This window comes from Poeciliopsis prolifica, unplaced genomic scaffold, assembly GCF_027474105.1.
Source record: "Poeciliopsis prolifica strain line A6 unplaced genomic scaffold, Auburn_PproV2 SCAFFOLD020, whole genome shotgun sequence".
NCBI classification, from domain to species: Eukaryota; Metazoa; Chordata; class Actinopteri; order Cyprinodontiformes; family Poeciliidae; genus Poeciliopsis; species Poeciliopsis prolifica.
This window is the reverse complement of record NW_026562395.1, coordinates 1650835-1720769: the sequence shown is the minus strand read 5'-3', so window position 1 is coordinate 1720769 and position 69935 is coordinate 1650835. Positions and strand designations below refer to the sequence as shown.

The following is a 69935-nucleotide window of genomic DNA, read 5'->3' as shown; positions in this document are numbered from 1 at the left end:
ATGCATTAGATCAGGCATATTACAGTGAGGTTTCTCAGCACACAGTGAGCTGCGTCTGGACTTGTTCAGCAGAAAGTGACTGTTTGCTGTCCGAAACTCACAGAACAGTAAATCGGCTTACTCAGCCTGTTTGTGTCACCAGCGTTTAAAAGAAAAAAAGGGTGTCTACAATAGAACACAGGTTTCTCCAGACGAAAGGAGCGACTTTGATAAGACATTGTGGGGAAACTGTCTAAGCAGAGATTTATATCTCTCTGATCTCTCCATTAGAAATACTGTAGGTGAATACAGATGCTGAGACACTTTGCTTCATGTCTGTTGATTGACATGGCATACACAGTATTTCCTAACTTGGATTAACTCAAGGATAAATGTTCACACAAGCGGTAGTTTTCCTCAGAACAATCTGTGCAAGCAAAACAACTGGAGGTGGAAATTAAAGAAGCAATAAATAACTAAAATAATAACAAAAGAAGTGTAATCTAGGTGTCTGACCAACTAATAACTGTTTTGCCATTTGAGTAAAGCAATTGGATAGTTCAATATTTTTCAGGGAAGGCCTTGCAGTTTCACAAAGTTTTAATTAGGAACACATCGACTGTTTATATAAACATCTTGAGTCATCCCTCACTTCTTTGTACTTTGCTTCTAACTTTCTTGTATTTCTTGACATGCTCATCAGCAATAGAAGAAGGTACAGGTAATCTGCCACACTTATACTTGTTGCTGGTTATAGGATGTCCAAATGTTTCTCCAGGATTTATTTATTTATTTCTGCTGATTGAAGCAGAGGTCCAGGTGTTTTAATAATTACTGTATGACTAACATTTTTCAAAACGTCCTCCGAGCTCCATCAGTGGTACTTTGCCCCACAATTTGAGGATGACAGTTCCAGTAAACATGTATGGATGTCTACAGTAGAGCTCCGCGAATAAAAGCCAGGTAAGCATAATATAAAATATAATTAGCTTTTTTAGGGTGTATCTGTGATGCAGAGACAATGTTATATACCAGCTGAGAAAACATGTCTCTTCACGTGACACTCTGGGCTCTTATCAGGGGTTTCCCTGCAGACGAGAATGATAGGACGGCCTGGAAGAGGGTCGTGTTTACTGATTTTCCACAGACTGTTGTCTTTATCAAGTAAAGATAAAGATAAGTTAGGAGGTCTTAACGCAGATGGAAATCTCTGTTATGTCACCAACAAAGAAGATTTTGAATAATTTCTCTTTCACAGTGAATACAAGGCTGTGTCCATCTTGCTTGGAAACACTAGTACGTTATTGACCACTTTCCCCCCTGAAATGATAGAAATGAATGAAAGACTCGGTCGCTTCCTTACACGCACTCTTACGTCCTTGGCGTCTCCTCAGCTGATGTCACGCTGTTGGGATAGGGGTAGCTGTGAAGAGGTGACACAGCATCGCTGCGATGCTAATCTCCACAGCAGCTGATTACAGAGCAGGCATGTTCTCCCTGACACATTTTGTGCTGGCTATTAATGCCAGACATGTGGAGAGGGGAGGCCTGTCATTACCCGGGCAGAGCTGCTCTCTATAAGAGAATCAGGATGATTCACTATTATGGCAGATGAAACCATCAAGATTCATCACCAAAGATTTCACAACTTGTTTGTTTCTTCAAAATGTGTTACTGAAAAGAAAAAGGAAAAAAAAAAGAAAAAAAGATGGACATGTTTAATTAACAAGCGGTCTCTGATTTATGTAGTGGTCAGGCTTTTTTTATATACATGTATATTAGTCGCTGACTTCGACTGAATCACTGGGTCTCAGACAGTTTGGCACCTCCAAAAAGTGAACGCACTCACAGCCTGTGACTCATGTGGCGAAGAAAAATGATGAACATAAACAATAAATGGAAAGAGAACTCAACTTATAACCAGTCGGAGGTGAGCACGAAACGACCAGGCAGTTTCGAACGCGGTTGGCTCTGAGGCCTGCCTTCATACACAAACACACAAAAAAACCGCATGCAAATGAGAAGCTCGTGACAATGGCTCCGGTCTCCTTTTTTTTTTTTTTTTTGTCTGTGCAGGCAAAGAGAAAAGAAACGGATGTGCGTTTGCAAGCGAGAGCTTTCTGCTCGTCAGCCGCCCCGACAGACCTGTAGAACAGGCTTCTCGCTCTTATCTGCTGCCAGCCCGTCGGACGACAAATCTGTCTCACTTACCTCACACCTGCCAGGTGACGCTCGCCAAGGCGTGGCCACAAAAGGAGACGTTTGCTTTCACCGTGGCTCAAACAGAAAAGAAGAGAAAAGAAAAGTGGATTTGCATCTAAACTGGCTGGTAAGTTGGAGAGAGAGAGAGAGAGATGAGCTCGGGATTAAATCCCTCATCCCTAATAAGCAGAAAGTTTTACTGAACAGTAAAAGAAGAAGGAGAAGACAAAATGGCCGAGGTAATTAAGGGTGATAAATCCAGTTCTACTCAGAAGTGGCTTGGGACTTTCCTGTAGAGGGAAGAATCTGGTCCAAAATGTTGAGCAGCGTCGTGATCTCACACACAAACAACGAGAGAAGTTCGGACTCCACATTTCTGAGGCCAAGTTTTCAAGGTCAAAGTAAAGGCCTTTATCAAAATGGAAAATCTCTGGCACACCGTGATGTGTCGGCCTTTTTCTTAACCCACGCTATTCATTAATCTGGAGAAAACACAGAAAGCACATTAAAAGGAAGAAAATCCTGTATCTAGTTCAGTGGCCGAGAATCTACGAAAAAAGAGAGAAAGCAATCAACATCCAAAAATTTGCATGCGAGAACATTTTTATGTTTTGCATCTACAAGGATTTACAGATAGAGAAGAAAGAAAGATAGAAAGAAGTCTAACAACCACAATATTTCATATTTGGCTTAATGCTGAGCACTGAAAATGATAAAACATGTAGCCATAAAATCAGTTTTATGAAGAATGTTTTCAATTTGTTTTAAATTTGCTTTAAAATAAAGGTATATAAATATTTATTTTCAATTGATACTTTCTGTTAAGCGGAGAATCTAATGAGTAATTATTGAAACGTGTGTCCAGGTGGCAAATTTGAAATAAAACCAGTAAAAATTTAGACATCATTGTCTCTTCCAACAGGATTAATTCCCAAAAATATGTGACCTAATCAACACAGAAATGGTTCACGAGACACAAAGTCAACTTTTTTGCAACCCCACCTCACCATGATGGAAAAATAATCTGTCAGTTAAGCTGAGGAGAAAACAAGAGGTGAATCTGCATGAGAGGTTGCACAAAGAGGAATAGTCAAAGCCTTTTAAGTGCTCAGGCCAAACAGAGGAACTGCAATGCGAATTATATATATATATATATATATATATATATATATATATATATATATTATATATATATATATATATATATATATATATATATATATATATATATAATATATATATATATATATATATATATATATATATATATATATATATATTCTCTGGCACACTGGTTTTATATATATATATATATATATATATATATATATATATATATATATATATATATATATATATATATATATATATATATATATATATATATATATATATATATATGTTTTCTACTGTGCATGTTGCCATTGTTTAGGTATTTGTTTTTCTTTCAAGCAGTCAAATGTCTTCCATGACCTGTCTCTAAATGATCTAGAAAGCTTAGTAGCTATTTGTGGAGCCACATGAGTCTGGAGATTCCTGTTTTAGCCTTTGCCTCGTGCCATATTGGAAATGTTGTAGTCATTTACTGGTTTAATTCATCAGGCCTCTAGAAGTCAATATGGGTGGAATGCAATTATCTAGAAGTATATTGCTGTCATTCATGACAGCAAATGACTAATATTTTGCCAGTGATCAAAACTTTTAATATCATGTTATCTGACTACCGTTGCCATTTTTTAACCTTCCTGGTTTTTTTTACATTGAGTTAATCAAATTTATTTGGGGCAGCAGAACAGTGAGACTTGTGCAAGGGATGTAAGCAAGGGAAACACAAATGTTCATCCGACCACTCTGTACCTTTTAACAGTAACATGTTTTTAAAGATGACATTGCCTGAAAGGCAGGGAGGGACTTTAGGGACTCTTTTCAAGATTTAAATCTAAACTGACATCATTCATCTCTTACCTGTCTCAACCAGATCAACTGAAACTTCTTTGAAAACAATAACACGAAGCGCTTCTGCTCCCGAACTCAACATATTAACAATACAAAGAGATGACGGCGCGTACAAGCTGCCAAAAATTGGCACACCATGTTTTCCACTGTATATAGCTCAAAACTGCAGTATTTACAATGAAGCTGTTTAAAAATTAAAACAATAACACACTAACATTAGGGACCATTTGAGACTAAGCAAAACAAAAATGGCCATGGAAGAGTACATTTCTGGAAAAAAAATAAACATGTTTAGAGATCAATTTTACATTTTATAAGGAAAAAAACGTTGAAATTTACTCAAGAAAAACTGTTTTTCTTTTTTATTAATTAAAGACATCAATTTCTGACATTAAACCAAGAAATTCTCAGGAATGTTTGAAAGAAAACTCTTCACTGAAGTTCATATTTGCAAATGTTACTGTCTTTAAAACGCTTGATAAAAATCAGTCAGGACTTTGTAAGCTTCTAATAGGTTGACAACTTTTGAGCTAAATGGGGCACACCGTTAACGTAACACCGTAAACGTCCCGATTTCTTCTGTGACTATATGGGAGACTCCAGAGAACTCTGGCAAATAAAATCACAAGTCTGATTCATCCTTGGACACAATGCCTGAAGGTGCCACCTTCATTTGTTTCACCAACTATGTGCAAGTATGACTGGCCACTACATGGAAGAATTCAGTGTTTTGATGAGACGTGCATATCATCCTCAAGTCTGAGTCTTGTAAAGACACTGGCTGACGTAAGTATCATTATTGAAAGTAAAATGCTGTAGCGACATAAGTTGAAAGATTGCTCAAAGAAGAAGCCATTACTTCAAAAGCCACATAAAGGACAAGATTATAATAATTTTTTTTTACAGGGATAAGGCATTAATATAGTCTGAACCTTGATTGCATTTTGAGGAAAAGTATAAAAACTGGAGCACCTTCTCATATTCAGCCAGGATAACCAATACCAACAAGTTGATTAAAGTGGATTAAGGACAGCAAAATTACTATTTAGTAGTGGCTGTTTCAATGACCTCGTTTCAGTTGCTGAAACCTTGTGTGTAAGCAGGGCAGCAAACAAATATGATTCAGTTTCATCAGTTCTGGCAGAATGCATTTGTCAGAATTAGAGCAAACTGTTGTGAGAAACTTTTATAATCCAATAAATAATAATAGAATAGAATTCATACATGCTTGATAGAATTCATACTGTTTAAAATGGAAATACATAAAAATACAGAGGAATTATGTAATAAAAATAGACTAAGTTGAGAAAGAATTTTTGAAATGCTCTTTTTATAATTCTGGTATTTAGAAAAAAACATTAATTTTGGTAGTCTGGTCAAATATTCAAGTCTAATTTGATGTTAGAAAGTAAAAAAACAAAAGTGTTTGTAAATTATTGCTTCGATCTTACTAGTTTTCTATTCAAGAGTTTTATGTACAAAATTTTATTTACGGAAATTAAATTGTCTAACTTTTCTTAGTATTTATTAAGTTCATAACAAGTTATTATCCTCTGATGTTCTGACAGGCAGAGTTTGGCATGCAAACTGTTAGCAGCTAAATAGCTAATAAAGAGTATATACACATCAAGACACTTTTTAAAAATACCAAAACTGTGTTGTCAAGAACATTAAAAAAAAATGTAATGATGTAAGATACAGTGTGATATATTCTGGAAGTTTCCAGCACTGGAAGAACTGCTCAATAGACGTGCCACAGACACTGAGGTCATAAACAAACCTTCCAGTTCTCTACATAGTAAGATCACAAATATTCTGAATATTTTTTCCCTTACAAGGCGTCTTTCACATCATTTGTTTTCAGTGACCTATCCTAATGGTGTTTTCCCGAGGACAGTCGTCTAAAAGCAAAATTCAACCTGTTAGTGGAAGGGGAGAGAAAGGATTCAAAAGGAGGAGCCGTGCCCATTGCATTTATGCAAACCCTCTGCCCTACCTCTGTGTTGCATTGTTTTAATGTCAGTGAAGCAGAGTGTATGCACCGCAGGTGGTAAAAGGATCACTCCTCTTCTCGCTGGGTCGCTGGTACCTACACCTTAAATAAGCCATGATGTATTCACATCCAAAACACTGTAAACTATTTGTACTTTACATGCGCTATTTAGAACAGTGAACATCTTCCTAAAACAGAAAAAGATGGCAAATTCTGGAGTCGGGAGAGATTATTTTACGATTGTAGCTGTACCGTATGGTGATAGTAGATCACCGTTGAGTCTAAAGCAAGCCTTGCTGTGATCTTTCATAGTAAGCTGAAAGATCACGTCTGATCTTTCATCTTACCATGGGGGTAGCTGCTGCTTTACGATGCCTAATCAGAGACCCTAAGGTGTCGCTCCTGCTAATTCCCGGGCCTCCCCCTTCTTGTTGACTCCTAACTGTCTCACACCTCGAGGAGGGACTATTATTGTGTCAGAAGGTCCCACTTCCCATCAGGGGAAAGCCTCACTCCATGAATATCCAATGTTTTACTGAACATGGAGTTCACATACAGACACAATTAATTGTCGCAGATGGTTCCAAAGTTTTAATCCAAAACAGTGCAAAACATATTAAGCCCTACCTTATATATATATATATATATATATATATATATATATATATATATATATATATATATATATATATATTTTTTTTTTTTTTTTTTTTTTTTTACAAGAAGTCAATTGAAATATAATAGTTTTAGTCTGCCCGCATGATTGGATTAAATTGACTATATATTTCTGTGTATTAATTTCATTAATTTTCTTCATGAAGTAGGTCGAGATTACAATTTTAGAGAATGAAAGTCATTTAAATATCTGTCCAGGGGTATCCAATTCCCCTTTAGACACCACCACTAGCATAATGCATTCTGAAACTACAGACTAAAAAATATATGTTTGTGCAGCAAGCATGACTCTGAAACTATCACTGCACCTGTAATCTGAGGGAAGAATAACTCAACAAACAAGTCTCGTTAACAAACAGAAAGGAAGACGTGTGAATCGTGGCCAAATAAGAGAACTGCTAGCTTAGATTTGCAATTCAACAAGGAAGTAAAATATTAAATATCTGAACCGGTAAGCCCAAAATGATTCATACTCCTGAGCTTTAGGTTTAATCCCTTAATTTCACAAACACTTTTCTTCTGAATGCAAGTAATGTTAACATTTTACAGAAGCAGAGGCAGCAGAAGGGTATACTTAATTTTAAACATGGCATTTTAAAATAAAAATTTAAATGGCTTGTAAGCCTATCTTAAACCCTTTACGTCTAAATTAAAATAAGTTGTGTTGACATTCAACGCAAGTATTGGAAGATATTTTGAAAACTATTTAGCAATTTTATAAAGCATTGGCGCCCCCTACTGTCAAATGAAACTATTGCTCTAGAAAAAGAAGCACAAAAGTAAACTGAAATTTGTTTTAAAATTTATTGACCAACACGAAATGTGTACACTATTTATATATATTACACTATATAAGTTAACATCTAGAAAGAGATGGAAAGTTTTCCTTTGAATGCAAGTATTAAGCTACCTTTATAACAAAGTAACACATTCAAACTACTAAAGTAAATCTGCCCCATTTCAGGTATGTATTCATAAAGGAAATAAATCCCACAAATATTTAAGATATTCTGGGTAAAGAAAGAATTCTCTCCTCTCATCCGTTAAAAATAAATTTTAAATAAACAAACAAGGCCTATAAACAATGTTGTGATGCATTAAAACTTATGGGTCATTGGCACTTGGACAGAATCTCTTGACAGCTCTTGTAAACCTTCGCTAAGCAGTTGAGCCTCGGCTTGGAGCTCTGAAAGATACAGACGGGACAGTCATCATGACATATTCCTGTTAGTCCTGCTAAATGTGATATCTGCCTGAACAGACTTTGAGTTCACCTGGAACAATGGGACAACACTTGAGACTACATTGGGTTCTGAAGGCTCCTTTAACAGCACACACAGGTAGTAGATGATCTGATTCTAAAATAAAAAGCACAAATAACCATTTAAAAGAGTTCCTGTAGACATACAAAAGACTATGTTTCCTGTTTTGCAGCATGAACCCACTCACCAGATAAACAGCTTCATTGATGACAATGTCTTTGATCCTGCTCATCTCGATGAAAGTGGTGACCTCGCGACCTGACGCGTAGCTGGAGGACACCTGGATGCCCAGGGAGCCAATGACAAGAAGAGACTCGTGGTCCACCTTCACAAAGTGGATGTGAAGCATCATGCCGGCGAGGGTGATGAGAATAGCACTGGAGAGAACTGCTGTGTTCTGCAGGAGAGAGAGACAGCGAGGTCCATGAAGGCGGTAAAGTAACAGCAGCACAGCTTATTACAAGGACTTAGTTATATGTATACGCAGTGTTTCCCCCTTTGCATTATAAGCCTGGCAGGCCACCAGGCTTTACTTGAGTCCCCATCAGGCTTAGCATCGCTTATTGACGCAGGATCTTTTTTAAACGTTTGCATTTTTAAAGAGTTTATAGATGGTGTTCGGATATTAATCTTCCTTTCTTCCAATAACACATAATAGTCAAGTGATATTTTCAAATTTTCTGTCAACATTAAACATTTTTAAGCTCAAAAACACAGCTGCTGGATGAATTACTGCAGACTTAGCAAGTTTTCTGGGGAAAAACCTTGTGTATGTGGTAATATTTATGACATTTTAAACTGTATTCAGAGTAACTAAGTAAAGATCTCTCATTAGATTTAGACTAAAAATAAAAAGCCTTGCGATTGTGAGATCTGGTCAACATTAAGTGATCATTGAAACACACCGTCTTACCTCTGTGAAGAAGAACACAGCATAAGCAAAGAGCCACACAGAGCAAGTGTACGCCATCACTTTGCCGATGGACATCTTAGGGGAGCTAACAGTGAACTCCCTGCAAAAGCTGGAGTGGGTCTGACAATCCAGGGATATCGCCTTGCCGCTTATATTAGAGAAGGCTTCGTCCTCCATTGCGGGTGAAAGTAATACAGAGTGACAGACGAAGAAAGGCGAGCATTGAGTGATTTATCGGAGCTAAAGTTAGCAGCAAGCTAACGTCTGGCTAACCTTGGAGCCAAGGTTAGCAGCAGGCTATGCTAACAAAAGGTTGTAAAACTTAACGACGGGGAAAACGCCAATTGAAGAATAACAGTGGCTCCCATCAAAACATAAAGGGGGAAAAGAAACTCCGCAATTTTATATATTAAATAGCTATGTCAGAGATTGATGCGGTGATGCTGGTGGTAAAAAAAAATAAATAATCAATCTTCTTCTTCTTTAAATTTTAACGGGAGCTTGCATCCATTATTGTTGCACTACTGCCATCTGTTGGGTCTATCTATATCTATACATCAAATTCTCATAATGATCCCAGTATTTTTTTTCACTAAAAATCTTTTTTTGATCAACCACATTCTCAAATCTCAATTCCCTATTAAAACCCAGTTCCGTCTTTAATAATCTTCTTGGATTTACATATCTTTCTTTTACAACTAATAAAAACATGTTTCATTGTTTCTACACACCAACTACATAAACCAGGTAAGGTGTTTCCTCATCTTAAAAAGAGTTCAGACATTATTTTTAAATACTGCTGAATAATCTGATAAAAAAAAACCTCCACGGGACTTTTATTTTATTTGTTTCTAAATATACTATTGGCATTTCAAATAACCATGGAGCAATTTCAGATTTAATTAGTTTTCCAGCATGCTATATTATTTACCCCCAAAGGATCTGCATAAATATTCCCTTCCCATCCAAAACCCCAAATGTTATGGCCACACTTCCCAACATTCTCTGAATACTTGTTTTGAGGGGTGCTTTTCCTCATGCACTTGTACATTTAACCAATAATCTTTTGACAGTTTCATCCACCTCAAGTCCAGTGGCTTTTCTCCTGCAGCCACCTGAAAAATCAATCTTCACTTTGGGCGCAATGTTTTACACACCGGCGCGTCCAGAATCGCAGCTGTAACTAAAGCGGCCCTTCACCGTGCTTTATCAAGGAACCACAATTTAATAGTTAGCAACATGAATTAGCACAATATAAATGTACCTTCATCACATGATCTATCATGGGTTCAGTCACAGACACAGCGTTGACATTAAAAGGATAATACGCTGGACGTCCGCCACAATGTGAGTGGCAAATTCAAACACACAAATTTGTACGTGGATCAATTGTTTTTATGTACAATATTACTATAACAACAGACTATCAATTTCTCGATGTACTTGTTTTATTTTAATTTTATTTTCTTCTAACAACCAGGCTACATTACTAAAATTGTTGTACCACTATATATACTTTAAATTGCGTGTAGTTTAGTGTATTTATCACTGATGCTGTGAATTTCCCTTCTCACCGACAGCTGTTTTATTTTCACGCCCCGCCGCCGCGTTATTCGGTGTACGCCGATGTATAACACAAACAAACCGTACAGCAGCTGTGAGGCGCAAAGCATTTCGGGTAGCAGGAAATGTTCCAGCTGGATCGTCAGAAAGTTTTTTTTAATTCGCTTTTTGCAACTGTTATTAGAGTTTAAGCAGGAACTAAATTGCTTTGATTTCACGATAAATTAAAACGATGCCGACTCTCCCTTCGAAGTGAATTGGGTCGCAACACACAAAACAAACAAACTATATTTCCCATGGTGCACTGCGTTTAACGCTGACTCTTGACCCTTGTGTAAAAACAAGCCGATCAGCTGCAACAACATCTACCCAGTGGCTGCCGATGCAGCGTAGCTTAGCTTTGCCGACGGGGTAGCTATATGTGGCAGTAGGCAGGATGGTCCCGGACGGCAGACGGGTCCAGTTCTAGACCGAGTCCAGCCAGCGTCTTCAAGCTGAGAACCGTTCGACGAGCGGGTGAGAACTGCTAGATAAACTGACTGAAATTAGGCTTGTTTGGGTTGTCTCTTTGTGTAGTAGCTGCTGTTAGCTTACGGCTGTTTATTATTGAGGACCCTGACTTGAAACTTAGCACCATCTGGGGGCCGCCGCGTTTCTTAATGTTACCTAACAGATTTTGATGTCATCATAAAAAATTATATTTAACAGGCTTGGAAAGTGTCTCCTACCACTGTTGTACATGAGACTGAGTTGTGTTTATCAATAATAATAATAATAATAATAATAATAATAATAATAATCAAATTACCTTGTTATTTATAAGACAAATATTAACTTTCACGTCATAGATGCGTCATAGATTCCTCTAAATGTTCCCTAAATACAATGATTAGCTTTCCATTCAGATCAACAAAGAGCATCGGTAAACATCAGCTTAGCTCCACCCATCTTCCCATCAACTCTGTTCCCATTAGAAAACAGTCTTATGCTGCCATGTGTGCTCATTTGAATTTGCAGTATTTTTCTTCTGCCGCATATGGAGTTTCTACATGTTTTCCTCAAAAGCTTAATATTGGTGTCATCTGAATAGAACCCCTCCTCCGCATGTTTGCTGTGTCTCCTACATGGCTTGTGATAAACTTGTAACAAAGACGACAAAGAGATACGGTTCTCTCATAAAGAGCAGATGTGAGGAATGCATAACCAATATCGTCCTGTCAGCAGATTCTCCCACCTGAACTGTGGATCTGTGCAGATTGTCAGGAACCTGCTTGTTAGCTGCTGTTTGCCCCTCCAAAACATCGTAAACTCTTGGGTTAACACCTTCTACTGAATTTGAGAGAAGTTGGTTAAATTGCATTTGATTTGGTGTTATCAGGATTAAAGGGATGAAAACAAATGGAATCCACACTTTTCAGATAATCTTGTGGTAAAAAGGAAAAACATATATAATTTCATTTCACTTCAATAATGTATCAATAATCTTGCTGCTTCTCTTCAAAGGTCTGAGTTTTTTAAATATTAATAAGCACATTCATTTTCCAGTTTATTAAGGGATTCAATCTGACATTTCAGGTCTACCATGAGTGGCCAAAGTCCGGCGGTGGATAAAGGAATGAACACAGTGCTGGTCTGCCAGGAGAGCTACGCCTGTGGAGGGTCAGACGAGGCTGCGTTCGAATGCGATGAATGCGGCAGCTTGCAGTGCGCCCGCTGTGAACTGGAGCTCCACCGCCAGGAGCGCATGAGGAACCACGACCGGGTTCGGATCACGGCGGGTCACGTTCCCTTCTGCGACGCCTGCAAAGGTGACAACAGCTGCGCCGGCAGACTCAGAGCGGTGGTGCGCTGCCAGGGCTGTAAGATCAACCTGTGTTTGGACTGCCAGAAACGCACTCACGGCGGCGTCAACAAGCGGAAGCACCCTCTGACGCCCTATCCGCCCGCCAAGGCTCCTCACGAGAGCAGCGTGGCCGATGGGGAGTCGGAGATGGAGATCCTCAAGTCGAAGCTGGAGAAGGTGTGCAGCTTCCTGCTGGTTGATGAGAGGGAGGAAATGCAGGTAATAGCCATAAAAGCTTTTTTTTTTTTTTTCAACAGCAGCTCTTTATTTTTACATCATATAAGCGCTTCAACTAATGATCATTTTAGTAATTGAATATTCTGACTGGATAAAAAAATTGGCACATTCTCGAGAATTTTTCTTCAATCAGATAAGCCCTTTTTTTTACATTTATATGACCTCATGCTAAAGGATGCAAATAAACAATCCAATTCCAATTTTAAATAAAAAAACAAAAACATTTTATTGCCTAAAATGCAACATTGAATTAGAACCGGGTAAAGCTAAAATTAAGCCACTCAAGGAATGCAAAATGCATTATGAGGGGTATGAGTCTTTATACTCCAGTTATCGATTAATCGATTACTAAATTTGTTGACAATTATTTTAATAATCGAGTCATCATGATTAATGGAGCCCGACATGATATCATAATTGATATGATCTAATGTGGATTCTCAGGTGAAGAATGAGGAGGACTTTGTCAGCAGACTTGGCTGCACCCCTGATGAGCTCCTCAAGGTGGTCTCCATCTTTGGCAACACCGGGGAGGGCAAATCTTACACCCTGAACCACACCTTCTTTCTTGGAAGAGAAGTGTTTAAGACCTCCCCCACACAAGAGTCTTGCACCGTTGGCGTTTGGGCAGCTTTGGACCCTATCCACAGAGTTGTAATCATTGACACAGAGGGTTTGCTTGGGGCCGGTATGGGACAAATGATTTAATTGTAGTTATTTGCTTACCACCACTGTCACCTGGCCTTTGTTAACCTTTTTTTTTTTTCACTCATCAGGAGCTAACCAAGGTCAGCGAACGCGTCTTCTTCTGAAGGTCCTGGCTGTTTCTGACGTGGTTATCTACAGAACACATGCGGACCGCCTCCACGACGATCTCTTTAAGTTCCTCGGAGACGCGTCGGACGCCTACCTGAAACACTTTACAAAAGAGCTGAAGGCAACAACGGCACGCTGCGGTCTGGACGTTCCACTGTCAACGCTGGGTCCAGCTGTGATTATTTTCCATGAGACCGTCCACACCAAGCTTCTAGGATCAGGTATCTAGCCTGCCAGATTAGATTTGAATGAAATAATTTATTACATCGCTTCAGGTCAAGTGTAAAAAGTCTTAACTTTATGTCTGAAATTAAGGCCTTGAAATACCTTAAATTCATTTTAAAAAGTAAGTTGGCCTTAAATATGTTGGGCAGAGGTCTTAAATTTTGTCTTGGTAATACTATTTACTTACATATATTGTATCTATTTTTTTTTAACGGGACTTTTCTGTCAGGAAAAATTTGAGTCACGCACAAATGTTTTCATTGTATTTGGAATTGAAAACTGTACTGACCTCCCAGTCAGTAAAATCAGTTGCATCGCCTCCCCATGTCAGAGCAACTGGGAGCAACTCTGACTACCTCAAGTTACGACTTGCGTTTCAATATGGCTGCTTCTCGCATCAACAGCAGCGAGATGTGGTGGAAACATGTTTGTTTGAATGGAATTTAAGACGTATATCTTAAATTGTCTTAAATTCCATCCATAAAAAGTCTTGTGTTTGAGTTGGTGAAACCTGCAGTAACCCTGCATTAGTCCAACAGGACAGGAACTCCTCACTGTGACTCCTCTCTGTCCGTGTTCTCTGCACTTAGACAAACCGTCTGAGTCGGCCGAGCGTCTGCTCCAGGAACGATTCAGGAAACTGGGGCTTTTCCCTGAGGCTTTCAGCTCCATCCAGTACCGCGGGACTCGCACCTACAATCCTCCCACAGACTTCAGCGGATTGCTGCGCAGCCTGGAGCAGCAGCTGGATAACAACAATACCCGATCGCCGCGTTCTGCAAGCGTCATCTTCAAGGCTCTGCAGGTGTTGGTGCTAGTCTTAATCTTGCTGCCTTCACATTTACGCTGCTGTGATTCCTGTGAAACTAACCTGCTTCTGTTGGTCAGGCCTTGAGTGAGCGTTTCTGTGGGGAGATCCCAGATGACCGAATGACCAGTAACTCCTTTTTCCCAGATGAGTATTTTACATGCTCCAGCATCTGCCTCAGCTGTGGGTATGTATGTTTTTACAAGATCATTAAAGACAAAAACAAAACACACATGAAATTTACTGCTAATGACGCCTCTCAATGTCGGAGGTGACTAATTGGCCGAGCGAGTGACCAAGTAGTCAGTAGTAAATTACCTTAAATATTTGTAAATAAATCAGTGTACAAGCATTTCTGGACTTACAGGGTATTGCGAAAATTAGATCATCCTGCTGAAAAGTGAATCTCTGACTCAAAAAATATCTGTTGTATCAACATTTTGTTTTTCTTGTTTGCAGGTCAGGCTGCAAGAGAAGCATGAATCACTTAAAAGAGGGACTTGACCATGAAGCCAAACATCGTTGCCGCTACTCTGCGCAGTACGACAACCGCATCTACACTTGCAAGGCAAGTGCAAGCCGAGCAAAACGCCTCTGAGAGTATGAGAAGATGTCTGTTTGCTAAGGTTCTCAGTTTCTGTGTGGACTCACTCAGGCCTGCTACGAGGGTGGGAAGGAAGTGATTGTGGTTCCCAAAACGACGGCCTCATCTGACTCACCGTGGTTTGGCCTGGCCATCTACGCCTGGTCAGGGTGAGTCTAGACAAGCCTTCAGAAGATGCTTGGAAATGGCTCCGTTTTTTTTTTGTATGTTATTTAGATACAAATGGAGCTACCTTATCTATTCTTTCTGTGATGACACCAACACTTTGTTCAGATATGTAATCGAGTGCCCAAACTGCGGAGTAATCTACAGAAGCAGACAATACTGGTATGGAAACCAGGATCCAGTGGAAACAGTGGTGAGGACAGAGATCCAGCACATCTGGCCTGGGGTAAGCTCTAAGCTCGGCTAACTGAGGAGAAGCACGTAGGAAACGTGAATAAAATCAAACTTTGTCAAAAGATGTTCAATGATATTAAAATCTAATACCTCTATGAAAGCGTTCATTTCCGTAATCATACATTTTTATACCTGTTTGTTTTCCCTCTGTTCAGTCTGATGGCTTTTTGAAAGACAACAACAATGCGGCCCAAAGGTTGTTGGATGGAGTCAAATACATTTCTCAGTCCGTCTCCGAACTCAGCGTCAAACCTGCCAAAGCGGTCACTTCCTGGTTGACTGACCAGATTGCTCCTGCCTACTGGAAACCTAATTCCCTTATCTTGGTGCGCATCTATGAATTAATGCATGCTGACCACATGGTACAGACTTGCTTATTTTTATTACTTTTTTTAACTGGTTCAAGAATTGTCACAAATGTGGGGAGGAGTTTCAGCCCAATGACACCAAGCACCACTGCCGCGCCTGCGGAGAGGGTTTCTGCGACGCCTGCTCTTCCAAAACCCGGCCGGTCCCGGAGAGGGGCTGGGGGCTCGCCCCGGTCCGGGTCTGCGATGCGTGTTTTCACAACCGAGGAATTCCAACAGGTAAAAAAAAAACAATAAATCTTTCAATTTGGGCTTTTAATGAAGTACCACAAACAACTTTAATGATCACAAAAAATGACAAAAGGGTGTAGAAGATTGAATTTATTGCATATTCTTTCTCATCCATACAAATTTAGAAGTATGGATTTGGCCACATTTAGCTAATGGCTCTTGGCAGAATTGATAGAGTTTATTGAAGCTGCTTTCCTGGCTAGTCCTGTTCAGGATCAAAGTCTGAGATGAATGTACCGTATGCCTTAAAAACAGACATTATGATCTGACTCATTGTTTTCTTTATCAGCTGGTTGTTTGGCGCTACACATTGGCTGGATATGAGTCCCAAAAATCTAGGCTCCTGATTTGAATTGAGCTACATATGTATACATTTGAGCCTCTAAATATAAAATTGGCCTTGTGTGGATAGTTGAAAGCCCGGCATAAACTCCAGCTTCTGCACTAAATGGTTTTTAAGGATGAATATGGGAATCATGTCAACAACAATTGCATGTAAACTTGTGATCAGGACCGTCAATCTGTATCCAAAGGCAAAGGAAACCATTGTGCAAGCAGACACCCCAGTCCTTTTGTGTTCACTGTTAAATTGGGATCTTGTCTCTGATTGGATGGTTTCTGTTTCAGAGTTACTGGACGCTGCCTTGGAGGAAGAGGGAGGCACCCTGATAGCAAGAAAGGTTGGCGAGGCAGTTCAAAACACTTTGGGTGCTGTCGTTGGTGCCATTGACATACCTTTAGGTGAGCATTACGTTATTCAAAGATTTCAGTAGGTATTTGATTAAAATATAGTAAATGTTTTAATTATATTTTTATTAAAGCATCTTATTAGGTGACAGGGCAGCCTTTCTGTATCTGAAATGAAGGCCTTAAAATGTGTTAAATTATTTTTGTAGAAAAATAAGTCAGCATTAAATGTGATATTTATAGGTCTTAAATTTTTGTCTGCACAGGGTTATTTAATTGCGTATATTTTATTTATTTTTTTCTCGTGGGACTTTTGTGTCGGGCAAAAGTGTGAGTCACGCACAGACATCTTCATTGCATTTGACTGCTGTGTTCCAGTTGTACTCAGAGCTGGAAAAACCCTCTCAGTCAGTAAAATCAACTGAACGCCATCATAAATCAAACTGGTCACTTGGAAACTGGGAGCAACTTGGACTTTTAAAGTGGAGTTCAATATGGCCGCTCCTCTCATCAATAGTAAAGGGGAGGAGACATGTTTATTTCACAAGACGCGTGTAAGAGTGTCTCTAAATTCAACGTTACATGTAGCCCCTTTCACTATAAACTGAACATATTAAAAGCAGTATTTACTTATGGAAAGTAAAACGTAAAATTATATTAGTAAGAGCTGCTGCAATCAATGAGTATGAGCATCACAGGTTCCAACTTCCAGGGTAAATGGAGGGCAGCATATGACTCATGCACCTGCTAGTTTGCTAGCTTTTTTTAGCTACATTATGGGTAAGTCCAAATTTACCGCCATTTGGCAGGGCGAACTTCATACTTTTTGTTTGAGCTGTAGGTCTTAAATTTCATTCATAAGTCTTAAAAAGTCTGAAATTTGGGTTGTTGAAGCCTACAAAAATCCCGTTACCCGCTAAGAATTTCATTCTTCCAGGTCTAGTAAAAGACGCTGCTCGCCCTGCCTACTGGGTCCCAGACCAGGACATCCAGTCCTGCTGCGAGTGCCAAAGGGAGTTCACGCCACGTCTGTCCATCCACCACTGCCGCGCCTGCGGCCAGGGAGTGTGTGACGACTGCTCTCAGGAGCGCTGCCCGGTGCCGTCCCGAGGCTGGGACCACCCGGTGCGCGTCTGCAACGGCTGTAGCCAGAAATCCGGGGAACTCTAGCAGGACGGGAAGCTGGAACGGTTAAAGATGTAAGCCTTCCAGGAACACTGGCGGACAAAACCTCAGTAATGGGATGCTGCACCATTCTCGAGGCGGCAGGACAACAGGACTGTTAATTATGTTTTAACGCTGGTCTCGCATCACTTCTGTTTGATCGGACTGTCAGTATGCCTAAAATTTACACTGTGAATACCAGTTAAAAATAGACGTGACTTGAATTTTGAGAAGAGGCTAACCGATGCCTGCTTGAGGCTGAATTCAGGTTACTTTCGTTGTCTCTCCGTAGATCTCCCTTTACTGTAGATTTAGGCTCTGTAACCCTCCGACAATCCTTTTCAGTATGACATTCTCATACATTGAGCACCTTTTGTGTAGTTCGGAACCAGTTGTGTGGATGATTTGGAGAGCAAAGTAGTTATTAATTGCCTGCAAGAGGTATCGTTTGCTTCATGAAGAGAAATGATGAAAACTTTTACTGTTTTTACCCCGATTGACTGGCAGGTTGTTCTGTTGCATCAAGATGCATTCCAAACAGTACAATAACCTAATAGTTAATATGCAAGTAATTGTTACCTTTACCTAATAGATAACTATATGTATAAATAACAGTAATTACTACTTAATAACGGTGATTAAAGTTGTTGCTGGTGTACACTCAAGTGACCCAAAACAATGCAACAGCCTTAATTGTGCTGTCCATTTCAATTGTTTAGGTTTTATAAGGATTATATAGAGCATATACAATGAAAAGGTTTACTGCAACAAGAATATTTTTAGATGGATTCTGTTTCATGTTAAATCAAATATAAACCCACAGGTTAAAACTCAATAGTGCTTTTATTGGGTGACCGGTTCACAGAAACAACAGTAGAAGTAAAGACCTGTTTGAGGCTGGCTCCTCAAACTGGGAGATATATTACTAGCTTTTAGTGATTCAGTGAATTTAACAACTTTGTGTTGGTCAGTTTTTTTTTTTTTTTGTTTGTTTTGTTTTTTTTCTGCAGAATATCTGGGAATTATAAGACTTGACTGGACGGAAACTGGCTTGGTCACAAAGTCTTCGGGTAAAAGAACAGACTTTTTGACGCCGAGTCAGATCCTATCTCTGAATATAGCTATCACATGGAACGGATCATCGACTTGTGTTCATGTATTTCTCATTCAGGATGTATTAAACTGAAGAAACATTTGTATGTGTCATTTCTGCTGAGTGTTGGGTATGTGTGTTTATGTTACATGTGAAAAATGTTTCCTGTCCTTTTAGGAGCTGGGTTATCCTGAATAACATAAGACACATCAGCAGAAACATCTTTTGTAAATGCACTTGCTGAATGATGCAGCACTTTATTTTGGCACAAACACGTTTCCAAAAACAATGTTTCCCCCTGAGATTTTAAATGCCACTGAGATCATGTTGCTTGCTCAGGGTTACAGTGAAGAACTTCTTAAAGAAAGACAATTCAGACGAGGCTGCAGCGCAATCTGCTTATTCACACCATTGTTTTCGTTTGCTAAGTTATTTTAAAATATGGATAAACAAATAGCAGCTTTTCAAACCTAGTTACCCAAGTAAAATTATTAATCTGGGAAGAAGCTATGGGGTAAATCTGGAGGAGCTGCATAGATATTAGACATTGATTAGTTGGGGAGTCCACACAGTAGGCCTTACAACTGACTCTGGTCAGATGAAACCAAATTAGAACATTCTGCCCTGTGTGGAAAATAAAAGCAAAAGCACACAGTGGCACCAGCATCAAGCTCTGATTAATCTGGTTAGGGAGGAGGTTGACTTTCCAGCAAGAAAAACAACCTTAAAAACACAATGAGAGCAGCAATAGAACAGTCTATATCAAAGCATGACCTCAATGACGACCTAGTCAAAGTACAAAACTGAATCCAATTAATTTGTGGCAAAAACTTTAAAATTGATGCTCCCCATCCAGTCTGAATGCAACAAAAGGTTGTTCTAAGTTATTAATGGAGGTTGAATAGGAATCCATGCCACACTTTTCAGATTTGCGCTGGTAGACTTTTTTTTAAAACTAAACATCCTTCCTCAATTTTTCAAGTATACGTTATTTTCGTTGGGCAGTCATCCCAAAAAACTGAGGAACGTCTGTGGTTGTAATGTAACAAAATTATGAAAAAGTTTATTGGGAGCCTTTTTTCAAGAGAAGTTGTAAGAAAAGTAAACGATGTTTAAGCTCTCGTGGCTCCATTTCCTCCCAACGTCCACAGCACCAATTCTCTAAATTTACACTGGATATTTAACGGTAAACTTGTAAAGTGCATCATCCAAACCCAGCTGCGGTCGACAGTCGGGACATTCTCTGGTTGCGTTCGACTTTCAGCTAAGTCTAGAACATTTACTTAAAGGGACCATTTTTATGGCACCGTCTGAATTAAAGCGATGGCTCTCCTCCGTCCTGGTAGTCGGTGTTGTATGGGAAGTAGTACAGGTCATGCTTGACGGCCATGAGCAGTCCGGGGAGCCCCCTGCTGCCGCCCAAATTCGAGGAGAAGACGACACTTGGGATCATGTCGTTGGCCGCTGGATGGGGCGACGGGATGGTCCTCAACAGGTGACCATCCTTCAGGCTCCACAGCCTTGTGTAGCAGTCTTGGCCCACTGTGTGAATGTGAATTAGTGAGTTACAGTTTTAGTTTGCTTTATCGCTATTTAACAACCAGGAATATATTATCTTCTCCTACCTGCTAACAAAAGGCCTTCATGTTCGTTGACATGAATGGGGAGGTAGGCATGCTCGTTGTGATGCCCTTTGTACTCCAGCACAGGCTTCCTGACTCGCACATCCCACATCTTGATCTAGAAGGAAATTCAAAAAGCTCTTTGGTTATTAACCGATATTCCACTTCTTCAAAAGAACAAAACCATAAAAGCGATCAGCTGAGCTAAAATGCCAACAACAATTTTAAGAAACAAACTGATCTGACCTGACCCAACATGTCTGCCGCCAGCAGATAGTTCTCATCCTGCAGGACTCGTACGGAGGTGATGGCTGACTCGTGGTGGAAGCGACTGGCCTTCCAGCTGTGATCCCTGCGGCCACGCTGCCGGAGGTCTATGCTGAAAATCTCCCCTGATCGGCAGCCGTTAAACAGGACCGGAACCTGGAGACGTGGAGGAAGTCTAACTCCAGTGCCTCGGTTTGTTCTTCTTACATGAGAGCGGAGGACAAAAATCTCACCCTGAGAGCAAAATGCTGTGCCAAGACGTCGGTGCCGACGCCGTACGTCTGTGTCCGTCCCGTCTCTGCATCCTTGACGATGACCCGACGAGTCAGGCCTGCAAACACGCACAACGGCATTAATACAGCCACAATCAATGGACTGTTTTTCATGTAGCTAACCCCTAACCATAAAGCTAATCTGTAACCAAGTGATATTGGTTCACTATCAGATGTATTAAAAGGAAAAATAATGACTGCAGAACAAACCAGTGCTGAAGGTCTTATCAAACTGTGGGTTGAAGCACCAAGCGCAGGACCAAGCTGTAGATATCTTGAAGCTGCACAGCATCCCTGGTTGATCTGGGGAAGAAAAAAAAGTTAGAAAAAAGAGAGATCACACTCTGTGTTTACACTGATGTGTTGAGGCGAAGCGTGAGAAACCGCAGCAAATGTTAACATCTGGTTAAAGATGTCGATATTACTGTCGGTGTTACAAACGGAGCCGACGAACCTGGGTTGGAGTTGCTGAAGAGCGACGCGGGGAGTAAACTAACACAGCCGGGGGTGTCAGCCGCTCCCACCAGACACAACCTAACCCATCAGTGAAGGTACAATACAATATGTGGTAAAAAAAAAAAAAAAAAAAAACATGTACTTGATGTTGTTTTGCCTCAATGTCAATTTTTTTCAAACTGTAAATGTACAATATTGACGACATAAAACCAGAAGGCTGAGGCGGAAGGATACAGAACATGAGAGTCGGGGTAGTTAACCGAGGCCCAGCAGATGGAGTTCACCTGAAAAACACACAGCAGGCTCCTTAATATAAGTATAACTGGTACATCTAAGAACAATGTCCACATCTAAACCATTGATAAATGTTTAAAGGCAGCAAACCAGACAGAACAGCGAGGTAGATCTCTTTATATGAATGTCTTCTAGGAATGCCCTACCACCTTGCGGTTGGTGAAGTACAGATTATCGCACATTTCCACGGACAAAGAGCCCCGGCTGCCACTACTGAAGTTCATAATGCCGTACTTGCAGCCACCGTGAGACACGTCGTTGACGGTGAACACTCGCTCACACACAGAATCCCCCTGAGAGAGACAAGGAAAGGAAAAGAGATAACAAATGAGGGTTTTTTTTTATGCTAGTTTTGATCTGATCTACACAATAGCAGGAAAACAAATCGTTGCCTTTGTTTAGAACTCCAACACTGATAACGATTGTCATCAACCCTCAACTTTCTCATTCTTTTTCTTGTTTTCCGTCATCACAATCCTCTCTACCCCAGTCACTTCCTCGCAGGATAAGCATTTTGCCAACTTGAATTTGTATCTAATTTGTGCGTGAAGGGCAGTGTCCATCTGGACAAGTCAAGTTTTAACTGTGCAGAAAGTTAAAACCCCTGAAATGATGAAAACCCAATAAATATTGCAGCCGAGCAACATGGGGTTATACTTTTTTGTTTTCTTTTTCATCTTTTGCTCTTTCCTTCGGTTTCTTGTTCTTCCTTCTGATTTATGCAAAAGCACTTTGAACTGCCCTGTTGCTGAAAATGTGCCATATGAATAAAATTACCAAGCAGTCCCGTGATTGTGAAAATGCACACATTGATATTGTGATAGCAACTATTGTTTGATGCATGTTGCAGTCCCAACTTCGAAGGGGTGCTTGAAGTGCTCTCACCACGATGATCCTGAAGTTGTCTGTGTTTGGGTTGCTGTTGTCTGTGCTCTGAATCTGCAGCTTGTGGCGCCTCATTCCGCTGACTTTTACCTCATGGACAAGCCTGGTTAGTAAAGTAAAGCCACATTAACAATCTGTCCCAGCACGGAAACAATAATTGCTTCTCCGTGATTTGAATTTTGATTCATTTAACAATCCTGTTGAAGTCGATTTGTTGGTTTCATGGGCATTTAGAATCCAACATCAAAAATTGGTCAGAAACAGTAATAGTAGCCAATATGTCTTTCATAAACTCACTCTTTTACATGTGGAACCAAATATACTGAAGATGCATTTAGTTTTACGGGTGCTGCTCCCTGTAATGCAGTAAAGCATTAGTCCTTGGGGAATTTAAATGTGTGGGCCCCATGTTTCCCCCTGAATGGGGCAAACACAGTCATGATCTGCTTACCTGCAATAGGAGTTCTCAGGTAACAGTCCAAGATGCCTTTTGTGCAGCAACAAGGATGTGTTCAATCCAGTCCTTGGGGCCTTCTGTAAGAGACAGATGCAGGTTTAATGGCAGAGGCTCAGTCCTTAACAGGAAAAATCTGCTAATGTTGCCCAGCTGAATTTACAAGTGCAACGTCTTGGAAGAAGTAGATTATCCATTCACAGCACACTTACTGCACACTCATCTTCTGCCAGTCTCTTATGTCTCTGCTTCTCCCTTTCCTTTTCTTGCAGCTGTTCTCTGGTCAGCGGGTTGCAGTTATTGTGTCCAGGAAGCAGACGGAAGTAGCGGTTCTTCTCAGGGTCAAAGTAGAAACCGGGCAGCTCTGAAAGAACAGAGGGACAACTGAAGCGTCCATAATTTGTATTTTCATCCCTCAATTAGCGATAACTGGAACCAATTTATCACCAATACGTTATGTAATGAACCAAATTTTTTTGCTTACTTGGAAACATTTACAGGTATTTTTTTAAGTAAGTCTGTGAAACTGAATAGTCTAGTTATCTCAATTCAGGATTTTTATTTGCTGGAAATCCATGATCATCAAAATAAACAGAAACAAACACAATGTATATTGTTATGCTTGTAATAAACTTATTTTATGCATGTATTTTGCCCTTTTGAATCTAATTACTAAAAATATTGGACATCAAGAAGACAGTCTAATATAGCTCTATTAGTATTTTGCTCATAATATTTTGAGTTTCTATTGTCAAGTTGCACCAAATGTCCCCCGAAAACGTAATCATTAGGATACCTGGTACTCCGCTGTTGGATTTAGAGCAGGAAGAGGCTGAGGTTGGAGTAGCTGAGGCAGATTGGTTATCATGTTCCCTCTGAGATGCTCTGTGAGACGGCCCAGCATCACTATACTCCTGCCTATAAACAGGAGATATTAATCAAAGCCAATTCTGGAATGAGAGACAACATGTGGAGTTACAATAGCGTGTTTTTTGAGTCTTAAATGTGCATCGTGCTTAGTTAGCATGGCTACCACTGTTCGTCGCTGGACGATCTCTGTCGATTTCCTCTGTACCACCCCTTTCGACGATCCTGTCGCCATTTCCACTTCTTCATCTCTGTTCCTTGACTCCGACAGGCAGATTTATCATTCCGCGGAGCCCGTGGTTCACTTCTGGGTGATGAACTGCGGTGTGTTTACTCGTTAGCTTAGCAATGTTAGCTTCGGCTCTAACGAGACCCGTTTGATTTCATTCGCAGGAGTTCAAAGCGTGCAAATAAAACGCAGATTCGAAGGTTTTAAAACCTTTAATGATAGATTCGATTGAAAATAAGCCCAAGCATGTGTATATGATGATATTAACGTCAATTATCTAAGCTGAATCTCTTGAGCTCAGTAGCTAAACGTAGTGAGGTCTTTAAAGTACCTCGGAAATGGGAATACGTATACTAAAGAACGGAGAAATATAATGCTCAAAGTTTGCTTTATCTTAAAGATCGAGAACACTAATATAATCTTCTTCTTCAAAAAATGCTAGATTAAAACATCTGACGTTGTCTTTTGTTAGCATAAGCTATAAAAATAAACGTTCTGCATTTTTCTGGTTATTTGTTCTTATTTGTGTGTTTTCCGTTGATCAATAAGTAATTTAATGCAACACCAGGGACCCAACTGTTTCCCCGCCCTTCGGTTAATTTATTGGACAACTTTAACAAAGAGTTTCTGACGTACCATGTATTCATTGGCTGTTTGCTCTGTAAGCGCTTTGCTGCCTTTGAAAGTAACTCGAAATTCTTGACTTCTTACCCGAGCTATCAGGAGGCTAGAGTTAACAGGATAGGGTAAATAAAAGCCGTAGTAAAATTGGATTGTGGCGAACTTAATGAGATAGAGAAATGTTGCTATTCTTTTATTCAGAAGTGAATTTGAAAAACGTCAGTTTAAAAAAACAAAACAAAATAAGCCTCTTTAATTTCAGCATCTTTGACCTCTATAGTTAATTAAAAAGGCTTTATTGTTCCCCCCCAAAATTCCAGAGCATAAAATTAATAATTTATATTAATATGACGACTTTTTGGTGAATAATCATGAGGTTTGCCTGACTTTCATCTATCTATTTCTATGTAAGAGAAAAAACCGTATCAAAGGGGATGACGATCTACTGATGCTACTGATGATCACTGAGTTTTGAGCCATGTCCTTCCGAATCACTTAATAGGTTTTAACAAGGTTTTAGTCATAATTTGACCAAATCTAGGTTTCCGTGAGGACGCGTGATATCCGAGTGTCTTTGAATGCAGCATGTTTTTTCCTAAGCAATTGCTTTATAAAATGTTTAAAAAATATATGTTGAAGAATAAAACCGGACTCTAACAAACACAGGCGCCCGCCTCCGTGCTTCATTCATATGTATTCTAATATAAGATACAATAAATAGGAATGAGTTAATGCTTTTTCGTCTGGCAGAACCATTATAGGATTAGACGATCGAACAACGCCCTAAAGGAAAGCCCACGATGTTAATTACTCACATTGGTCCTAAGTTTTTGGGTTAATTTAAATACATATTAATCAACTTTTGTTCCAGAGGATGAGTCCCGTGTGGGGTCTGTTGACATACTTCTGTTGAAGCCACGCCCAATGTCTTCATGCTGGGGTTGTATTGGCACGGAGCGCAGTAGACAGGACAGCATTGGCTGTTGTATTTTTTTCTACTTTCTTTCTTTTTTTTTTTTTTCATGACGGTCCGAAACTGCACAGAGATTTGGAATATTACATTACAGCCTTGCAGAGCGAAAGATGGCGACTGTCATTCATAATCCATTAAAATCGTAAGTAGCATTTATTTATATGTTCCAGGGCCACATTATCATTGTCACAAACTAAAAGGGGGGCGGGAGGAGGAAACAGCGATGATTTCTTTATATTGTGCGGCTCATAAATACAGATCAGGCTCCTCGCGCACTTGAACGGCTGCAGATGTTTTCAGGTTCTCTTGCCCTCTTGCACGGCCGTGCAACCCCGGGAATATGAAAGCGTGCACAATATGCAAAAAAACAAAAAAAAACAAACATGCGATCGGAATTGTGCACTTGGTAGGAAGTTCTCCACTTTATGAAACTTTGCATTGGAAAAACCACACGAGTTGCATTTGCATTGGAGAAACCACACGAGATACATTTGCATAAAACTTGCACTGGTGCAAACTTTAGCTCATCCTTAAAGGGAAAACAAGACTGCGCCCACCTGCTTGTGATGTGGGGACGCCGGGGGATCAAATATAAATAAGATAAACTATAACTGTTGTATTTTCAGAGTATTTCCTGTGCATAGTCCCCACTTTACTCCTATTCTAAAGAAGCCATTCGTTTTTTGATTTGAATGAGAGATTATTATTCTCTGTCTGGATGAATGATCAGGTTCCTTCATTTTCAAGCCAGAAGCCTAAATGTTTAGTGCCAACTCTGGCTGGCCTTTGGAACTGTTTGTCATTTCCGTCATGACAAATGTTCAAGCGTGATGTCCCCACCACCTCCACGCTTCTTCAGTACTGGTCTGATGTTCTTTCAGTGGTGTGCAGGGTTGTTTTTACATTCAGCATACTATATGGAATTCTAATTAGACATTTATAAATTAGAATAGCCTTTTCTGGAGTGATTTCCAGTTCTTTCCAATGCCACTGTTACAGTATTTGTTCTCCACTTGACTGTGACATGTCTTCACTGCGTTTCCCGGAACATCTATTGCCTTGGAAATTTATTGGGACCCTTCTCCTGATGAACGCATTTGGTCGAGAAGATCCCCGAATAGAGTTAAAGGAATCAGCGGAGGGAGCTAAAGATTAAGGTGATGGCACGGAGGTCTTCCAGCCTCAAGGATGTTGGAGTGCATCACCACAGCTAAATACCAGTGAAAACATTCAGAAAAACCTGCCATCAGTTATTTACACGAATTGTTGCCATGCCAATAAAGGTGCCTAATTTTGTTGTTGTTTTCCAAAACTATAGTCCTATTATTAGCTTCTTATCGTTTGTGTGATTTCCTGACAGAAGCAAACTTGTAGCTGGTGATTTAAAAACAACTTCAAATTAAATTCTGTCATACTTGTGATAACTAGTCTTACCTGTATACTTAATGACAAAAATAAAATTACATTTCTTGTCATTCCAGTTCTACCCTAATTTTACTGCTGCTGCACAGTTAGCTGTCCAGGAAGTTAGAAAAGCAGCGGATTAAAACTCTTATATACCAAAAGTCGTTGGGGTGTTTATTTGGCAACTTTGCCAAATAGTTTCCATAGAAAGTCCTTTGTAAGAGTGTTTTCAGTAGTTTTTAGTATAATCTTTAATAGCCAGAAGGGTGCAAGTTCCTACAGTAAGGATTATTTGCAGTATCCACAAAAAGTTATAGTTAGGTTTATCAATTTATCCTCCAGCTCAAATTAAGTCACTACATTTTGAATTCCGTTCTGTGTTGTGACATCATTCAATAGTGTGTCCCTCCTCATAATGCACACGTTCTGTGTTTTTATTTATTTATTTTTCTATTACACAAAATACTGTAATCCCCGCACTAGCCAGGGTAAAAGACAATGCTTGTATTCCGTCAAAGCAGATTAGGATGTTGACAGTTTATAGCTTTTGTGTATGTAGAGCAGCAGATTAAGAGTGTCCCAGTATTTTTCCTGGGTCCATCTGTCAGGAGAAAGGTATTGGGTAAGAAAAGGAGAGTCATAAGGGGGGTCTGAGGGAGGGAGATCCATCTGCTTTTCACGAGAATTGGACCCACATGTGATTTCTGAAAAAAAAAAAAAAAAAACGGGGAAAACCCTGTGCATTACAAACCAGGCATGATGTATTTTTGCAAAATATTTGGTAACTTTGGTTTGAAGCTGTCAACCAGGCTGCCTGCTTTAAAATAATAAACAGCCCTGTTATTCTCTGATAGATTCATTAAAACTATCAGAGCCTGACAGTCACTATGTGTGTCTGGCCTTCTCAGTCATGGTTAGCCATACACATTGTCTTGAGGTATTAAAAAAAAAAAAAAAAGCAGGTACAAAGACCCCTTTGTGATGGAAACCTGGAGAGGCATTGCAGGGTTGAGGTTTAATGAGGAGCTGACATGAGAAATATTTAAATAAGCACGGTAATTTATATGCAGAGATGTGCATATTGCATGCCCTGCCGACATCCCGTGGTCAGGTTTGAATTTATAACGTAACAAAGAGTGCGGGTAGGAAGGCGGCTTGCCGGCGTTTCCATGAGGATTGGGAAGACGTGGGCTGAGATTTGAAACAGCTCGATACGAGAGGAGCGAAGGGTTCACGTATTGGGGTTGTATTTGTTGTTTACATGTGTCGCCCCTCCCCCTCACGGTTTGTAGAAGGGGGAGTGAGTGATGGAGGTGGTGGTGGTGTGTGTGTGTGTGTGTGTGTGTTGTGTGGGTGTGTGTGTCTGGCTGCATTTAGGCCGTATTGCATACATCCATAATGCAGCCAGAGTACAGGATTGAACCCTGGCTTTTGTTCATCCAGAACGCGCAGGAAGAGTTTTTGGTGGTACGGATAGATTTATTTTTTCCCCGTTCTGCACATAGAAACAGCTCGATTTTCATAAACCCTGTCGTCTTGTACAATTTTATTCATTTCTGTTGGAGCATTTTTCTTTTTTAACACGTTGCAGCAAAACCATCTCGATCTAGGTCCCAGTCCCCTCATCCTCCGTATCTTCTTTCCTTCCTCCATCTTCACTTTTTCTTCCTTTTCATTCCCAGTGTGTGGCGTAAAAAGAATGAATGCATTCATGCATAGACATATCTGTGCATTTGAGAAGGAATGACTGTGACATGGTTTGAAAGGGAACACGTGTGCCCCAGGTCATGTCAGACCCCATCCGCCCCCACACCCCGCTGCCATTCCACCTTATCAGCTCTTCCTCCTCCCTCTGTCCCCCCTCGCTCTGCTTCGCCCAGTCTTCAGACTCCAAAAATTTCCACGGCTTTAATTGCCCATATGTAGCGTCTGCCCTCGGATTCCCCTGAGGTTTCGCACTCATTCAGGGTCACATGCTGCTCATGTTTCTGTATGTCTACAACGTTCCCAAGCATATTTGCTTGTCCCACACCTAATTCATAGGGTTTTAATGTATCGACTTGCAATTTAAAGCTTTAACTGCTTGATGTTTTTTTTTCTTTTAGAAATACATTTGTACGGTCAGACACTGATGTTGGACCAAAAAGAAACCGGATTTAAGGGCTTACCGGAAAAAGTGAATACAAAAGTTCCAGCTTGGGAATTTTGAAAAGCAAAAAAAATCAGATTAATTGCATTAAAATGTTTTAAAATGTTGTATAATTGTATAATTATGCATAATTAATTAGCTAAAATTAGTGTGTTAAAATCCTGGCCTTAATATTTATTACAGTTTTATCATATTTTATGTTTGGCCCTTGATTCAGAAAGTTATGTTTTTGTCTTTAAACTAACAAAGGGACTAATTGTTACTCTCCAATCTGGCAACAAATAACATTCCTTGTCGACAACTCTCTGTCTTTGCTTTGCAAAGCCATGTGCATCTGGCTTACACTCGGGTCATGCTTTGCAATTTGATTGTCTAAAAATGACCTTTATTTATCAGATTCCAGATCTCTGTGGAGTATTACAACTTACAATTAAATGTAGCACCCTTACATTTTTCATGCACATTTATTTTCCCCAAAGTCCTTTTTTTTAAACATTGGGGAGCAACAAATTATCAGTAATTTAATACTCTCAAGGGTTCCTTTATCTGCACCAGAGGCATACATGATACCCTTGTGCTGTCACTCAAATTCTCCGTGTTTTGACTGTACTTCTGAGGAAGTGAATTCCTAATACATCTTTAACTAGAATTGACCTCATAAATGTATGTCTATTACACACATTGACATACAATCTATGTATATTATGGACATATGGTTTTCCCCTGGTCTGCAAGATTTAACTTCACTTTTTACGCATTGGATGAGAGCTGTTCACACATACTGGCCGTCATAATTAGAGGATGAAATTACTAATTATACATCACCAGGCTCTTGCAGGGGTTTAATTAAGTCCAAATGGCGTTTTTGACAACATCTGTTGTTACATATTAACTATCTAACCATATATGGCTATTTTAATGCGGTTTGTCGGACGCCAGGTGGCTTAGGACAATGCGCGATTAGTGACCAAAATGGTTTTCCATATGTTTCCCATTCAAGTTTTGAAAACACCTCACAGACAAATGCACAGCCGCTCACTTATGTAAGAATCTACGCCGCTCCCCCGGGGAGACTGCACAGACGCTCGGCTGTTGAAATCAGGACAGAAACATCCAGCCAGAAAAAATGAAGAAGAAGAAGGAGATGGGAAGAGAGACACGAGGAGAAATGCCTGCAGGTTGCACACACACACTTCAGTTCAGGCGACAAATAGTGACAGCTGATATAACGTCTTAACCTCTGGGAATGTGAGTTATGTGACAGGAAGTCTCTTCTGAAGACCTGCATTGTGACTGCTGCTCTCGTACAGTATAAACACGTGTTGGCAAAAATCACCAGCTGCATTCCTCGTTTCTGTAGGTCTGTATGACCTAAAACGTCTGCCAACAACTTCCACATGCATCTGTTGCCAGAAACCACATGAGGTTGAGCAACTAGCAGCTTTGGTTTTCTCTTATTTACAGTCGCCTCTTTTAAAGATTCATACACTGGGAACAGACTTACTGTAGCTTGGGTTGAACTCATCTCATTCTCTGGCATTTCAAGTGGCTTTTCGTCAAAGAGCAGCAGTTTAAATGTGTTCTGAGGTGAATAATATGACGGGGATCAAACTTGTTCAATCTGTGAACTGCTGGAATCGCTGAAGACTGAAGGCCACACAAGATATGCAAATTGACTTCTCAGCGAGATGGAGAAGGATGCTGTGAATGTGAATTTGTATGCTAATTCCAGCTTCATAAAAATATTTCCCCTCAGTAAAAATATGCAGTTGTACAATTTGTTTTTCTGCAAAATTTGTTTACCATTTGTTTTATCATTTGGATTCTATTTGTCATGTGGCGTAAATGGTCTTCAGGAGTGCTTAATATAAATGCTTGCATTTTATAATAAATAAAAAAACCCACAAACTAATTAGTAAAGGAAAAATGATAGGTCTGTGAATGCTTTTGGCACTCAAATTAAGTTATTTTTTAAAAATGTCAGTGTGATGCTATGCTACTGTAATACAATTAATCAAACACGGATGCCAACAGAGAAAATGTCCCCGGAAAGGTCTTTTCTTTTCAAATAGCAGTTGAAGTAATTGTCGTGTTATGTAATTAATGCCATTGCTAATAATATATCACGACCAAAATATCTTTGGGTCAAGCAAATGATTCACAGCCATGGCCTATAGCGCAGTATTCTAGTAGAAAGTAAGGTAAGAAATGAAGTGACTTCTGTAGTTTCTCTTTTTAGTCACATTTTCATAAAACTTTCTATGCATTTCCGTATTATTTTTTCAAATATTCATTCCATTGTAATCCTCATTCATCCAGTTTCCAAAAGGTATATAAAAAAAATATTTCTGATTGCGCTCAGACCATTTTGTTGTCATTTGTAGCAAATGCTGAGCTGTAATTTGCATTGGGAAGAAAGGGAAACTGATAAGAGGGACATTAGTCTGCTCTCCAAATGTCTCATACATAATTTTATGAGCGTTCCCTTCTTTCCTCCTTATGGTTATACCTTTATGTAATATCTGTTTTGTTTAGCTTCTTCTGTACATAAATACTTAGATTAGTAATGTCTCTACCCTTCCATCTCCCCCCACAAATCTTCTTGATCTGTCATCGTAAGTCAATCATTTAAATTCAGTTTGTTTTTAAAAGAGCCACTTTGTAACAGATCCCATCTCTAGAGTATTTGCAAGAAAATATGTCCAAAATATTTCAACCAACTGCACTGTAAATCATATCCAGACCAATGCAATGCAGTCATAGAGAGATACTCGACTCAACGACAAACTTTCTTTCCCCTGTCATCTCCACATACTGCAAAATTTTCTTCATTAGTGCGAATGTTCTCGTTTTTACCCATCGTGCCATTTTGTGCATATCTGTTCCGAGTATTCCCAGACTCCTCGTCTGCGTCGGTGATGGTCAAGCAAACTGACGTGTGTGCACTCCGTAAACCGAAAACCAAACACAGCCCTGACAGACTGGCTACACTAAACTCTCAGAGGGCTGCATCTGCTGGCTTAAACAATGTCAAGTGGAGACAATCTTCAACATGACATCAACAGCCGAGTCTCTTTTGTGTATTTCTCACGTCACACAGTTTGCAGAAGGCGTTGATCTTGGTGGCATTTCTCCATCTTTAATTGTTCTTCCCCCGAAACCCCGATGAACGAAGCTGAATCGGCACCAAGACCGTTTTTCAGCAGGATTTTCAGTCTGACATGTGCACTGACGTTTCATTTTGACAGCTTTGCTTGGTTTGTTTTTCTCATAAGCTTTTCTCTTCTCTGCTCTAATTGTCAGCTCTAATGCCTTCACTCTAAATCTTTTTAAGTCCAGACTCTACGGTACATAGACTTGAAAGACCTGAAGCGAACTTATTTATTATCTTCAAGTCTTTTTTTCCCATACACATTGCCTTGCTTGCAAAACACTTTGATCTTTTTTTTTTTTTTGTATTTTATTATGCTGCAATATAAACTGCAGAGTTTCCCCCAGAGCATTATAAGCCTGGCGGGCCACCAGGACTCCCAAAACCTTAGAAATGACAATTAAACATTTGCAGACTGTTTTTGTTTGACTCAACCCTTGAATTTCTTTAGTTTGAGCTATAATGTTCTTTGAGATCTTTCACTCTACTTCATGTCATCAGACAGAATTTACACCTATTTTTATGCTACAGGTCTGGCATCAATCAGGCACGTGTGTGGTTTGTGAAACTGAGCAAAAAAATGTTGCTGATCACAGTTAATTCCTGATTTAACAAGGAGGCAATTGTGTTTTCACAAAGGGCCAAGTTAGGTTTGAAACCTCGGTTTTGTGGTTTTCTTGTATTTTATTTCTTCCTGAAATCAACGCAATAGTTGGATGATCTGAAACGTCTATGTTTGACAAAGAAAAAAAACGTAAGAAATCTGTGGGAGAAATCCACCCGTTTTCCCATTAAAGCAAATAATAATATTGATCTTGGTACTATTTTTTATTTACTACATTAATATTTTGTTTTTGCAGCACTTCTTTTTCACTGCAGGCCTATATGATGAATTTATTCTCTGATCAGAGCATCGTCTTCAGCGTGTTTGCTGTGTTCCTTCTGGAAGGCTTTTCCTTTTGACAATTTGCCTGCTTTCCACAAATATTTGTCTTGTCCGCAGATTCTCCCACTTGATTTGTAGGTCTCTGCAGCTCGTTCAGAGTCTTGGGTGGTTCTAGATTAGTAAAGGGGTGGCAATTATTTTTTTGCAAGGCTCTGTAAATTTGAGCAATGCAGTCAGACAGGCCACAAACGTTTTTTTTGCCATCTATTTTAATTCTAAACAAAGTGGCCGACTGATTTGATTTAACCCTGAAAGAGAAATATTTTGGGCATAAGTCTTAAAATTGTTTTGAGTTTAAGGTGATTTGGGAAAGTCTGCCCAGCAGCACATGGCATTGCCATTCTGAAAGAAGCTTTGGCATGTTATGAATTTAATAACAACAGCATGTCATCACAAAGAGAAAGTGGAAATCACAGAAGCATGCTTTATACTGCTGTGATTGATAGCACAAATAAGACTATAAAGTTGCGGGTAGGTGTTTTTTCATCAAATAAACATCTTAATGCAGCACAGATGTTGAGTGAATGGGGTAATTGTTGTAGAACAAAATGTAAATGAGCCTGATGCATTTTGCTGTGTTCTCGGTTGGCTCCGTAACCGTATACTTGCAGTGTTGTTTGACTATCTGCGTTCTTGTTTTCACGTTTTTCCCGGATCCAGGCTGGGTGACCAGTTCTATAAAGAGGCCATTGAACACTGTCGCAGCTACAACGCCCGCCTCTGTGCTGAGCGCAGCGTGCGAATGCCCTTCTTGGACTCGCAAACTGGCGTGGCACAGAACAACTGCTACATCTGGATGGAAAAGCGCCACCGCCGACCAGGTAAGAAACTCTGCAAGGGCCAAGAAATCTGCCTGGTCCTGAAAAAAAAAAAAAAAAGAATCTCAGTTTCCCCCCCCTGCACAATCGCATCTGGGTACATTTTGCAACCCACTTGAAAATATCTGTATTTAATTTTGACCTAATTCGACCTGAAATGTGTTACTGTGGAGCTTCTGCACAGGAAGAAGAAGACTGTCTTTTGAGATAGTTCAGTAGTTATTGTCCAATACCTCCAAAAGAAACTCTGATAAAGTCTCAGCCAAAAACCATACCATTTTGCAGAAATGGTAAAATAGATGTTAGTACAAAAACAAAAAGAGTTGTTTGTGTTAACTCGCGAGCCCTGCAACACAGCTTGTTACTGCAGCAAATTAGTAAAGTAGTTTCAGGTTTTATTCTAATTCTAAAAGCAGGTGACTGCTAAAGTTAGTGCTTTATGCAGTTGTCTTAGTTTTGGGGGAAATTACAGATTCCCCACAAATGAAGCAATTGTCTCAGAAGTCTGCAGTCTGATCTAGAAATAAAAGCACACCTAAGCTAAGATTATTTGAATTGCAAGTCTAAAACCAGTTTCCCATATGCTATTCTTAAATTCTGTCGAGCCTGTTCTTACTGACTGGAGCGGCTCTTAGTGGGGTCTTCTGCTGGTGTAGCCCATCAGTGCTTCCATGTAGAACCAGTCTGCTCATTCTTCTCTGACCCCTATCTACGCAGCTGCTTGCTCACTCTATTTATGTTTTTCTTTTTCCCTGTAAAGCAAAGATTTACGTGGGTTGAAATCCCAGAAGGTCAGGAATAGATGAAGTAATTAGACCATGCTAGAATCAAAGAATCTTGAATTCCCTTTCTTGCCACCCTGATGATTGGTCTCAAATTCAGCAAGTCGTGTTCTGCCCATATACAAGTCTGAATGCAGTGAGTTGCTGCTGCATGACTTACAGTGAGTGGAGTAACAAAGAGTAAAATCAAGAACATTTGTAAAATGCTAAGTAGTGGGTGGATTTTATCAATACTCTGATTCTGTTTCCAGGCTTAGATCAACCCAGGGAAGCATGTTAACGCATTACGTAAAGCTAATAGACATTTGTGGTAAAAGAAAGCAACCCTTAAATATGTTTATCTCATGATGAGGTGCCCATCAGTGATTTATCCTGAATCAAGTGTTCAGAATTCGCCATGCGCATGAGGGTCCTCTGTGCAACTAAAGGGAACAATCTCCTCCTTGCTGAGATCTGGACATAAATAGCCCGCGCTCCATCTTGTATGCAAAGCCCTTCAGGCCACACCCTATACTTTGTGGCAGACCTAACTCGCAATATATGCATTTATTCTGGGTTGATGCCTCCACCTCCTTCTCTTGATTTTTTTTTCTCTTTGCTCATGTGGACATAACTGAGCCCCCTCTGCATCTCCCTTCTTCTCTGTTTTCTCGCAAGATAATGGGGGGAGATAATGATTAAAGGCAGAGAAATGATCAAATTCACTAGAGCAAAGTCTGATTTTAAATTTTCATCCCTTTGCTTTAGAATACGGGTTTCTGCCCCACTAAGATGCAAACTGGAAATTCCGAAACCAACCAGAAAAATCTAAAACAAGGCAACAATTTTAATGGCATCTGACCGGAGTCAGGATTTTTCTCAAGATGCTGACCACTGCACTAAACATTACTGAAATCTGGACACAATAAGTGCAGGGGGGACGAAAGGGAGGAGAACGGGGGGGAAAACAAGGAGTCTAAGTGTTTTTCCGTGTGTCTGTTGTGCTTGGACTCAGTGCATAAATTGTTAAAATCTTGGCAGAGGTTGCTCAAAATTCCTCCACAGGGCCTGCATTAACAAGTATATGGCTGTGTGTGTTTTGTTTCCTGGTCCAGGCCAGGCGGCGGGGCAGATGTATACGTACCCCGCTCGTTGCTGGAGGAAAAAGAGGCGACTCCACCCACCCCTGGATCCCCATCTCCGCCTGTGTGAGCTCCGGCTAGGTAATTCAAACAGCACAGCCTGGCCGATTTACACACAGACGCTCAATTAAAACCCAGAACACTGCGAGTGGCGACTCTGTTATCCCATTTTGATCCACGCATCGAGTTATTTTTACATGCAGCTCTCACTTTGACATGCTTCCTGGTGCTGCTGTGTTCCTGCACTCTGCTTGTTTTATTAATTCTTGCTATCAGGCCATCTGGCTCTGGTTAGCCTCTCTCTCACCAGGTCCCCAGGTTCATTTTTTTTCCCTTCGAATCAATGCCCCCTCTCACTGTTCTGTTGCTGTAGACACATACACGCACGCTCGTATACACCCCCACACATGACTCCTGCTCCCCCCACCTCCAGCACAGGAGCACCCTCCCTGGGCCTCTATAATCATTTGTCCATGAGGCATTAAAATGCAGCTTAGCCTTATGAGACGGCAGTACATGCTTTATTTTGTCAGTTCTCATCCCTTCGTGCGCATGGCACTTTGTCTTTTGGGGGGGGGATTTCAGAAGTGGAATACCAGGGAACCCGATAAGAGGAGGAATGAAGGCGATTCTTTGTTTCTGCTCTCTGCCACTATTGTTCCCTCTTCTGTGTCCTCCAGATGCAATATAATACTCCAGAGCGTTCTGCAAAGAATGATTTTTTTTCTTTACGCGACGGAAAAGGGAGTCCTTCTTTGTGGAAGAAAAAAAAAAAAAATGCATAAGAAACTCCCCCCAGAGCTGCAACCAACCAACCTTTAATGCCAAAAGATGAAAAAGCAATACTGGTTATTTAACTATTAAAGCTGGAAAGCATTTGCAGGATATTGTGCAGGTCGGGCAAAATATATATGATACCACGAGAGGGGAATGTGAATTTGTTCCTGCAGAGTTTTATTGAGTGCTTCGTTTCTTTATTACCTTCTGAATAAAGGGTTGCCTATATGCAGAGGTACGCAGAGGATTTCCTTAGGAATGAATGCATAATGGTGATTTCTCAGTTCTTCCTAATGTACATTTGCTGCTCTGTGATATCGGAGCTCATCTAAAAGAGTCTGGAACCAATTTGTTGTTTTCAGGCTCAGGAAAATTCACAAGACCATCGCAGTGTTCTGAGAATAATTAGTTGTATGAGAGAAATGTTAAATATTAAGCTTAACAATTCGGTTCGCTGCCAGAGCCGGTTTTCGACATCCAACATGAGCGGTTGCCCAGGGCGGCATGAGGAAGGGAGTGCATGATCACAACTTTTTGCACGTGCAAGAAAATACAATTGGCCCGACTGACAGAGCAAGTTTCTGCAGGGGAGTTTCAAAACAGTGGAAATTGTTACAACAGAAGATAATAATAATAATAATAATAATAATAATAATAATAATAATAATAATAATAATAATAATAATAATAATAATAATAAAAGAGAAAAAAACACTTCCTGTAGAACGTGCAACAAAAGTTTGGCTTTGCAACAGAGCAATGCAGTGGATCTTTTCTATCTTTGCTGATAGAAAGATCTCTACCTTATAGAGATATTCTGAATGAGTCTCCTCTGAGCCCAACCCTGATTAAGAACAAATAAAACGTTCTTGCAAAAGTTTGCAAAAACTTCGATCCAGGGCATTAAAATCAAACTTGAACTACAAAAGCGATTTTGAAATTGACGGATTCTGAGTGAAGCTTGAGAAGCTTCTAGAACTTCTCAAGCCTTCACATGACCTTCCCTGACCCCCGCTCTGAGTAGAGTTCAACGTCAAGGGTTGACGATAGAGGAAAACATAAGACTCGAGGTATTTGATGGAAGTTCCCACAGGTGAAAAGCAATAAAGGCTAGACATGTTTGTGCTGCTGCTGGAGGTGAGGCGGGGGTTAGCACATGAAGAAAATGCCCCGCAAGTCTTTCTCTGAAGTCGTCGGATACCAAAAAGACTAAAGGTTTGGGTGTATCGCATGTTAAACACTAGGAAACTTTAAACACACGTCTCTGCTTTCATCCTATTTTCATTCCGCTTTTAAAGTTCAAAGAGGAGCAATGTAGCGAGTTTGGGCTTTCACAAATCCACCTTCACAGAAATTAATAAGTAAGGAGTGACGGGGCTGATGATGTGCCTCTTACCTGGTCTTTGAAGTGCAACTGAACCTGGAGTTTATATTTTGATATCGGAAGAACATTTGCGCTGGCTTATCACGTAACACAAGCAAGTCCAAACAATGGTTTGTGACATTGTGAAACCAAATCTTTTCTTTCTGTTGCTCTTCGTCCTTTACCCTTCCTCCACAGAAGCTGACCTGGCGCCCAAACGTGAGGGGCCTCCGGGGGAGGCCACCGCCCTGGAGGCGCTGTTGAGAGGGGACAACGCATTGGAGAAAAAAAACAACCTCAGTAAAGATGAGGAGACGCTTCTGGAAATACAGGTAATTTTAAACCAACCCAGCATTTAAATGAATGACTTTCTTTCTCACCTCTGTAGTATCTGCCTGGTTTACGTGCCTGACAAATGACTGCCGTTTGTAAAAGTAACGTTTCCGCTGTGCCTGCATGACAAAATCTGTAAAATCCATTAAAAGTGTGAAAAGAAATTTAAAAAATAGTGCCTTGCCACCATGATGTGTTTTAAGTCTACACAAACCTTTGTGCTGTATTTTATTTTTAGCTTGTTTTTCCTCGTCTTGTTTTATTTGAACCTGCTGCGGGTGTGTTTGTTTTTTGTTTTTTCTTTTTTTTGTAGAGAGTTCTGGAGGCAGAGGAAAATGGGGACAGTTTCCACGAAGATGAAGAGTTTGAAGCCGATACGCCAAAGAAAAAGAATAGGAATAGAGGCAAAGTGGGTAACAAAAGCCAAGAATATGTCCTTCAGTTACATTGCTTAAATATTCATATGCATTTTTTTCATTATGACTAAAAGATCAGGTTGTAAAGGTCTGCAAGCTTTACAGCCCAGAGAGCCGTTTTGCTCTCTGGACAGTTGAAGGAAACTCGTTTGGAGCTGCAAATGTCTCACGAAAAACACATTAAAAAAAAACAAAAGCGAAAGAAAAAACAACTTTTCAGACAAATACCTTCTCTAGGAAATTTCTTATTTTATATAACCAGCATTTTAATTTCTATTTTAATGATTTCAAATAATGATAGGCATAAAAGAGGATAAACATCTTCATATTAAAAAGCACCACAAAGATTCCAATTTAATGATTAAAAAGATATTACCAGTACTCATAGTGACATTCGTTGTGAAAATTCAGTACAAATTCAGTGCAGGAAAAGTTTGAAAATGGTTAAAAGCCTGTATTTGAAAAAAAAACCAGGCTTTTAACCTGTATTTAACCTATACTGAGTTAATGTATTTTAAAAACATAAACTGATTCCTCTTAATTTTTAACCAAAGTTATTGGTAGCTATTGCAGAAAGTCCAAGAAGCAGGAACACAGGTTGCTGCTATCCTGTGCAATTTTGACAATGTGTGGAAGAAAAGTGGAAATAAAAGCCTGAACTGATATAATTTTTCACAGAAACCTTATATTTAGTTCAATAAATGAGAGCAGTCACATGAACTAAACTGCTATGATTTTTGCTTTAACCTGTAAGCGCAACAGCGTTGCACGTGTGATAAACATTTGTTGTTTCCTTGCAGAGCAGAGGATCAACTCGCAGAAGGACAGAATCTGTTAATGCAGAAGACCTGGATAAACCTTACATCTGTGACAGTAAGGAGACGCAAGACATGTCTCCTGAGTTTATCATTTACCCTGTCAGCCCGATGTTATTACACCCCTCCCGCAGAAGTTCCCATGACAAAAAAAAAAAAAAAAACGATTCAAAATGTTCAAAGAGAAAATACATGTTGATGAAGAGCAGATGTAGCTTCTCAAGTCTCTTAATGTCATCGCTCCTTTTTTTTTCTGTTCCTAAAATAAGCATGTAAAGGGACTCTGATGTTTATGCAGAAATGACCAGCATGCCCCCTTTTTGTACCTGGACGAACCCCTCCCTGCCCCACCTCCCAGGAGTCGGGTTGTTTGTGGACTGAATCTCATGCAAATCGGTTTCATTTCCATTTTTTTGTTTCATTCTCTCTCCGTCATGGTTTGCTTCTGTGTCTCCTCTGTTCCAGATAGGTACAAACAAAAGCATAACTCAAAAAAGGCTGAAGAAGGTATCTGAATTTGAACTTTTCTTTCTCCCAGCTCCATGTTATGCCGCAGTGATCAGCCTTTTTGCTAACAGCGCAGGAATGCCTGAGAGAAAACCTCTGATGCTGTGTGCTTGGGCTTCTCTTTGTGGATTCAGTGCAAGCGATGCATGACACTAACGCTTTGCCGTGAGCTTCTGTCGCTACCGGTTGCAAGTTCTGGTGTGACTTCACCGACAGATGCATGTTGCGTCGGTTTTTCTAAAGCCGCTGAGGAAGTGTTTCCACTGGGTGCGATTATTTACTGCTTTGTGAACTTTATGAAAGTTGAATTGTGCTTTCTAATCAAGAAATCTTTTTTTTTGGGGGGGGTAACAGAATTGGCTGCTTCACACATCACACTACAATTGCTAAGCACGGTGGTGGAGGAGTGATGATTCGATTTGATGAGTTGAAACTCCTTTATGCTTTTCTACAACAAAATAGCTGTTTGAAAATTGTAATTAATTCAGAATCAACGAGCTAATTTAGGAATTTAAGGCAATCTGGCAAGCTTTCAATATTTTTGGCATGGAAATGATTCCATTATTGTTTTGTGTTCTTTTTGGTTTTGATTAATGGGTTCAGCACAATTGGATGCAGGTATAAAATAAAATAAAATCATAAAACAGTCTAACGAGTTCAGGTTTTCATGCTCATATTCATAAAACAAAAAAATAGAACCAGATAAACTACCAGTACATCCAAAGGTAGTTTTTAACTTTTGGGTTTCCTGTTTGCTGTTTTTTGCTGTGGCTTTGTTTTTACATCCGCCTTCATTAAGCCAATACAGACCTCGGATGGTGAATCGCTAACGGACACGTCACGTTTCATCCGCAGTCTGTGGGAAGCGCTACAAGAACCGTCCGGGCCTGAGCTACCATTACACCCACACTCACCTGGCCGAGGAGGAAGGCGAAGAGGAAAAGGACGCAGCGACGGCTCCGCCGTCGCCTCACAGCTCAGACAACCATAAACGTAAGACACAGCGCTCACATCTGACTTCGTCTCGATGAAAATATTCCTTTGTGATGTTTTCCTCTTCCTCTGGGCAGCTCAGAAGGGCTCTGATGGAAGCATCATTCCCAACGACTACTGTGACTTCTGCTTGGGAGATCAGGACGCCAACAGGAAAACGGGGCAGGCAGAGGAGCTGGTGTCCTGCTCCGACTGCGGTCGCTCTGGTGAGTTCGCCGCCCAAGATTCTTTTGCTCCCCAGAACGGCGAACGAGTTGCACGTTTTAAAGCAAGACAACAAAAACAGGGAAACCCCAGAAGGTGCCAGAACCGTTAGAATTTGAGATGAGTTGATGAGCGCAAATGATGCGACGCTTGAAAGTATTTGCCTCCTCACAGAGTTTGTGAGAATTGTGAATGTTTCAAATACATTTTAATGCTGGAAAAATCATATCCGGAGTGAACACAAAATGTGATCTTCAAACGATGATTCTTTTTATGTGCGGATTTACGTCGGTTCAGAGGAATTTTGGCTTGAGGCAAGTCATTGCGCTTTAGCTTGCGACATGCTTTTCTTTTTGCCTATTTGCTGTTGTCAGACAGCTTCTATTTAAGCAATGTCTTGACTCTACAGATGTGGCAATAATTGGGTCTGGATGTGGTAAATAAAAAATGTGGTCAATCGCATTTTAACAACGAGGGCAATTATTTTCTGCGTCTTGGGCCAGGTTGGTTTGGATGCAGTGTTTGGAATAATTGTGACAGAAAAAGGAAAACGGGAGAACTATGTAAGAGAACCAAACAGTTTTACACTGAGGTTAGCAACATTAATAATGGATTATCTTAATATACAACATAAGACTAGGATTAATGCCTCTACCAAGCATGTGTGGATTGTCTCCAGTACTCCAGCTTCCTCCCTCTGTCCAAAGAAAGTTAGGTTAATTGATTACTCTAAATTGCCTTTAAGTATGAGCGTGTGTGTGTGCATGGTTGTTTGTCCTTTGTTTCTCTTTGTTGCCCTATGACAGAATGGAAACCTGTCCAGCTGCCCCGCCTCTTGACCAATGGCTGCTGGAAACAGGCACCAGCCCCCTGTGACCATGCAAGGACAAGTGGGTGTAGATGACGGATTGGATGAATTATTTTTGTTTCTAAAATAATAAACCAATTTTGTGTGTGGGTGTGCGTGTGTGTGAAACAATTTAAAGTTACACAACAAAAGACTCGGAAGATTTATGAAAAAATGTAAAGATTTATCATAGATTTGACAAAGTCTGAACTTTAAAGAGGTTTTCATCCCTTTAGGGAAGCCCTGACTGGTTCCCCACCCTAAATGTTTTAGCATCCATTAAGCTCTGCTTGAAAGTCAGTGTACGTTGTGGAGGTTTCATGTTATAGACAAATACAAGTTGAGGTAGTGATGTAATGTGTTATTAGTTGTTTGTGCATTCGTATTTAGCCACATTGAGTCAACGTGGGAATATGACAACTTGAATATTAAGACATTTAAGATAAATAAATGGATAAAGCTCAGTCAGGTTCGAAGAGAAGCTCCTATCAAGGTCAATTTAAAACTTGCCACATAACAAGCATTTCTATTTTTGTGGGTTATCAATGACCTCAATAAGTGAGACTGAACAGATGAAAAAACTGATATTCCCCATTTTTAATATCTGCTGCTTGGTTTCGTTCTGCATGCCTCGTCTGACTCCATCCCTCTGCAAGGATTTCTGCTTTCAGATGACATGCCGTCACTGTTTGTTTTCTTCAGCTTCGTGCATTATGAGGCTGCTGTTGTGTGCATCTCTTTCTTCCACATCCCCCCCTCCCTATTCGCCCCCTCTGCTTTATTCATCCCTGCAAATCATATCTCAGATCACCTGCAGGGAGAAGGCGGAAAAATGCATTTGAGCGAATGGGCTTTGTCAGTACAGGAGAACAGCGAGCCAGTGTGACGTTGCCTATTTTCCTCTGATGCCAAGGTTTCCATTTTAGCTGGAAGACCACATTAATATCTTCACATTTAGACAAGTTAGAAGAACCACAAGCATCAATTTATTTTGTTAAGATTTTATGAGATAAACCAATACAGACAATTAAATAATCGCAAAGTAGATGGACGGGGATACGTTATTTTAGAATAGTGGGAAAAGTTATATTTTTTACATTAACAATTATTTGTATTAAGCATTCTCAAGCATGCAGAAAGATATTTTGTCAGATTAAAAAAAGAAGCCTTTCTGACCATGTAACACACTAAATTTGATGTTCACCTGAATGCACTACGATTACAGTGAATTGTGAGTATACGGAGGCTTTACACAAATTATTTACACAAAGGTGCATAGACATGTTCACACAGGTGAAATGAGGGTTGCATTAATTTGTAAATGGCATCAAAAACTCGAACGACAGAAAGTATTTTTATACACTAGAGAATAAACATCATTTAAGGTGGAAATTTCTTGTAAAATCTGTCCAATAACATCTCTCCTTTTGTTTTGTTTTTTGATATTTTTTTTACCTTGCTGCCCCTCCAAAGGTCACCCCACATGTCTGCAGTTCACAGAGAACATGATGCAGGCGGTCAGGACGTATCAGTGGCAGTGCATCGAGTGCAAGTCCTGCAGTCTGTGCGGAACCTCCGAGAACGATGTGAGCGTCGTCACGCTATAAGGCTTAATATACAACATAAGACCGGGATTAATGCCTCTGCCACGCACGTGTGGTAGAGTCCAACACGTCGTCGTGTTGGACTCTACCACATCTTCTGATGTCGAGTGTGTGTGTTTCCATTCAGGACCAGCTGCTGTTCTGCGATGACTGCGATCGGGGATATCACATGTACTGCTTGAAGCCTCCGATGACCCAACCTCCTGAAGGTGAGACAGTTTTTGACATTTTTTTAAACTCTTTTTTTAAACCAAAGACATCAAACTATATAGGTCATGCGCTTTATGTTTGAGAGAGGTGTCAGGGTGAGGCTATATATGGAAAGAGAGAGGAGAGATGATTTCTCACTGTGTCTTTCCAGGGAGCTGGAGCTGTCACCTGTGTCTGGACCTGTTAAAAGACAAGGCCTCGGCTCACATAGAAGCATAATAGAAATCATCGGATTCTTCACATACACACAGCACCATGGAAAAGCATTGCTACCCCTTCAGAGACCACTTTAGAAAACCTTGAAAAGTGTGGCATGCCCCAAATCCAAACTTTAGTTTGACTCTTTTCACTTTTTGGTTAGCCAAGTCCACACTCAAGTCTCTTGATGACACCATTCATCTGGCATCTTCTGGTGGCTTTCCTATCAACAAATCTAACATTCTCGCCTCTGGGTGGGCAGCCCTCAGCACCGCCTTGGCCGACTGGTTATGTTTTTATAATCTTTTTCTATCTCAACCTTATTGATATTAAAAAGTAGCCGAGTTTTGAAGGAAAATCTGCCGCACTGGATTTTATTTAGCGATATCAATGTAAAGGGGTTCGATAATACAAATGCATTCCACACAATACAAACTTTTACTTGAAAAAAAAAATTAATCATTTGCTTTTCCTCCCACTGCAATTATGCACTACTTTGTGTTGGCCAATCAAAAAAAAAAAAAAACTTTAAATGAGGACGTTACTTTGGCCGATTGTGGAAACTTTTCTGCCATTTTTAGCCGGGCACGGTACACAATAAGTGTTTGTGCATACTTTTTGCAGTTTGGTGGAGCCACACATGTGGAGGAAACTTTCTCGACAGAATTTAAAACCCACACAGAGATCGCAAACAGCTCTTGAAAAAACGCCTCATGCACGCATTCCAGTACATTAGCAGCTTCCTGTTTAAGAAGACAAACCGTTTACCTCTCGTGTAGCCAAGCAACTCTCAACAGATGCACATGTCATCAGCGTGCAACCTCGACCGCAGGTCAGCGAACAGCAGGTCTACCGTTCAAGCACATCTCTACCTCACCACCCAGTGGACGTCAAGGATCCAAGGCAGAACCGATAGCCCGCCGTTGTTTTTTGGTTTTCTTAAGATATACGTGACAAGTGTTTAGAAGGTGTCTGCTTCGGCGTGTCACTTCTTTTCCTCTGCTGCTCTGCGGTTTCCAGCCAGGAGAAAGCTGAGTGAGTTTGACTGATTTCTGTTTAAACTTCTCCCTCCAGCTCCGCTCCGATGTTTAGACTCTGCAGTGACATTCCTGGCTTATATCTGGGAAGGCTCTGCACTACACTTCCCAGGTTTTCACCGGGTCGTGTCAAACCTCGGAAATTTACGTGCAGAGCCGAAAGGAAATGAAGGGACTGAAAACGTTTTGATTATTGTTTGTTTTGTTTGTTTTTTGTAATCAGCGTCTGTCTTCTGTATCCTTAGAGTTAGTGTTATTTCTGGTGCTCAGCAAACAGATGATTTCACCTTTCTTTATAATTACGTATTTATATATTGCTGATAATCGCTAAGTCATGCTGTCAATGACCTCATTCACTCTAAATCACGGATTCCCAAACACTTACTGTTCCCATCTCAACAAAAGACTATTTATAGCACAACTGCGTCATCTTTTACAGATAAATTATACCATTAGTTCCATTTACAAGACAACACTGCTTAGATTATGTCCAAAGCATAAGTAAATAAAGACAAACAAATTGTAAAATATGACTCATCAGCTGTATTATCACTAAGCTAACGCTTCACTCCATCAGATTGTTTAATTTCACACATAATACTGGATTCTGTTAATCCCAAAGACGACGCCTCATTAATTAACGCTGATTCCTAATTTTTATGGTGGGAACCATTGCAATACTGCTAACTAAACTCTAGTTCTGAAAAAATGTGTTCTTCATTATAAACTCTCATAGCAATTGAGATTTAGGCAAGACTTCTTGGTGAAGAGGAGCAAAAGCTGCTGAAATATGCAGCTTACGAAACAAAACCCTCAGGCGAAGATGTATAGAAATGATTCATCGCTACACATTTATCCTTTTTTTTTTTGCAGAAGTAGAAACTCGTGCTGGAAGTTTGGAAAAGAAAAATCTTGACTTTGAATATATTCAGTCGGGAAAAAGACATTAAGAAATCCTTCTTGCTGAAGCAATCATTGGTGCCACAATAATTGGTATGTCTGTTATTAGTTTTATTTTTATTATTTTGCACTTAGAAAACCTGAGGCAGCTACAGACGTTGGTTGCTTAAACATTTCTGGGTTTATTTGTCTCCTATTCATATCATAATCTCAATGAATGTTGTGTTGAGTTTCAGTTCAGACAGAGTCTGCCAGATTTTTTAAAATAATAATCAGGGAACAAGAGAGTCAGGCCCACAACATCACAGATCTTCCACTTCAAGGTGTTTTTTTAAGTGGAAATAAAAATAAAAATGTATTTGGTAACATACCTACTTATGTACTGATCATGACAAATTGCGACAAAAGAAACACATTTCCAAATCATTTTCTTAAATATAAAACTTTTTAAGCTAATGTTTACAGTACAAAATGTATATATATGTAAGTATTTCTAGTGGCAATAGTGTTTACTGTATCTTTTTTGACCTACAAATGGCACAACAGGCTTGGCAGACGGAAAATTATGTTAAAACAAAGCTTTTGTACAAACAAGAGGTATCACTTCGACATAACCCCTAGGTTTGTCTCTGTGTCTCAAATATTTTTGGTGGACATATGTTTGTTCTTCATCCTGTGAAGTTACTCACACTGGGAAGAGTATGCAGAAATTTTACTGAAGTAAGAGTAGTGATACTTCATATTAGTATTATTTAAGCAAAAGTAAAAAGTCTGGCATAGTAAAACTACTCCTAAAAGTAATTGTTTTCTGAAAAGTTACTATAATGAACATATTCCTCTGTGGATTACTTGATTCACTTTGATGTGGGATTTCCTCTGCTGCAAAATAAATGGACTCAAATTTCCCCCATTGTTAATATTATATTAGCTGAGACGAATATAATAAATAAATCCAGACAAAAGATGGATTTATTTGAAAAACCTTCAAGCATTCTAACCAGAGGATGCGGTGAGTTTGAAGGGATGTGTGGATCAAATATTCAACTATCTGGAATATTTTGTCCTTTAATTGCAGTCTCTGTTTCGTCTTTTAAAGACCAAATAAGCAAATGCAGCATTTTAACATGCTGAACAAGACGTGCTTAATGCCCACTGCCCAGATATGCTTGTCTCCAAATAAGTCTGTCCAATAAGCAAAAAAGGAAGAAAAAAAAAGGGAAAAAATTAAATATTGTATTTGTGTCTCATTGTTGTGTGTTTGTTTTTGATACTGCCTTCCACGGACAATCAAACTGTAGCATATAATTAGTATATTAATAACAATGAAAGATTTCTTATGGCTAATAAAATCTGCGTTTTTTTTTTTAAATAAGTCAATGTGTTCTTTTGTATAATAATTTCACGATAAGATTTTGTGCAGCTTTTTGTTAATCTAAATTGTCAAATTTGTGTCTGAATAAAGACTTCTCCATAACTCCATGTTAGGAATGTTTTTAGTGGTCATTGAAGGATTTATGTCTGTATATGTATATATATATATATATATATATATATATATATATATATATATATATATATATATATATATATATATATATATATATATATATATATATATATATATATATATTTTTTAAATAAAATTTAAAAAATTATTTTTTTTAGTTTTTTTTACTTGAAGAAATACATGGTGTATATACTTGAAGAGATACATGGTGTTATTTTTTTACATTACCACTAGAGGTCAGTAATGAGCTACTGAAGATCTGTATGTCAGTGGTTCTCAAAACATTTAAAATAAGAAGCACAATAGGAAGTACAACATTTCTAAATTACGACTGTTGCCCTAAAATCCAACATGGCTACCTTGCATGTAAAATCTCATGACAATCATAACACAAAAACAGGTTAATCTGTATTTCAGAATGGCCCTTTTGTGAACATGCCAGTTGTAAAAAAATATTTTCTTAAAGCGTCTTGAGACAACGTGTTGTGAATCAGCACTACATAATTAAACTAAATTAAATGTTTTGTGTTTTTTGGACTTAATCAGGACATCACTTTCCAGTATTGATTCTCTGGACAACACTCCAAAATAATCAAATAATGACAAAGTATTCACTTGTTTATGTTTTATGGGTTTACATAAATTTCCAAGGCTTAGGCGCTACAGGGACTGTGATCATATTGATGTCACAGTGTTTCTGATTTTGTATTTTTATGCCCATCTCAGCAGGAGGTAGTCATCTCTGTGATGAAGGACAGAAAAGCGGTTGTGGGGAAGCTGGGATTTGTTAGAAGTTGCTCCAACAGTTCCTTGCCTTTCTCTCTAGTAGTCACTGAACACATCGCCCCTTTCCACATGCGAACCATTGATCCACCTGGTAGAAGACGAGATCATTATCGACCTTTGGAACTTAGTGATCCAAATTGGAGATGTTTTACATTTTTCTTGTGACTGTGTGTCCTACCAAGAATGGTATTGATGTTTTTCATCCAGGAGAAAATGGTGAGTGAGTAGTTCTCCTCTGGAGTCAGATCAGCAATGTTTGGAGATGCATCCCCCGCCTATAGACAGGAGTGAAAAACAATAGACGAACATTCAGCAAAATGGAGATACTAAAGTAAATACTTCAGTGACGATGTAAGTACCCGTAAAATTCGGCTTGGCAGAGGATTCAGGAACAGCACAGACTTTTCCAGGTTGGAGTGGAAATGAGCTGCCGCAACATACTCTGCAGAGTCCAACCAGCTGTCTGCAAATGACTGCTCCTCAGCGGAGTAGTGGCTCTTCCTGAAGGAACAAAAGCCAGAAGATGACACAAGGAAAGATAAAATATTTGGAAATATTCTGGCTGAAAATATTTTAGAATTGCAGTTAATGTGATTTTGATATGTTTTTTTTTTCAAAGCTAGACAGCTGCAAACTGAGTAAATTGTTGAGATCTTTGAACATCCACTAAATTGTGTAACATGCAAATTCCATGGAAAGGCCAACATCCAAATTCATAGGTGGGTGGATTACTTGACGCTGCATGTTGAAGAGGCGTAAGTCGTGGCCATTTGAGCTGTCCAGTAGAGACCAAGGATGGAGTCTTTCTTCTCGTTGTCAGGTAGAGCAGACTCAGATGTTGGCTTAAGAGCCTTAAAGACACATGTTGATCATTAAAGTCGTAGAGATACAGCTCCTTAATTTGGAACATTATTAAAATACGGAAAGTGCCACACAGAGTGATCTATTTCAAGTATTTGTTTTTGTTGTTTTGTATTATTACATAATTTACATTTGAATGTTACATTATGCCAATGACAAAAGGGATTTTTTTTTAATTAAAATGTTGTTAATGCCATATTGTGGCCTTCAAATTCATGGGAAGACAGCTTTAACATTGTCGTGGAGACCCTCCACATGCGAGGTAAGGCAGCAAAGGTTCCACCAAAATGTGTCTTTGCACAATACTATATCAGTATTGGTAGTTTAAGGTACACAAACAACATTTCTGGGGTCATTTCAATACCTGGAAAAAAGCATCCCACTTGGTGATGGCATCAGAGTGGCTAGTTGAACATTCAGTGTAGGTGGTACAAAAGCCCTCTACACCTGCAGGCGCCTGCAGCTTGAGCTGGAAACATAGCAAGAATCATTGTATCCTCCACTATCAATATTCAGTTTGCATCTTGTATGGTGACAAACAACCCCCCCAAAAACACCTGAATGTTTTCTCCCAGAAAACCCTGTTGTGCAGCAGACAGGAAGGGCAACACTGAGGTGTAGTAGTTCATGCCTGAACAAAAAAAGAACAAAAAAAAAGCATGCAGAGACAGCCAGTGATTTCTCTGAGTGCTTTGTGTTCAGATTTTGTTTGTGACACTTACACCCCCAAAAACTCTCAGGTGAAATGCACATGGCGTCTCCTGTCTGCAGACCACAGGTTGTAGAACCCGACGGGTCGGCAAGGCGACCTGCAGAAGCAGAAGATTTACACTATGACATTTCCCAGTGTTTGGGGACATTTGGTAAATAATAAAATCACAATCTAAAAAGAAGCAAAAGGCTGCCTTACCTGAGGTTTGCATCCATCCAAGCTGCAGTGCCAGCCCCCAAAAGGGATTCTCGGTCTGGGTTGTCCCCAGGTAGTTCAGGTAAGGGTCTGTACCTGCAATCATCAGACGATAAAAACTCTGGCGGTTCAGGTAATTCCAAGGATTGGGAGTCAGAAACCCATCTTGCATAGGTAGCTCAGTCACTTGGCTGGTTGTTTGTGACCAAAGGTTCGGCAGGCCATTTTCCAGAACAACAGCAGAGCTGCTTAAAGTCACCGCCGAAGTGAGAAGGAGCCCAAGAGCCACCAAGCGTAACATGATCGTCTGGGGGGATGGAGAACAAGTGAGCCGGGAGTACACTCAGGACTGACTGCTGTTTGAGCTGACAGGGGTTATGTACTCTCGCTGTTCACATTTCTACACTCTAACTACCATGAAAAAGCAAACAAACACAATTAATCCTACAGCCTGCAAGATAAGCGGGTTCAAGTGCACACAGCTCAATACTGTCCAAATACCCAGACACAGCATGGTGCAAAGTACAACTGGCCACGTTATGTCTCCTTGAGCATTCAAAATACACATTTTAGTAAAGAAAAAAACAATGAAGGACACTGGCTTTTGAAACCATTTGGTTCCACGAAGAAAGACAGAAAACAAAAAAAAGCCTCCATGATTTGGAGCTTTTAAAACCCACACCAGATCTGCAAGCATCGTCACATGAAAGGATGATCTATGAAGCCGATACAACCTGTCAGGACCACATTTCGCTTGCATTAAATGGTGATCATAGTCTGTCAGAGGTTATATAATGATTAATGACAGACTTATCCATTGATTGCTTAAACTCACTAAACTTTGCTATGCTAACACTGCACCTGTCTGCTCGTAACGGCGTGTAAGAACAGGTGATGTTATCTAATGTATTTTAAAGAGCATGTCAACACTAATTCCAAAGTACCAAGGTTCAGAATGTCCCTGCAGAGTCTGAGACCGTAAAAATAAACCTCACAAAACAGCAAGCAGTTACACAGGGTTGGAAAGCAAATGTTGTTTAGGTAGGTCAAATACCATCAAATTTATTTTGTTATTTCAATGATTATGACTAAAAGATAAAAATCCAAGATTTAATGTTTCAGGAAGTGGCTCCTTTTACATGACTTACTGCATGACTGCGGCACTGCCCAGGCATTTTAACAGCAGCTTTCATGCTATGTGCTTCGTTGGGTCTGGTGTCTGTCATCTTCCTATTGACAGCACTCCATAAATTTTGTGTGGGGTTGAGGTCAGGCACACGATGGTCATTGAACCAGCTTTTGGTACCTTTGGCAGTATGGGCAATAGCCAAATCCTATTGGAAAGTTAGATCAGCATCTACATTTTTTTGCTTCAACCAAGAACATGCACTCTGAGCAAACAGCTTACTTCGCAATGATTATTTGTGGCTAACCCTGAAGGTTGCCAGCAACTTTGCTTTCAAACATTAGTAGTTAAAAAAAACACACTCCAGTCTGTTTCCCACTGTGTAATTATTTCATTTATATAATATAAGATTTAAAACAAATATTTTAAATGAGTTCCAATATAAAAAAAATAAAGAGTTTAGCAACATGGAGTTCCTGGGATTTTTTCCCCACTTCTCTTCATATCCCCTACACTGCATGCTATAAACATCATTTAAAAAAATGTTTTTTTTTTTACTTATTTTTGTTTGTTTAAATGTTTAAATTCATCTTAGTTGAATGGAACGTTCTCTCATCTTTCCCATTTTGTAGAGTGGAAAGTCCTCTGTGTCACATTATATTCCCTCCCCCCAAGTCTCTTGTATCAATTTTATTCCCTCCATTTTTATTTTATTTTTTGTCTTTTTGTACAGAAATCAACATGGGATTTTGTTAGATGTTCTATTTCGCTCATTTTACACCGATAAGCATCTATAACGGTGTTTTATTCTATCACTATTTCTTTTTTTTCCCTTTTCGCTGCTGCTGAGATTTTCTTGCTCCATTATTAAAGCCCAGCCGACGATGCGATGGTGGCTGGGCGCAGACGACATCATGTGACAGGGGAGTGGCTCCAAATCAGGAAACACACACACAAACAGCACCGCTGCGACTCTCTGCAAAGGTAAAGTCCTAAACTTCTCCAGAACCGAGCCCAATCCGGCCCTGACAGAGATCCACACGTCGGGGTCAAAACCCGCTTTTACGTCGCCGCTTTGTATTTAGCAGCGAAACGAAAGTTAAAATGTGTGGGCGTCGAAATTGCTCACTTTCATGCTCTCCGTGTTCGTGTCAGCTGTTAGCGTTTGCTACTAATAGTTTCCACGACTAAAATAACTATTTAGTTTCTACGTGAGATAAAGTCGTTTGAATTCGTCCCGTTTTAAATCCCTCGAGTGATTTCCGCATCGCTCGTGCTCCCAATGGGACGCACTGACATTGCACAAAAAAAAAAAAAAAAAAAAAAAAAAAGACAAAATGAGACGTAAATAACGTCAGAGGAGAAATACTAGGGAACTAAGAAGCAGAAAGGTTGACTGAGGTGAATGCGACAGGTTAACAGCTGGCTCTCAGCAGGCCGGGCTCGGTTCCCTTAACTTACAGGAAGTGTGCATGGCTGACCCACATTATGATTCCTCTGGCCCAACCCGGCTGCACTGCAGCAGATAAATCCTTGAAACCAAACTAATCCGCGCTTGTTTTAAACCAAGGAGCCTCTTTCCGTGGGTGGGCGCCGCTGAGTCTGCGTGCTTTAATCAGTTGTTTGCATCTTGTGTTAGTAGCTGTGTAAATTCATGATGTGTTATTGTAAATAACTTTTTACAGTACATCTTGACCGGCTTTTTTTGGACTTTGGTCAGCAAAGTGCGCTGTAATAAAGTGATATGCACCAATCAGCCTCTCATCCTCATTTTATCTAGTTTAGAACAAAAGTAAAATGTTGTGTTGTATACAGTTTTTTTTTTTTTTTAAATACCTGAGAAAGTTTGGAACAAAATGATCAAGCAGGAAATGGGAAGTAGATGGAAAAAAACCTAAAAACAAAACAGGTTCCACCCAAGATATATTTAAATAAAACATATATATATATATATATATATATATATATATATATATATATATATATATATATATATATATATATACACTCATACTATGAGTTCTCATAGTATGATCGCCTTTAGAGACGTTGCCTCAGTTTTAGCTTATTGTTGTATTCATGCAAAAATGTACAACAGAACTGTGTCACATGATTGTATTGATTATAATGGAAACAAAAAGCTGCATAAATGACTTACTGAATTGAACCTAATTTGTCATGTTGACTGGGGTGTACCGATTAATTGGTCTGTTGACTCATGATCACTACAAGGAAACCTAACTTGAAACACCTTATTGGCGTTAGCTTGACCTCAGCTAACCTCAAACATTGTGATATTGTAAAAGCAAAGGACTGCTGTGCACTTTATTTTGCCAAGAGGCTCAAAACAGACCTGTAGTCTAATCTGTTGTGCAAGTTTTGTTAGTTTATTTTTTTTAAATGTGACAAATTAAACACTAAAGGAACTGATGGTTTTAATTCAGTAGTTCTCACTCATATGCAGTTTAACCAAGTTTTTAGTGTTTCACAGTTATTGTTCAAAATAAGATTGGAACATTGAAGGCGTTTGGGATGTTTATACATTAAAATAGATACATAATCAATTGGTGTCGCCACAAAAAAAAAAAAATCAATGAAATTGTTTCTTAAGAAGATCCACATACATCTGAAGTTATAGCTGGTATTACCCGACAGTAGACACTGAGAACTCCCATGCATATTCCCTCAGATGGAGGCTACATGCTGAAAGCTACTGTCATGTGTTAGTCACGAGAGCAGCAGAGCGGCAGCAGCTACGGTTATGAGATCTCAGCGTGACTTCATGAATGAGCTCTGATTGTGTTGCCGTGTGTCACTGCAGCTGTCGCCATGGCGTACCACGCTGGGATTCCGGAGGATCCCAATGTTTTGGTCCAGAACATCAGCTCCAACATCCAGCGGATCACGCTGCTGAGTAATGCAGACGCATTATCAACCCTCCTTGGGGTCACAGCCACTTTTCTGAATCACAGAATTGAGATCGTGATGTTCATTTCTCCCTTCTTGCTCAGCCTCGGAGTTGCAGAGAGCGGTATTTCTGCTGGGGACCGACCAGGACAGCAACCAGCTCAGACAGACGCTGTGAGTAATTTAGATGTTGCTTGTCTGGACTTTTTTTTTTTGTAATATTATTTGACTAAAACTATAACTTAAAAGTACATTGAGGTACCTCGGAAAACCTGCCCACACACGTTTATGTGGATAAAATAAATCCTTCTGACTTAGAACCACAAGAGGATTTATTTTTTCTTTTACCAAATAATAAATAAATGCTTTTTTTCTGCAATAGTCAACAAAAACAACAGCAAGGCAACCAGCTGGCAAAAGACACCGACAAACTGATGAAAGTCTTCACTTCCCTTCCTATTGGCCCAGATCAGGTACACATTTTTAAACGGCTGTTTTGACCTGTGAGAAGTCATAATAGTAATTTTTTTGACTCTGTTTTGGTGGCTTTAGCGGCAAAGGAAGCTACAGAAAGATCGGCTGCTGAACGACTTCTCCGCTGCTCTGAACAGCTTGCAGAAGACGCAGCGGCAGGCGGCCGACAAAGAGCGGGAATTTGTCGCTCGGGTCCGAGCCAGCTCCAGACTGTCGGTGAGTTAAGTGGCCTCCTCACTGGACCATGAAAGTCTAAGAGCTTCTGAGCAGCTTTTAGTGTTCCTGTAGAGATTACGTTATTTTAAATGTTCAAAAGAAAATTTTTATCTAATTGTTAATGGAATATAATGGTACAAATTATAGATCTGGTCTTATTATACTGCTGTGAACCTTGTTTCAGCAGCAAAGTTGTTTTCTTCATGACTTGCGCCCTTTTGTACATAAAGTTACCAAAAAATAATCAGAGGAAGTTGGGAGATTTTTATACTGAAGTTTTACATTCATGTGTTTCACACTGTCAAATAAAAACAGTGTCTTTTGTATATAATGATTTCTTCATGAGTCAGAACAAAACAGGAGCAGAAACTCTTGAGGTTTATGATATAATCTTACAAAAACTGCAACATAACCCATCAAAAACTACTTTGAGCTCTGCAGCATGAGTGTTTTCAGTTTCAGACCCTCTGGCTGTTGATACAATGCTGAACACGGGTAAACTCATGCAAAATGTATCCGAGACGATACAGTGAATTTGTATCCTCCTCCACAGTACGCTCTGGAACTGCTGGTTGAGGCTCAGAAACAAATCACTGATGTCTGGGAGCTCTCCTCATATTCTATGGAAACGGCTTAACGCAGATGTAGCTGTCGCCAGGCCAGTGTGACCGGATGGCCAAGAAAGCTCCAAGTAGATGTCTATTTGCTTTTTGCTGCTGGCACACAGTGAATTAGGGCCTGACAAAGTGGAAACTCGTCTTGAATAAAATCACCTAATTTCTCAACCATCTTGCAGAAGATTTTGCTGATATGTGGAAATTGGACTTGACATCTAACTGGACTCCCGTCGTGGTTGAAACAAAAATAACTTGGTTCGTCTTACATCCCTTAAAAAACATTTGTAACAATCTTATATAACACCAGATGGATGAGAAGTTCAGTTTCATAAGCGGCTCTCATGTTCCCTTTCTCTCATGCAGTACTGTGTTTAGACTTTGATTCCTTTGGGGAAGCCAACTTACTTGGCAACTCTCTTCCCTCTTATCTCACCAGACAGAGAAGTTTCTGTACCGACGTTTTTCATTTTAATAAGCAGGATCAGTGACTTTCTGCTTTAAGTAGCGCCTTAGGAATTGTACTACTGATGCCACATGAGGGTATAGTTGATGAAGCACTTCATAGAGATGACATTTTATGCTTACTGAATCAACGTTTGGCTTAAGGAAACTGCTCTCTGAGCAAACTTTCAAAATAAGACACATAAATATGTACTTTTTGTCTTTTTTAACAGGGAGGTCAGCCTGACGACAGCTTTGGAAATGCACCTCCAAGGTTGAGTCAGAAGCTTTTAATCATAATTCATATTCCTTCTGATGCTGCCATTGTAGCAAAAGTTTCAAGTGAAAATCTGTGTGCATGCAATCATGCAGTTACTCCCAGGTGCAATCACAAGCGGAGATCATCACCGAGGAAGACCTGAGACTGATCCAGGAGAGGGAGACGGCCATCAGGCAGCTGGAGGTAGGATTCACACGTGAAGCGACTGCAGCGGCTCAGCTTTGTGTTAGCAGTCAAACATGCGAGCAGCACCTCATGCCTTGTGTTCTTTGATTTAGTCCGACATCACAGACATAAATGACATCTTTAAGGATCTGGGCATGATGGTTCATGAGCAGGGAGACATGATAGGTGAGTATCAGTTATTTTTTTTGTTGTTGTAAGGCTAAACTACAGAAGAACAAGAAAAAAGAGCCCCTTTATTTGTTGTTTACTCCCCGAAAATGCAACAAAATTTGTCAAATTTACATAGAATAAGTTAAAAATACGTACCATAACCTAGCCCCATGGACAATAGTAATTTTCCAAGTGTTGTGGTGGCACAGGGGTAAAAGCACAACCTATACATGAGTATACCTATAAGTAGAAACACATTCCCACATTTTAATCCTCAGCTTCCTGCCGATCTCATCTGGAATTCTTGTACCTGAAAATGTCAATGTTTCCAGCTAAAATCCCAGTAGAGTTTAGCAAAGCTTATTATTAAGACTTGTTGACCCAAAGCTGACGCTCTTTGCTGCAGTTGTCTAACACTCATGTTTGAAAAAACAAACTCCTCCTTTTTCATCGGCTCCATTGTTGATGGCTGGCAAAATAAAATATGGGTCCTTCAGCAGAGTGACTCGTGGCTTAAAAATAGGTCTTTGTTTGTTTGTACACAAAGAAACAGAACATTATGTCTGACTAGTTTGATGATGCTGGAAACTCTGATAAACTCAAAAGGTAAAATATAAATCAGAAAAGCCTCACTTAAATTTTTAAAAGGATTGCTAGGAGTGTCAGCATGTTTGGCTCTGCTAATTTTAAAATTTCCTTCTTCATATTGGATTGTTTTTAATAAAAATTCTCAAATTGCATGTAGACCAGGTGTCCGCAACCTTTAAAACCTTATTTTTATCTTCTATCCAGCTGAACAAAATTAGCTGATAACCAAAAAGGCGACATAATACAAATTAGCTTATTTTTATACTATATATAATAAGATTTTTTTGAAGTTAAAAAACACATTTACTTTTGTATTTAGCTTAAATATTAAGAAAATCATCAAACTTTTACACAAAGAGAATTAATGTCTTTTCCTCATTTGACCAGTTTTTTACAATGGAAAACATTGTTAGAAACACACATAGATTGCACCCAATGGACAAAAATTATGTCAGAAAGAGAATATTCCCAACAATAATGGAATCATTTTTATTTCTGATCAGGCCCCTGATTTAAACAAAGGCTCCATGATCAAAGGGACACACAAATTGTTCTGCAACGCTCTTCTATTGCTTTAGCATCTCGATCACTAAGATCTATGGCAGCTGTGGGGGGAAAAAAATGTAACAGTTGAAAGTTCATCCAACTCGTCAAATATATTATCAGCAAATGAAATGGGAAATGTTGCATCCATGCTGTACTTTGTGATTTCAATTTTGCGCACACTGAAATTAGGACTCAATATATTGTGCAACTCCAACTGATTAAAATGCAAAGAAGATTAAATCTGTGTCGCTGCTGATGTGTTGGCAAAAGTTGGTAAAGCTGATTTTGTGTGGTTCGCTCACTTATCTTCTCTAAAATGAGTCTAGGAAATTTGGAGTTCATAAAGCTGGGTTACGGTTTAGGATCATGTCCACTCTGACGTGAAAATGGTGTGCATGTTTTGTGTTTTGCAGACAGTATAGAAGCTAACGTGGAGAGTGCGGATGCCCATGTTCAGTCTGGCCAACAGCAACTTGCAAGAGCTGCGGAATATCAGGTAAAGTATAAAACAAGAAGAACGTACATAACGGAGATGAATGGCTCAGAAGTAGCTTTTAACATTAGAAACGTCAGTTTAATCATGATGAAGCAGAGTGTGAGATCGCTTCGCCCTCCGTAAGAGGAAGACTTGTGAGGCAACACCATTAGTCACGGAGTTCATAAATAACGGCACAGAAAAAAAAGAAGAAGCTTGCTCACTTCTAAGTAATGTGGATCATCCATCTGCAGGATTCTTAAACAGTCTGAAAGCTACAAAATTTGACTTGTTTTCAAGACATTTGGGAAAATGTGAAATGTTCTTTGTGTTTGTATTCCACTTATTAATCGTATTGGGGTTTTTTAAGTTACTGAAAGCTGTAGATACATATTCATGAATACAAACAGGGGATTTTATTGCCTTTTTTAGCCTCTTGATTATTTCAGCTCTGGATTTTAAATTGGACCGACAGTTCTTGGAAAAAGGATTTGAAATTTCAACCTGATCTTGTGATGTTGTGGTATCATTTAGCACTAAGTGATTTAAAGATCTTTGAATTTAAACTCAAATGAACCGGTTTCTAAATGTGACGGCCCCAAAGTTACTGCCAGCTTTGTCAGGTTGTCGGAAACAAAAACAAGTCAGCTCTTTGCCACACTGTTGAATCGGACGCAGATTTTAAAAGCAGATGTTAAAAGTGTGGAATTTCAAAATAAAGGGTAAAATATGTATCGCATATTTTAATTTAAGAAATAACAACAAAAACTAATTTTGATCCATTCAGTCCCTAAGAAAGTTGAATTTTCTTGCTTCCTTTTTTCAGCGGAGCTCCCGGAAGAAGATTTGCATCCTGCTGATAGTCCTGGCCGTCGCTGGTGTCGTAATAGGACTTATTATTTGGGGCGCTGTCAAAAAATAAGACCTTCCTCTTCTTGTTGATGTTGTCACCTTTGACAAAATATGAAACACAATCCCCCTTATCCTAAGTTGTCTGTCTATCTTACCGTCGTCAGCCTATTACAAAATTTGTTTGCCTTGTTTTTGACAATGATGGTAGTTTTATTGTGAAGGGGCGCCTTATGTGAATCATTTGATTTAGATGATAGTGTTTATTTTTTTTCTTATTGCTTCATTTAATAAGTGATGCCACAGCCATTTTCCAAGTCTTTCCTTTGAATCTAATGATTGTATAGATTATAGAGAATGTCTTGGTATAATGAATTAATATGGAGGTAATTATTGATCATCCTTCTCAGTGCTTCTTCCTGTCAGGTTACGAATTATAACTTCAGACAAACCAAATTCACCTAATGCTATGCTTTAAGTTGGGAATGTGTGCAGCAATCGAAATGATTGAGAGAATGCACATTTAGCAGATTGAGCTGCATTTAACACATTAAATAAAAATTTGAATGTAAAGCTGTCTAACATTCCAGACAATAGAGGTGAGATTTGTTCCTTAGGTTCTTTATTTCCAATCAAAAATAACACGTTTTGTGGGTCCAATAATGTATATACTGTCCATCCTGTACATAATTCACCTGGTGAGGGCTGAGAAATTCTGAGAAATGTTTTTTTTATTCCCCTGTTTTTTTTTTGTGTGTGTGGTTTATTTCAACCCACTGACATTTGACACTCCTGTGCAGCTTTACAATAATTGTTTTTTTTTTTGGTTGATATGATCTCATATTCATTTGTAAAAGAAAATATTCAATTACTGTAGTTCAGAAGAAACCGTGTGACCATTTATTGGACTGCTACTTATTATTCATTGTATCATATACTGTACATGACCAATCCCAAACACAAGCCAAAGCCCATGAAGGCCCTGGTATCGTATGTACAGTCTTGTAATAAAAGACAGACATTAATGCTACAGTTTCAGAAATGTTCTAATGCCTTTGTAAAATCTTTTTCCGATGTATGATAATATGGGGGTTTAGGATCTGATTGTAATTCTCAATAAATTACAGAACAAAACGAGTGCAGATTCCCTGTCACTGGATGGAAAAGCTGCATACGGATCGACATCTCAGAAATTAAATGTATTGTGAAAAGGTCTGACAGTTGTCACTCATTTCAAATGGTGAAAATCACATGGAGTAGATTCATCACCCATGGAGTGAAATATTTCAATACGGTTTCTGTTCATTTTGATGATTGTGATGAAACTTGGTGGAGATGCATTGAAAAAATAATTCAAAAGTACTGGATCCAAAAAGGACATTAAATGTCATCGATTCATATCTAGAGAAATCTTCTAGGTGAAGAATCTCCAGTAGCAGTCAGTCTTGCAATGAACCTTAAGAAGCCTCTGACTGTTGCTGTCTGATGGTTTCTTTACATGCTAACAGCTCAATGTAGCAGAGATGGTACTCTACAGTAACATTGTCTGCTATTCCCCCTCATTTGCTTTTGCTACATAATTTTAAATCAAGAGAAGTTGTGGTTTAACGTTACTCTTTTTTTCAAATTTTTGACCCTGCTCTTCATCCATGAAGTGTTCTTTTCAACTCTTCTGGTAATTTTGATTGTAGTTTAGTTCCTGTAAATCATTTAAACTTTTGACCTGCTATACAGATGTAAAAAACAATACGGTGTCGCTGTGGTTTCATAACCACCTCCATCTTCTAAACCTTTTTGACTTTTTCCATTAAATACTCTTTTCCCTCATCTGCAGCCTCTCTATGGCTGGACTATTGGACTTTGACCTCAGCACAGCCGTACATGACGTTCAAGCAAATAAACTAGATGCAAGAAAAGTCCTTATTTCACCTATTTTGATCTTGGGCTATTTTTTTTTTTTTTTTTTTTTTAAGCGCCGACAGACCTTGCTAATCTGGATCTGTCCAAAACCTGCATCTGGACTTCAGGTAACTTTCTTGTGCTTAAGGTTAATTTGTTCCCAATCATTCTGGAGGAGAAATATTTTTCACCGGATGGATTATTTTTTCTGAATATCTGTGCAAAAATGATCCTGTGAGATGACGTTGCACAAAGTGTGGTCTATTAAATGTTACTTCTCCCTTAAAAAGAATCTCTTTAATAACTACTTTTGCAACGTCCATATCGACACTATTGCACACATAACTGCAGAAAAACGTTTGCATCAAACACCATCTTGAGCACAGAGAGGCTCTGTGTTTTCTAATGTCAGACATTGGTCACAAGATGTACACATGCTAACAGATTTGACATTCATCTGCTGGTGAAATACTCATATTGCATGGTGCAAAAACCTCTTAAACTACTTGTTAATTTTTTTTGTTCCAATAGACATTTTGATCAGCTGCACTTAAGGCTCCTTGAAGGATCTTTCAACTTTGACATTTTCTTTCTGTCCACACTTTGTACTTGACATTGTTCAGCATAATGTGCAGTGTATGAACAATGAGGCATGTAGACAAGGGACGATAACAAATACTTGTGTCTCTAGAGGAAGGATGAAGCGTCTGAAAGTCTTGACTGGGAGAACGGGAGAGAAAAATGGAAAAAATGTCTTCAGAGACACATTAACCATGAAGGAAAGGTATCTGTAGTGAACGAGTTCAAAGCTGAGGTAGGAAATTTACATTTTTGCACAAGGTCTTGAAACGAGGCTGCTATTATTCCCTCTTATTCTTTTTGGGTTCACAGAGTTGGAAACCGCACAGTACATTATGTCCTTTCGTTGTTTATTGTGTGAACTGAATGAAGTAATGGCCAACAGAGCGCAGGGTGAGGGAACAGCCTGGAGTTACCTCATGCATGTCAGAGCAGACGGTGTTGGAGTTGGACTCGGGGATGGAAGTAGCAGGCCGCTGTGACGCAGGAGGAGAACTTTCCTTGGCAGGATGAGAGACGAGGCAGATTTGGATCTTGAGTTTGTAAATACAGTTTGGCGTCAGAAGGACAGGGAATATTTTCGGGGTCAAACTTAGAAAGTCACAGGTTGTCGTGAAGAGCCGAGCAGGATTTTCCTTTCCAACCAAAATTTCGCAGCTGTGGGAGCTCAGGAAGGCTTTTAAGGAGTTCAGAGTCACTGGCACAATTTTCGCATGTTTATTTGACCGGATAACGTGTCAAAAAGGTTAAAAGTGGAGGGTAGGACTGGAATCATACTACATAAAAAGATGTTTAGTTTTGGAAGTGTGATAAATGACTGTCTTTCCAAAATGCCCTGGGGAACCATAAACAATCCCAGGAACTGGACTAATCCCAGACTAAGCAGATTTACCTGAAGTCTGAAGTCATCTTATGTGATGAATAGCAGAAGTTACTCATCTGCACAAACACTGAGCTCACTGACATCAGGCTTGAATTTATGTCATTATTGAAATGGCAAGCTGCTCCTAGTTTTTCTTTCCACATGGAAGCTGCAACATGCTTTTTCCTGAAACATCAGTTTAATGCAAGGTGACTCTTTTCCATGTAAACAATCAAGGAAGAGGAGACTTTAATTTGCAATTGGCACGATGGAAGTATTCAAAGTCAAATGTAGAAAATGTTCCTTCGTAATTATAAAGTCCTAAATGTTTTCTTGGAAACTTAAAACAGCCATGTCTGTCCAAAGGATTTTTGTTTAATGGAAAAGCTTTTTCTCCTCTAAGGCTTACATGCATTCAAAATTATTTCCATGTAATCATGAACCTGGCAAACCCGCCTTATTCTTAAGGACTACGCAGTGGCAGAGGTGTTCTTGATATACAAAGAAGTGAATATAATCCTGTTAAAATGCTATTTTTTGCAATGTAAAACCCCCCCCACCGTACCAAATAAAAATTTGACGTTGAAAATATACAATAATATGTACACACTTTTTAAACTGATGCTTTAATGAAGTATAATTTTGTTTCTTCGGAGTCAATCAGCTTCCTACATTTTTCTGACACAGCAGTGTTTTCTGTCTAATCGAGTCATGGGATATGGTGAAGTCCTGGTGAAACTACCCTTCTGATAAACTCCTGCCTTTGTGCTCATTTGAATGTGTGCTTCAACTTCCTTGACAGACATCTGAAAGTTTAGAAATAAAAACCTGAAAAAAACCCAAAAAAACTATTTAATCTGAAGAAAAGCAAGTGATGTCACACTGTGGTGTCTTTTCTGACCCTGACCTTAAAGATCAGGGTCAGATCTTTAAGGTCTGACCCTGAAATTTTAAGATAGTTTAATTTTACTTTAGTTTAGCTAAGATAATATTCACCAAGATTAATCAACATTTGATGTCTGGTGTGACTAAACACTGAAACTGAGACAGAAAATGCTGTGCCAAATTTATTTGAGGGTTTGGATACGTTCACACTTTGCATTTCACATTTATATTTACATTTTCTCTACTAAATATTCTCTCTCTTTTTTTCAGGTAATTTGCACAGAATCTGTGTTCTTGAATGATTTATCATGGCGCTCTTTTTCTTTTTTCTGATAAAATTATCAAGAAAGTTTCGTAGGTATTTAGTCATTTGACTTTGTTCACTTCATCTTTCCAGATAATTAAAATAAATCTGGAAGGCTTATATTGTTCAAGTGAACGTTTCTTGAAAAACAATGCTGCCGCCAGAGGGCAGTGTTGCACCACTCGCAGATTCGCCAGTTTCATAACCTCCTATGGGAACGTTCATTGAATGTTTTCAGTTAAAATAGCAGAGCTAAATGTTTTGGTGCAGCCAGTACTGAACAGATTTCCTCCGACAACAGCCACTCAGCATAACTGCAGTGCAGACAGCGAACAGTGTGCATAGAGCAGAAACGTATTTTCTGAGATAAAAACCGGTTGGTTGAAATAATCCTCCCTGTAATATCACCACGCCAGTCAGAGCTTTGATTTTCCCTTCATTGAGTTTGATCACGTCTGATCATCAGCTTTAATCTGATTCAGAACTGTAGCACTGAGATTGATGTGGCCTTTGGAGCAAGACAGGGCTCTTCAGTCTGCTCTGAGGCTAAAACTGATGATCAGTTTCTGGAGAAAAGAGCACACAAGTATTGCATTTTTAACCATATATCCTCTTGCCTGTCCTCCTTCTCTCTCCACCTGCAGTGCTGAATCAGACTGTACATCTTGCAGTCTAAAGATTTTTTTAAAAACGTTTTACTCTTACCAGAAAAAAAAAAAAAGAAATCACTGCAGTGTTAACAGAATAAACGAGAATATTGTTTCAAGGATATTTTCATTCCTCAATGCACACATGGACAAAAAGCTCTTTCATTGGAAGCTCCAGACAAACTAAAGTGTGTTGTTGGCATCATGTGTTATCCGTCCACTTGTAATCCTCGGGGATGTCCCGACCTGTAGAGGGCAGCATTCCAACCTGAGACCCAGGAATGTGACATTTGTTTTGGAGAGCAGCGTGAGGAATGCACCGTTTGCTTCGAAAATGTCCTCTCTGTGTGGTGCATGAATATTTAGAGCAAAGTCATAAATAAAGATGGGATACAGTTGGCACTAATTGTATGACACCTGGCAGCACAACAGAAAAATGTGTCATCAGGTTTTTTTTATTTTTTTGTTTTTATTTTTTGGGGGATTTCGAGGCTTCTTTATATTCTGGTAAATATTGATGTTTTAAAAAGGAGGAAGTAGCCTTCGGCCATGAGACAGGACGTCCTATGCATGATTTATCACCTCTGCACTCACCTGTTGTTGTGTTTGCTTTCTTAAAGCACTTTCATTCGGTTTGAGTTGGGTCCATTTCACAAGAAGAGCGAGAAATTAAGTAAATTTGCAGCATTTCTTCGACATATTGTAGCTGTCTTGGCCTGGCCTTTGAAGGCTGAGTGGTTGAAGGTCACTCAGAAAGGGGCCCCTTGTTCGCTTAAAATCACAAAGAGCCAAATTCAGCACTTAGTATAGCTTAAGGAAAGGAGAGAACAGGAAGCTCATGTGAACTTCTAAAATACCAAGGCTGTGAAAAGTTCCCAGATGCTGTTGATCCGCCAAAAATAAAGACAAAAACCATTTTGGGAAAAAGGGTTCATGGGGCAGCCAGTGTTCGCTCTGCTTCCATATAAAAGCTGCCAGAAAGTCCTTATCTGTGTTGGAGGGATAGGTTCTAAGTTCAGGACAAAGAAACAAACAAACAAAAATGTTTTGTTACATTGTTTCATGTTTTCACTCACTTCTGAATGACTGAGGAGTATCCAGGATGTATTTGCTAAAATCCGTAACATAAAGAAGCTGCAAAATCCAACATTTAACAAGCATTTTGCAGCATTTAAGTCACTATTTGCCCTATCTTGATGTGATCTTTGCAGTTAATCTTTGCAGTTGTGATGTATTAATGGTGTATTTTAATACTGACATCACCATTCAACCAGACAGTAACATCTCCAATACCCTATTTAATGAAAAACTTCTCGTTAAAGATGTATCCTATTACTAGAAAGGTGTACCTAATAAAGTGGCCAATGAGCAGCCCCACCTTGTGGTGGTTGAAGGACATAGCAATGTCACTGGTTTCAGCAACATCAACATTATCTAATATAATAATAAAACACTTAAAGGAATAATAATAAAAAAAAAACAATCTGAAACTGAATCTTCATTTCTTGTTCAGGTTCACACACAAGCAAGAGTCAGCTTCACAGCTCAGCTAGCTGCCGCAGGAATTTATAAAAGCAAAAGTTTAAAACTCCAATAAGCTTTAATTAATTGCAGTTTTACGGCAGGATTACAAAAAGATTCCCCGTAATCCCAGTTTATTTCCAAAGCAATAAAATAAGTCACACATGCATCTCCAAGGTCAAGTGGACAATGTGCTGATTTATTTGTTTACACACAGGTAACATTGACGAAGACTTTCTTGCACTTTGCCATTAAAGTCAGCTGTTCTTCACATATAGCAGACTTAAATACCATCCTCGTTTGCTCAACTTGAGTCATCTCCAGTAAACACACAACACTATGTGCACAGCAAACGTTACCAGCGAGGGGGAAAAAATGCCAAAGTCACTCTGCCCAACAGACTTGATGACCTGGCCGTAGGGGGGACTGAAGGACAGATGGAGGTGGAGACAGAGAAAGGCAGGACGAGTGTCTTCTAGGTGGCCATGATCTTGTGCTGGAAGGATGTGGGCACTGGTCAGACCGCACACCCATACACACGCAAACACACACACCCATACACCCACACCCACACACACACACACATACAACTCAACCTAGTCGTAGTAGCAAGGTCATGCCTAACTGCAGCTCTTATTATTGTTGTGCAGCAGTAAGATTTAACTTTGTGGTGGACAACCAGAGGAATTAGATTCTGGATAAGTATGTTTAGGTATTTGACTCTTGGTTTCTGTAATGGTGGGTAATAAATTGAGGGTGTATGTCTTGGTGGGACTGGAGGGATTTGGCCTGGAGCAGGAAGTTCCTGCTAAACCAGAGTTGGAGATTCTGGAGGGAGTTGGAAAAACATACCAGAAGAGTGTGCCAAGCATGGCTCCATTCAAAATGTGTAATTTGAGGCAGTAAATCAGCCAGGTTCTCATCAGTTTCTGTTTTTTTTTTTACTATCGGCGCTCTCGAGAATTTCACTTTTTAGTAGTTCTAAACTTCAATGTGACCATATGAAGTAAAAAATGCAAAAACATGCAGCTTATTGAACACAGGACTTCACTGCTATTATTAACATATCCTTGTCAGGACCACTCAGTGATTTATTCCTGTAATTTGCAGCGGTGGAAAGTGTTTGACGTCAGAAGAAGACAAAGCAAACGGCAGATGAGGTCCGAGGAGGAGCTCAAGCATATTTGAGTGAGCAGGTCTTCGGGGTCAAAGCATCAAGAGGCGATGGCGGGTGGGACGCTGTGGTGGTTGGGTGAAAGCCGGTCAGCAAACACAGTTTGTCGTCACAAATACACAAACAGCAACGGAAAGAAGATGAGTGTGCAAGACAGAAAAACGAGAGTGAGGGAAGTTGGAAAAAAAAAAAGAAGAGAGAAACGTCGAAGGAGGGAGGCCCTCGGGTTTATTCACGATGTCGTGATATGTTCGTCATGTTCCTGTGTGGTGCCGTCTCTCATGTGAATGGAAAGTAGTTATGTGCAGTCAGTCATATAGACCATACAACTCTCCACGCCATGTTTGCAGAGTCTATGATTGCGCCTGACTGTTTCTCAACAACATGGGCGAGATTTGACTTGTCTTGATCGACAGGTACATGTAAACATTTATTAAGCACTCAGAGGTTTCAACATTGGACCTTTGCAAGTTGTACAATGCGACCAAACACATGATCTCATCGATCTCCGTTACGTGACCTTCTCGGACACTGCCTGTTGGGCCCACTTGTGATTCCACTTCTTTATTTTGCATTTCATTTCTGCTTTTCTTATTCAACCTTTGCTTAACCAAGATTGAATCCCATCGAGATTAAAAACTGCAAAGGCAGTCCTGACCAAGAGGCAGCAACAGATAGAGCAGCAAAAATGCTATAAGAAAAAAACATCATGTTTATATTGTACATTATTCAGGTTTGTAGCATATTGCAGGTTCTACATTGTTCTGGTACTTTTACTTACATGTCTGAGGAAATCCATTACTAACGTATTGGCTGTTGATTTGAGGTTTCATATTTTGTACTTTGTAAGACTCCTGGGCAACTCTGAAAATCTTCTTAATCACTAGCAGGAGGGAATCAGTCTTGTTCAGACCAGGAGTGAAGAAAACTGGCCTTAAAGTGTCCCAGTTTCGGTTTGATGGGTTTTAAAATTTGCATTATTGGATGAAATGATCAGTTAGAAAATAAGTTCTCTGACAGGTTTTCAAGACTAAAAGCCAGTTCAAAAATACTTCACCTTTTTTTTATGTACCATCTTGTTTTGTTTCCCAGACTCTGGGCACATGCACGCTGATGTGCACGCTGATTTCTTCAGCTAACCTTTTTTTTTTTTTTTCCCTCTGCAATTTCAGTTATTTTTTGATCAAACGTCAAGCATCAGAGAAGAAGACACAAGTGGCTAAAGAGGATCTAACCAGACCGGCCTAACCCCATGTTTCTGTTCAGGACAGATCAATCTAACCCTCAAAGGTTCACGAGTCTGTCACCACATTAAAGCATTTTCTTTTTCCACCTCTTGTAAAAGACCTTTGGCTTTTGCTTCAATTTATCTCGAGGATATTTGCCAGGAACACATGCTCTCTTTCATCAACTCCCCACTTCACACGTTCAAACAGGCAGGTCAACACACATCGAAGCCTGCCAGATGCCGAGTGCGACCACAGCCTTTTACTGTCGGCCTGGCAGGCCACTCCATCGGAGCAATTTTGATGTTCAGAAATTGCTCACAGGCAAAAGTGGAGGGGCGGGGAGGGGGGGGGGGGGGGGGGAAGGTCAGCCTCACTTACCAGAATAACAAATCTGTAACTCTGACTCAATCTTTTCATCAAGCTTCTTAGTGAAAAGCAGCTTACTGAACCAATGTGTTATATTGATTCAGCAACAAATTAACAAGCCATAGTGGTGCACATGGGCACGCTATGTTCAGGTTCCTTTCCAAAAGGAACCTGAGGAATCTTGAGGTGATGGTCATTTCATATTGTTTTTACTAGACCCAGAACAAACTGCAATCAAGCAATTGAGGACTTATCGCATGAACAAACTCGTTCACAAAGTTTCAACTGTGTTTCTTATTCAATGGAAGAACTGTAATTTCAAATTGTGTTTTTGCACATTAGTCTTGTGCACATTTGTAAAAGAAAAAAAAAACGAAACGACTGAAGGCTTTACCATTTTGTCTTGTTGCAATCAGAGACATTTGTGTGACTTGGACCTCCACACAAAAAAGCATATAAAATGGAAAGGAAATTATACATGAGTTTAAGTTATTTTCTTTTCAAATTTAAAAAAAAATCCCCTTTTTATCTTCATCAGGATGATGTTTTTGTTAAAATCAATTTTCAAGTCTTGCCAGAGATTCTTAATCGGATTTAGGTCTGGGCTTTGGTAGGAGTCCAGTCTTTTGCAGCGCCACCAACAACGTTTTAGTCATTAATTTTGTTCCATCAAGTCTGATTAGCTTATTCATCCCTCCAAGAGAAAAACATGATGCTGTCACCTCCGTGTTTGTAAGTGTGGATGGTCGGTATAGGCTGGTGTAAATTGCTGGTTTTTCGTCAACGCATTGTGCTTTGAATGCAGGAAAAACATTTACTTTGGGATCATTTGACCAGAGTGCCTTCTTCCAAAGGGGTGTTGTGTGTCAGCTACATGGTTTATGGTAAATTCTTCTCAGAGTTGGGTCCTATTGAACTCTGGGCTGCTTTTTAAAAAAAATTATTTCCTTGCCTAACCTGTCAATTGAAGTGGACAGTCTTGTTTTGGTAGGTTTGTGATTTTGCTATACTCTTTCCATT

The 69935-nt window shown here is 39.5% G+C and overlaps 6 protein-coding genes across 8 annotated transcripts; 3 read left to right on the top strand and 3 right to left on the bottom strand.

Moving 5' to 3' along the window:
• Positions 1-7595: 7595 nt before the first annotated feature.
• On the bottom strand, positions 7596-9454 carry pigh (phosphatidylinositol glycan anchor biosynthesis, class H). Its single transcript, XM_055044433.1, has 4 exons — positions 8981-9454; positions 8255-8464; positions 8080-8163; positions 7596-7991 (listed from the first exon to the last, which is right to left on the bottom strand). Exons 1-4 carry the CDS (start codon positions 9155-9157, stop codon positions 7917-7919), a joined length of 546 nt encoding a protein of 181 aa, XP_054900408.1. The 5' UTR covers positions 9158-9454; the 3' UTR covers positions 7596-7916.
• Positions 9455-10798: 1344 nt separating this feature from the next.
• zfyve1 (zinc finger, FYVE domain containing 1) lies at positions 10799-19120 on the top strand. The gene is made up of 13 exons (XM_055044390.1): positions 10799-11059; positions 12119-12605; positions 13068-13311; positions 13400-13660; positions 14255-14469; positions 14553-14659; positions 14932-15040; positions 15128-15225; positions 15350-15467; positions 15631-15801; positions 15882-16062; positions 16702-16815; positions 17699-19120. The coding sequence occupies exons 2-13, from the start codon at positions 12126-12128 to the stop codon at positions 17929-17931; spliced, it is 2331 nt and encodes a 776-aa protein (XP_054900365.1). The 5' UTR covers positions 10799-11059; positions 12119-12125; the 3' UTR covers positions 17932-19120.
• A 119-nt stretch (positions 19121-19239) lies between these two features.
• On the bottom strand, positions 19240-24909 carry wdr21 (WD repeat domain 21). 2 transcript variants are annotated; one of them, XM_055044391.1, is made up of 13 exons: positions 24302-24909; positions 24065-24186; positions 23481-23632; positions 23266-23348; positions 22815-22917; positions 22076-22222; positions 21870-21919; positions 21634-21713; positions 21390-21482; positions 21141-21238; positions 20887-21063; positions 20644-20758; positions 19240-20560 (listed from the first exon to the last, which is right to left on the bottom strand). In XM_055044391.1, the coding sequence occupies exons 1-13, from the start codon at positions 24382-24384 to the stop codon at positions 20334-20336; spliced, it is 1530 nt and encodes a 509-aa protein (XP_054900366.1). In that variant the 5' UTR covers positions 24385-24909; the 3' UTR covers positions 19240-20333. The 2 variants fall into 2 exon arrangements, with proteins under 2 accessions (XP_054900366.1, XP_054900368.1); XM_055044393.1 differs by having other exon boundaries at positions 22079-22222.
• Positions 24910-25997: 1088 nt separating this feature from the next.
• On the top strand, positions 25998-47902 carry dpf3 (double PHD fingers 3). 2 transcript variants are annotated; one of them, XM_055044410.1, is made up of 12 exons: positions 25998-26100; positions 34269-34429; positions 36303-36410; positions 38668-38801; positions 39116-39211; positions 40019-40091; positions 40499-40540; positions 41396-41533; positions 41611-41739; positions 44058-44170; positions 44316-44397; positions 44550-47902. In XM_055044410.1, exons 1-12 carry the CDS (start codon positions 26069-26071, stop codon positions 44615-44617), a joined length of 1176 nt encoding a protein of 391 aa, XP_054900385.1. In that variant the 5' UTR covers positions 25998-26068; the 3' UTR covers positions 44618-47902. The 2 variants fall into 2 exon arrangements, with proteins under 2 accessions (XP_054900385.1, XP_054900386.1); XM_055044411.1 differs by lacking the exon at positions 40499-40540.
• A 748-nt stretch (positions 47903-48650) lies between these two features.
• Positions 48651-50975, bottom strand: LOC129369267 (protein LEG1 homolog). The gene is made up of 8 exons (XM_055044684.1): positions 50598-50975; positions 50410-50496; positions 50245-50318; positions 50052-50156; positions 49559-49677; positions 49186-49327; positions 49005-49101; positions 48651-48914 (listed from the first exon to the last, which is right to left on the bottom strand). Exons 1-8 carry the CDS (start codon positions 50893-50895, stop codon positions 48763-48765), a joined length of 1074 nt encoding a protein of 357 aa, XP_054900659.1. The 5' UTR covers positions 50896-50975; the 3' UTR covers positions 48651-48762.
• Positions 50976-52585: 1610 nt separating this feature from the next.
• On the top strand, positions 52586-60664 carry stx7l (syntaxin 7-like). The gene is made up of 10 exons (XM_055044662.1): positions 52586-52704; positions 54542-54634; positions 54732-54801; positions 55010-55100; positions 55180-55317; positions 56609-56649; positions 56748-56838; positions 56934-57006; positions 58539-58621; positions 59427-60664. Exons 2-10 carry the CDS (start codon positions 54550-54552, stop codon positions 59520-59522), a joined length of 768 nt encoding a protein of 255 aa, XP_054900637.1. The 5' UTR covers positions 52586-52704; positions 54542-54549; the 3' UTR covers positions 59523-60664.
• Positions 60665-69935: the final 9271 nt, after the last annotated feature.

Coding starts and splice junctions, on each gene's coding strand:
- pigh (XM_055044433.1), bottom strand. CDS start 9,157: ATGGAGGACGAAGCCTTCTCTAATATAAGCGGCAAGGCGATATCCCTG. Junction 8,465..8,980: donor CTGTGTTCTTCTTCACAGAG/GTAAGACGGTGT, acceptor TCTCTCCTGCAG/AACACAGCAGTTCTCTCCAG. Junction 7,992..8,079: donor GTGTTGTCCCATTGTTCCAG/GTGAACTCAAAG, acceptor TGTATCTTTCAG/AGCTCCAAGCCGAGGCTCAA.
- zfyve1 (XM_055044390.1), top strand. CDS start 12,126: ATGAGTGGCCAAAGTCCGGCGGTGGATAAAGGAATGAACACAGTGCTG. Junction 13,312..13,399: donor AGAGGGTTTGCTTGGGGCCG/GTATGGGACAAA, acceptor TTCACTCATCAG/GAGCTAACCAAGGTCAGCGA. Junction 15,468..15,630: donor TCCAGCACATCTGGCCTGGG/GTAAGCTCTAAG, acceptor CCCTCTGTTCAG/TCTGATGGCTTTTTGAAAGA.
- wdr21 (XM_055044391.1), bottom strand. CDS start 24,384: ATGAAGAAGTGGAAATGGCGACAGGATCGTCGAAAGGGGTGGTACAGA. Junction 21,483..21,633: donor CTTCAGCAACTCCAACCCAG/GTTCGTCGGCTC, acceptor TTTCTTCCCCAG/ATCAACCAGGGATGCTGTGC. Junction 20,759..20,886: donor CGGCAGACATGTTGGGTCAG/GTCAGATCAGTT, acceptor ATTTCCTTCTAG/ATCAAGATGTGGGATGTGCG.
- dpf3 (XM_055044410.1), top strand. CDS start 26,069: ATGGCGACTGTCATTCATAATCCATTAAAATC. Junction 34,430..36,302: donor AAAGCGCCACCGCCGACCAG/GTAAGAAACTCT, acceptor TTCCTGGTCCAG/GCCAGGCGGCGGGGCAGATG. Junction 38,802..39,115: donor AGACGCTTCTGGAAATACAG/GTAATTTTAAAC, acceptor TTTTTTTTGTAG/AGAGTTCTGGAGGCAGAGGA.
- LOC129369267 (XM_055044684.1), bottom strand. CDS start 50,895: ATGTTACGCTTGGTGGCTCTTGGGCTCCTTCTCACTTCGGCGGTGACT. Junction 50,497..50,597: donor TGGATGGATGCAAACCTCAG/GTAAGGCAGCCT, acceptor CTGCTTCTGCAG/GTCGCCTTGCCGACCCGTCG. Junction 48,915..49,004: donor AAACATCAATACCATTCTTG/GTAGGACACACA, acceptor GTCTTCTACCAG/GTGGATCAATGGTTCGCATG.
- stx7l (XM_055044662.1), top strand. CDS start 54,550: ATGGCGTACCACGCTGGGATTCCGGAGGATCCCAATGTTTTGGTCCAG. Junction 55,318..56,608: donor GAGCCAGCTCCAGACTGTCG/GTGAGTTAAGTG, acceptor CTTTTTTAACAG/GGAGGTCAGCCTGACGACAG. Junction 57,007..58,538: donor TGAGCAGGGAGACATGATAG/GTGAGTATCAGT, acceptor TGTGTTTTGCAG/ACAGTATAGAAGCTAACGTG.